This window comes from Arachis stenosperma, chromosome 5 (genome assembly GCF_014773155.1).
Source record: "Arachis stenosperma cultivar V10309 chromosome 5, arast.V10309.gnm1.PFL2, whole genome shotgun sequence".
In the NCBI taxonomy this organism is placed as follows: domain Eukaryota; kingdom Viridiplantae; phylum Streptophyta; class Magnoliopsida; order Fabales; family Fabaceae; genus Arachis; species Arachis stenosperma.
In genome coordinates, this window is record NC_080381.1 from 58,617,043 (window position 1) to 58,689,131 (window position 72,089).

A 72,089-nucleotide genomic window follows, 5' to 3' on the forward strand; every position below is an offset into this window, starting at 1 on the left:
ACTTGTATTCTCTTATTATAATTAATCAATAAACTTAAGCATACTCCCTAAGTTGAAAAAAGCTCTCATTTTATTCTTTATAACTTTAGAAATTCTTGACTTATGATAGTAGAAGATCCCATTGGCAAGTGCATTTGTTCACGAAGGTTATGATGAGTCATAACTCAGCCTAATTCTTTTAACCATCTACCTATATAAACAGAGTTAATTACAATCTCCACACCATCCTGAATGAAAAAATGTGTATTCTTCAAACCATCTAGGAAGTTGTTTGGATGTTTGAATGAGAATTCAGAATATCTGCCACTCGATTAGAACTTTGACAATCAATTAGAAGATGAGTGCAAGAACAAGATTTGTGATCCCGACATACAAGAAGATCCATTTTGGGAGCTCCGAACCTTTGTGGAACTTCATCAAGACTTGGTGCAATTGGTTGGAAATTCTGGCAATCAATGGAGATCCAAGCATTGGTGGAAGTTTCAAGATGAGTTCCAGCATAAGCCGCCACGATAGGGAGCTCGCCAATTATGCAAATTAAGGACAATAAACAAAAGTGCTAGGTGGGAGACACCCCACCATGGTAATCTCTTTCCATTATTTTGTATATATAGTTGATGAATAAATTGAGTTACCATTTTTAGGTACTTTCTTGCCTTTTATATCACTCTTGTATATATTGCCTTAGTTGTTAGTTTGTTTAGTTAAGATTTATGCTTTAACTTGTAGGTTACCTATTTTGAATTGCATCATTGTTTTGAATTGTATTTTTGGTTTGAATTGCTTAGTTGCATGTTTGCATAGTTTTTTGAAGTTAGGAATTTTGTTAATTTTGAATTTTGGTTCGTGTTAGACATGTAAATAGGGGGTGGGAGTGCCCTGTTTCTATTCTATGCTTCTTAAAAAGAAGGCCCCTCACGCATACGCTTGACCCACGCGTACGCGTGGCCCTCCATTCTGAAGAGAATCATGGCGTGCCAGGATCGTGCGGGCACTGTACTGTGGCACGGTCCAGACAGAGAGTTTCGTGAGAAAGATGCAAAAATTGTGCGTCTAGCACAATTTTGACGCACATGTACGGGTGACCCACGTGTACACGTCACCTTCTATTTCCCGCCGTCCCGTGTACACTTGCCAGACGCGTACGTGTCACATTCCATTTGCCCAAGTCCCGCGTGCGCGTGACTCCCCTATCCCTTTTCACCACCATTTACCGTCCACCATCATCTCATTTAGTTAGTTAGTTAGTTAATTAGTTTGTTAGTTAGTTAGTTTAATTTTCTAATTTTGGTGATAAGTGTGGGATTATTGATTTGATTTGCTGTTTGTTGATGCTGAAATTATTTATTGTTAGATTCCTTTATTGAGGTTGTAATTTGTTGCTTGGTATTAAATTCTTCATGCTTAATTTTGTGCATACCAAGTACTCACAACATTGCCTTGAAAGCATTCTAAATCTTTTGATTTACATGTTTTGGCCACCATGTGATTTAAAATCATTTCACCATGATGAGGCAATTTATGTATAATCGATGCATTTTTTTATTAGGTGATGCTTGTTTATGATTGATCGTTAATTACGTCGCCTAGTTCATGCATTGAGATTTTAGAATTATGAAATTGGATCGTAAGCTTACCCAGTGACATATTTTTGAACTTTTTAAGTTTTATGGACCATGCTTGCTATGTGATTGATTTCACATCTATTTCTCTATTTTCCTAAGTTGCATGATGAGCGGATAATTTATACGCTTTTTGGCATTGTTTTTAGTATGTTTTTAGTATGAATTAGTTAGTTTTTAGTATATTTTTATTAGTTTTTAGTTAAAATTCACTTTTCTGGACTTTACTATGAGTTTGTGTGTTTTTCTGTGATTTCAGGTATTTTCTGGCTGAAATTGAAGGATCTGAGCAAAAATCTGATTTAGAGGCTGAAAAGGACTGCAGATGCTGTTGGATTCTGACCTCCCTGCACTCGAAGTGGATTTTCTGGAGCTACAGAGACCCAATTGGCGCGCTCTCAACGGCATTAGAAAGTAGACATCCTGGGCTTTCCAGCAATATATAATAGTCCATACTTTGCCCGAGATTTGATGGCCCAAACAGGCGTTGCAAATCAGCCTCAGAACTTCCAGCGTTTAACGCTGGAACTGGCATAAAACTTGGAGTTAAACGCCCAAACTGGCATGAAAGCTGGCGTTTAACTCCAGAAAAGGTCTCTACACATAAAAGCTTCAATGCTCAGCCCAAGCACACACCAAGTAGGCCCGGAAGTGGATTTTTACGTCATTTACTCAATTCTGTAAACCCTAGGTTACTAGTTCACTATTAATAGGATCTTTTGACATTGTATCTGTACCTAATGACACTTTACACGTTTCTTTGTGTACTTTCCATGGCATGAGTCTCTAAACCCCATGGTTGGGGGTGAGGAGCTCTGCTGTGTCCTGATGGATTAATGCAATTACTACTGTTTCTTATTCAATCATGCTTGCTTCCATTCTAAGATATCACTTGTTCTTAACCCGGATGAATGTGATGATCCGTGACACTCATCATATTCTCAACTATGAACGTGTGCCTGACAACCACCTCCGTTCTACCTTAGATTGAGTGGATATCTCTTGGATTCCTTAATCAGAATCTTCGTGGTATAAGCTAGAACTGATGGCGGCATTCAAGAGAATCCGGAAGGTCTAAACCTTGTCTGTGGTATTCTGAGTAGGATTCAATGATTGAATGACTGTGACGAGCTTCAAACTCCTGAAGGCGGGGCGTTAGTGACAGCCGCAAAAGAATCAATGGATTCTATTCCGGCCTGATCGAGAACCGACAGATGGATAGCCGTGCCGTGACAGGGTGCGTTGAACCTTTCCACTGAGAGGATGGGAGGTAGCCATTGACAACGGTGAAACCCTACATACAGCTTGCCATGGAAGGAGCCTTGTGTGTTTGATGAAGAAGACAGTAGGAAAGCAGAGATTCAGAAGATGGAGCATCTCCAAAACCTCAACCTATTCTCTATCACTGCAAAACAAGTACTTATTTCATGTTCTTTTGCTTTTCACAATTAATCCTGATAATTTCTGATATCCTGACTAAGATTTACAAGATAACCATAGCTTGCTTCAAGTCGACAATCTCCGTGGGATCGACCCTTACTCACGTAAGGTATTACTTGGACGACCCAGTGCACTTGCTGGTTAGTTGTGCGGGGTTGCAAAAGTGTGATTGCAATTTCGTGCACCAAGTTTTTGGCGCTGTTGCCGGGGATTGTTCGAGTTTGGACAACTGACGGCTTATCTTGTTGCTTAGATTAGGACTGTTTTATTTTTGTTGGTTTAGAGTCTCTTAGTTGAGTCTAGTTTCATATTTTAAGTTTGGTGTCAATTGCATGCTTTTGCTTTTCTTTTAATTTTCGATTTTGCATGTCCTTAGTCCCTTTTTGATCCGTAAAAATTCTAAGTTTGGTGTCCTCTTTGTGTTTTTCCTTTAACAATTTTCGAAAATTAGTGTTTGATTTTTTAAAAATTTTAAGTTTGGTGTCATTTTGTTGTTTTTCTCTTTCCTCTTTTCAAAAATCAAATCTTTTTCATAAAAATTCTTCAATCATATCTTTCTAATTGCTAATCTCAAAATCTTTTTAATTAACTAATTGATTCAATTTTCAATTTGCTTTGATCTTATTTTCTTTTAATTTTCGAATTTTATTTTATTTTATTTTCCTTTTGTTTTTATTTAATTTTTTCGGTTAATTCAAAAAAAAAAAAACAAAACAAAATTTATCTATTTGCAATCCATATCAGTTCCCTTTATCCACTATGGACCTAAGTGGGATTGATCAGTCCAGAAGGACTCTGGGGTCATATGCTAACCCCATTACAGCTGCATATGGGAGTAGCATCTGTACACCTCCCATCAAAGCAAGCAGCTTTGAGCTAAATCCTCAACTCATTATCATAGTGCAGCAAAATTGCCAGTATTCCGGTCTTCCACAAGAAGAACCTACTGAGTTTCTGGCACAGTTCTTACAAATTGCTGACACAGTACATGATAAAGAGGTAGATCAGGATGTCTACAGATTATTACTGTTTCCATTTGCTGTAAAAGATCAAGCTAAAATGTGGTTGAATAACCAACCTACAGCAAGCATAAAGACATGGAAACAGTTATCAGACAAATTCCTGAATCACTTTTACCCTCAAAAGAGGATGACACAGCTAAGGCTGGACATCCAAGGCTTTAAACAAGAGGATAATGAATCCCTTTATAATGCATGGGAGAGGTATAGAGGTATGCTAAGAAAATGCCCCTCTGAAATGTTTTCAGAATGGGTACAGTTAGACATCTTCTACTATGGGCTTACAGAAAAAGCTCAGATGTCTTTAGACCACTCAGCTGGTGGATCTATCCACATGAGGAAGACAATTGAAGAAGCTTAAGAGCTTATAGACACTGTTGCTAGAAATCAATATTTGTACTCTAGCAATGAGTTCTCACCAAAAGAGGAAGTCATGACAGTAGTCACTAACCCTAATCCTCAAGAACAGATGATTGAGCTTAATCAACAATTGCTCCTGATGACAGAACAGTTAGCAGAATTTAAAGAGATGCTCCGTGAAACTAAAGTTGCTAACAAGAACATAGAACTGCAGTTGAATCAAGCAAAACAGCAAATATCTAAACAGATAACAGAGGAATGTCAAGCAGTTCAACTGAGGAGTGGGAAGACACTGGATAACACTGCTCAAAAGAGCAAAAGGCCAAATAAGGAACAATTGACAGAGGATAACCAACCCACTGTTCAAAATCCCTCTGAGGACAGTAAGAGCCAAGAGAGGAATACTTTTGGCGTTCAAACGCCAGAGAGGGAAGGAAAATTGGCGTTAAACGCCCATTCCTTGCCCAGTTCTGGCGTTCAAACGCCAGAAAAAGGGGAAAAATTGGCGTTAAACGCCCATTTTCCACCCAATCCTGGCGTTCAGACGCCAAGGGGAGATCAGACACCTGAGAGTGCTGACAGTAATCCCTCTAACAAGGCTTCTTCAACCACTTCTGTAAGGAATAAACCTGCAGCATCTAAGGTTGAAGACTATAAAGCCAAGATGCCTTATCCTCAAAAACTCCGCCAAGCGGAACAGGATAAGCAATTTGCCCGCTTTGCAGACTATCTAAGGACTCTTGAAATAAAGATCCCGTTTGCAGAGGCACTTGAGCAAATACCTTCTTATGCTAAGTTCATGAAAGAAATCTTAAGTCATAAGAAGGATTAGAGAGAAACTGAAAAAGTGTTTCTCACTGAAGAATGCATTGCAGTCATTCTGAAAAGCTTACCAGAAAAGCTTCAAGATCCTGGAAGCTTTATGATACCATGCACATTAGAAGGTGCCTGCACCAAGACAGCCTTATGCGATCTTGGAGCAAGCATCAATCTAATACCTGCATCCACTATCAGAAAGCATGGGTTGACTGGAGAAGTCAAACCAACCCGGATATGCCTCCAACTTGCTGATGGCTCCATTAAATATCCATCAGGCATAATAGAGGATATGATTGTCAAAGTTGGACCATTCGCCTTTCCAACTGACTTTGTGGTGCTGGAAATGGAGGAGCACAAAAGTGCAACTCTCATTCTAGGAAGACCTTTCCTAGCAACTGGACGGACTCTCATTGATGTACAAAAAGGGGAAGTAACCCTGAGAGTCAATGAGGATGAGTTCAAGTTGAATGCTGTGAAAGCTATGCAGCATCCAGACACACCAAATGACTGCATGGGTGCTGACATTATTGACTCTTTGGTGGAAGAGATCAATATGACTGAAAGCCTAGAATCAGAGCTTGAAGACATCTTCAAGGATGCTCAGCCTGATCAAGAAGAACCACAGGAAACAAAGGAATTTTCAAAAATTCCTCAGGAGGAGGATAAGCCTCCCAAACCTGAACTCAAACCACTACCACCATCCCTGAAGTATGCATTTCTGGGAGAGGGTGACACTTTTTCAGTGATTATAAGCTCTGCTTTGAATCCACAGGAAGAGGAAGCACTGATTCAAGTGCTAAGGACACACAAGACAGCTCTTGGGTGGTCCATAAGTGATCTTAAGGGCATTAGCCCAGCTAGATGCATGCACAAGATCCTGTTGGAGGATAATGCCAAACTAGTGGTCCAACCACAGAGGAGGCTAAATCCAGCCATGAAGGAGGTGGTGCAGAAAGAGGTCACTAAATTACTAGAGGCTGGGATTATTTATCCTATTTCTGATAGCCCCTGGGTGAGCCCTGTCCATGTTGTCCCCAAAAAGGGAGGCATGACAGTGGTTCATAATGAAAAAAATGAACTGGTTCCTACAAGAACAGTCACAGGGTGGCGTATGTGTATTGACTACAGAAGGCTCAATACAGCCACCAGAAAGGATCATTTTCCTTTACCATTCATAGACCAAATGCTAGAAAGACTAGCTGGTCATGATTATTACTGCTTTTTGGATGGCTATTCAGGCTACAACCAAATTGTAGTAGATCCTCAGGACCAAGAGAAAATAGCATTTACTTGCCCTTCTGGCGTGTTTGCCTACAGAAGGATGCCTTTTGGTCTGTGCAATGCACCTGCAACCTTTCAGAGGTGCATGCTCTCTATCTTCTCAGATATGGTAGAGAAATTTTTGGAAGTCTTCATGGATGACTTCTCAGTATATGGAGACTCATTCAGCTCCTGTCTTAATCACCTAGCACTTGTCCTGAAAAGGTGCCAAGAGACTAACCTGGTTTTAAACTGGGAGAAATGTCTCTTTATGGTGACTGAGGGAATTGTCCTTGGGCACAAAATTTCAAGCAGGGGAATAGAGGTGGATAAGGCAAAGGTACAGGTAATTGAAAAATTACCACCACCTGCCAATGTTAAGGCAATCAGAAGCTTTCTAGGGCATGCAGGATTCTACAGAAGGTTCATAAAGGATTTTTCGAAAATTGCAAAAGCTCTGAGTAATCTGCTAGCTGCTGACACACCATTTGTGTTTGACACACAGTGTCTGCAGGCATTTGAGACCCTGAAAGCTAAGCTGGTCACAGCACCAGTCATCTCTGCACCAGATTGGACATTGCCATTTGAATTAATGTGTGATGCCAGTGACCATGCCATTGGTGCAGTGTTGGGACAGAGGCATAACAAGCTTCTGCACGTCATTTATTATGCCAGCCGTGTTCTAAATGACGCACAGAAGAATTACACAACCACAGAAAAAGAGTTACTTGCAGTGGTCTATGCCATTGACAAGTTTAGATCCTATCTAGTGGGATCCAAAGTGATTGTGTACACTGACCATGCTGCTCTTAAATACTTACTCACAAAGCAGGATTCAAAACCCAGGCTAATAAGATGGGTGTTGCTTCTGCAAGAGTTTGATATAGAAATAAGAGACAGAAAAGGGACAGAGAACCAAGTAGCTGATCATCTGTCCCGAATAGAACCAGTAGCTGGGACGTCCCTCCCTTCTACTGAGATCTCTGAGACTTTCCCAGATGAGCAACTCTTTACCATTCAGGAAGCTCCATGGTTTGCAGACATTACAAACTATAAAGCTGTGAGGTTCATACCCCAGGAGTACAGCAGAGTGCAAAGAAAGAAATTAGTTTCAGATGCCAAGTACTACCTTTGGGATGAGCCATATCTCTTTAAGAGATGTGCAGACGGAATGATCCGCAGATGTGTACCCAGAGAAGAAGCACAAAGGATCCTATGGCATTGCCATGGATCACAGTATGGAGGACATTTTGGAAGTGAGCGAACAGCCACTAAAGTCCTCCAATGTGGCTTCTACTGGCCTACTCTCTATAAAGATTCCCGAGAGTTTGTGCGTAATTGTGACAGTTGCCAAAGAGCTGGTAACTTACCTCACGGATATGCCATGCCTCAACAAGGGATATTAGAGATAGAATTGTTTGATGTATGGGGAATTGACTTCATGGGGCCATTCCCACCATCATACTCAAACACTTACATTCTGGTGACAGTGGACTATGTATCTAAGTGGGTAGAAGCAATTGCTACAACCACTAATGATACCAAGACCGTGCTGAAATTCCTCCAGAAACACATCTTCAGCAGGTTTGGTGTTCCCAGAGTACTAATCAGTGACGGGGGCACTCATTTCTGCAATAGACAGTTATACTCTGCTATGGTTAGATATGGAATTAGCCACAAAGTGGCAACTCCGTATCATCCACAGACAAATGGGCAAGCTGAAGTCTCTAACAGAGAGCTAAAAAGAATCCTAGAACGGACTGTGATAGCCCGAAGAAAGGATTGGGCAAAGAGCTTGGATGATGCTCTGTGGGCATACAGAACAGCATTCAAGACTCCTATAGGAACCTCTCCATACCAACTGGTGTATGGGAAGGCATGCCATCTGCCCGTGGAACTGGAACATAAAGCCTACTGGGCAACCAGATTCCTAAACATGGATGCTCAGTTAGCTGGTGAAAAAAGATTGCTCCAGTTAAATGAGCTAGAGGAGTTCAGACTCAATGCCTTTGAAAATGCAAAAATTTATAAGGAAAAGGCAAAGAAGTGGCATGACAAGAAGTTGTCAACCAGAGTCTTTGAGCCAGGACAAAAAGTTCTGCTCTTCAACTCTAGGCTTAAATTGTTTCCAGGAAAACTTAAATCCCGGTGGAGGGGTCCGTATGTGATTACAGGAGTGTCACCATATGGATATGTTGAACTTCAGGATATTGATTCTGACAAAAAGTTCATTGTTAATGGACAGAGAGTCAAGCATTATCTTGAAAGCAATTTTGAGCAGGACTGCTCAAAACTGAGACTTGAGTGATTCTCAGTAAATGTCCAGCTAAAGACAATAAAGAAGCGCTTGCTGGGAGGCAACCCAGTCATTAGGAGGTTATATGATTTGTTTTTATAGAGGCAAGTATCAAAAATGAAGGAATTCACAGAGTTACAGAAGGATTCAGCGCAAAAAGCAGAGAAAAAGAGCTTACTGGCGAAAAAACGCCAGTAAGGGGCATTTTGGGCGTTAAACGCCAGAATGGGCACCATTCTGGGCGTTTAATGCCAGCAAAGGTGCCATTTTGGGCGTTAAACGCCAGAATGGGCACCATTCTGGGCGTTTAACGCCAGGTGTGCAGCATCCTGGGCGTTTAGCAAAACGCCCAGTGACAAAGGGGATTCTGGCGTTTAACGCCAGCCAGGGCACCTGGCTGGGCGTTAAACGCCCACAATGGGCAACAAATGGGCGTTAAACGCCAGAATGGGTGCCATTCTGGGCGTTTAACGCCAGAAAGGTGGGGGACCAAGATTTTGTTTTCCAATCAAATTTTTTTCAAACTTTCCTTTTCTTACCCATACTTTTCTACATAAACCCATCTCAACCTTTCATCATTCACTTTAAAATCCTCACAAATCAAAATCATTCTTCAAATCCCTCTCAAATCAATCCCAAATCTTATTCAAAAACTCACCCTTTTCTCAAATTCTCTCCATATCTTCTCAAATCTCTTTTCAGTTTTCTCGAAATCACCTTCCCCCCCTTATAAAAACACGTTCGGCCTCACCATTCCCCCACACCATTTGAATTTGCTCTTCTCCTCTCTCTCCTCCTTCCTTTCTTTTGCTTGAGGACAAGCAAACCTCTAAGTTTGGTGTGCTTTTCCGTGATCACTAAGCCAAGAGTCATCAAGATCATGGCTCCTAAGGGAAAACAAACCAATTTAAGAGGAAAGAAAGAGAATAATCCAAAGAATCTTTGGAATCAAGAGAAGTTCTTAACCAAAGAACATGAAGACCATTATCACAAAATAATGGGTCTGAGGTCAGTGATCCCGGAAGTTAAATTTGATCTGAAAGAAGATGAATATCCGGGGATCCAAGAGCAAATTCGAAACAGAGGATGGGAAGTTCTAACCAATCCTGAGATAAAGGTTGGAAGGAATATGGTTTAGGAATTCTACTCAAATCTATGGCTAACAGATAAGCAGAGAATGACTGGAACCGCTTACCATACCTACAGAACCATGGTCAGAGGGAAGGTTATGTACTTCCATCTGGACAAAATAAGAGAAATCTTCAAGTTACCTCAACTGCAAGATGATCCTGAATCCTTTAATAGGAGAATGGTGAGAGCAGATAAAGGGTTGGATCAAGTTCTAGAGGACATATGCCTCCCTGGAACTAAGTGGATAACCAATTCAAAGGGTGTCCCAAACCAACTCAAGAAGGGAGACCTCAAACCAATTGCAAGAGGTTGGCTAGACTTTATTGGGCGTTCCATATTGCCCACTAGCAACCGTTCTGAGGTCACTATCAAGAGAGCAGTGATGATTCATTGCATTATGCTTGGAAAAGAAGTGGAGGTTCATCATGTGATTGCTTGTGAGATCTACACAATTGCAAATAAAAATTCCACTGAAGCCAAACTGGCTTACCCAAGCTTGATCTTCTTGCTCTGTAAAGAGGCTGGGGTAAAGATGGGAGTAGATGAATTCATACCCATTGAACATCCAATCACCAAGAAGTCAATGGAAGGACAAACACAAGACAACTCTATCAAAAGGAGGGCGCATGAGTTCCTCCCTGAATTTCCTGAAATTGGCTACTGGGCCAGCCTAGAAGCATCTATCAACAAGTTGCAAGAGACTATGGAGCAACTTAAGGAAGAACAGCAGAATCAGAACTGCATGCTCTGCAAATTGCTGAAGGAACAAGAGAAGCAGGGGCGTGAACTCCAAGAGTGGAAACGCCAAAAGCTCTCCTCTCAAGCTGAGGGAGCATCCACTTCTCAAAATCAAGGTTGTTGAGTCCTAACTCTGTGAAAACCTCTATCATTAGGAGCCTAGTTTAAATTTTTGTTTTCTAATTTTTTTAGTCTCATCTTATATCTATTTTTTGAGTCTTGTTCTTAATTCATAATTAATAAAATTTAAAATTCATGTCCTAAAGCTATGAATGTCCTATGAATCCATCACCTCTCTTAAATGAAAAATGCTTTAATCATAAAAGAACAAGAAGTACAGGATTTCGAAATTTATCCTTGAAACTAGTTGGATTAGTTTGATGTGGTGACAATACTTTCTGTTTTCTGAATGAATGCTTGAACAGTGCATATGTCTCTTGAAATTTTTGTTTTGAGAATGTTAAAATTGTTGGCTCTTGAAAGGATGATGAAAAAGGAGACATGTTACTGAGGATCTGAAAAATCATCAAAATGATTCTTGAAGCAAGAAAAAGCAGTGAAAAAAAAATTTTCGAAAAAAAAAAGAGAAAAAGAAAAAAAATAAAGTTGTGAACCAAGGCAAAAAGAGTGTGCTTAAGAACCCTGGACACCTCTAATTGGGGACTCTAGCAAAGCTGGGTCACAATCTGAAAAGGTTCACCCAATTATGTGTCTGTGGCATGTATGTATCCGGTGGTAATACTGGAAGATAGAGTGCTTTGGGCCACAGCCAAGACTCATACACTAGCTATGTTCAAGAATCATTATACTTAACTAGGAGAATCAATAACACTATCTGAGTTCTAAGTTCTTATAGATGCCAATCATTCTGAACTTCAAAGGATAGAGTGAGATGCCAAAACTGTTCGGAAGCAAAAAGCTACTGGTCCCGCTCATCTAATTGGAGCTATGTTTCTTTGATATTTTGGAGTCTATAGTATATTCTCTTCTTTTTATTCTATTTTGATTTTCAGTTGCTTGGGGACAAGCAACAATTTAAGTTTGGTGTTGTGATGAGCGGATAATTTATACGCTTTTTGGCATTGTTTTTAGTATGTTTTTAGTATGAATTAGTTAGTTTTTAGTATATTTTTATTAGTTTTTAGTTAAAATTCACTTTTCTGGACTTTACTATGAGTTTGTGTGTTTTTCTGTGATTTCAGGTATTTTCTGGCTGAAATTGAGGGATCTGAGCAAAAATCTGATTTAGAGGCTGAAAAGGACTGCAGATGCTGTTGGATTCTGACCTCCCTGCACTCGAAGTGGATTTTCTGGAGCTACAGAAGCCCAATGGGCGCGCTCTCAACGGCATTGGAAAGTAGACATCCTGGACTTTCCAGCAATGTATAATAGTCCATACTTTGCCCGAGATTTGATGGCCCAAACAGGCGTTGCAAATCAGCCTCAGAACTTCCAGCGTTTAACGCTGGAACTGGCATAAAACTTGGAGTTAAACGCCCAAACTGGCATTAAAGCTGGCGTTTAACTCCAGAAAAGGTCTCTACACATAAAAGCTTCAATGCTCAGTCCAAGCACACACCAAGTGGGCCCGAAAGTGGATTTTTACGTCATTTACTCAATTCTGTAAACCCTAGGTTACTAGTTCACTATTAATAGGATCTTTTGACATTGTATCTGTACCTAATGACACTTTACACGTTTCTTTGTGTACTTTCCACGGCATGAGTCTCTAAACCCCATGGTTGGGGGTGAGGAGCTCTGCTGTGTCCTGATGGATTAATGCAATTACTACTGTTTCTTATTCAATCATGCTTGCTTCCATTCTAAGATATCACTTGTTCTTAACCCGGATGAATGTGATGATCCGTGACACTCATCATATTCTCAACTATGAACGTGTGCCTGACAACCACCTCCGTTCTACCTTAGATTGAGTGGATATCTCTTGGATTCCTTAATCAGAATCTTCGTGGTATAAGCTAGAACTGATGGCGGCATTCAAGAGAATCCGGAAGGTCTAAACCTTGTCTGTGGTATTCTGAGTAGGATTCAATGATTGAATGACTGTGATGAGCTTCAAACTCCTGAAGGCGGGGCGTTAGTGACAGACGCAAAAGAATCAATGGATTCTATTCCGGCCTGATCGGGAACCGACAGATGGATAGCCGTGCCGTGACAGGGTGCGTTGAACCTTTCTACTGAGAGGATGGGAGGTAGCCATTGACAACGGTGAAACCCTACATACAGCTTGCCATGGAAGGAGCCTTGTGTGTTTGATGAAGAAGACAGTAGGAAAGCAGAGATTCAGAAGATGGAGCATCTCCAAAACCTCAACCTATTCTCTATCACTGCAAAACAAGTACTTATTTCATGTTCTTTTGCTTTTCACAATTAATCCTGATAATTTCTGATATCCTGACTAAGATTTACAAGATAACCATAGCTTGCTTCAAGCCGACAATCTCCGTGGGATCGACCCTTACTCACGTAAGGTATTACTTGGACGACCCAGTGCACTTGCTGGTTAGTTGTGCGGGGTTGCAAAAGTGTGATTGCAATTTCGTGCACCATTGCACAGCACCCATGTTCCACCTTCTATATCAATTAGGTATTGCAAACAAAATTCAAAATGTGTCATTGATTGATGTTTGAATTTCATATTTCACTTGGTTCATTAAATTTTCTTGCCCATCAATCGATGTCCAGTCATCATCCAATTCACAATTGTTTCATTATTCCTTGAATGCTTTTATGCTTCTTTGCTACTTGTTTGTTTATCTTAACCTACAAGTCTTCTTTAAAGTATTTCAGGCACATTAGAATGAGTGAAATGTATATTTCAATGCCAGTGTGTGAATTCTATGCCGCATGCAACTTAGAACTCACACATTTGTTCCAATCATGTCACAAACTGATTCACTCACTTCATTTTAGTGATTCTTACCTCATTTCAACAATTTATTCTTCCTTGCTTTTGTATCCACTTGTCTTGTTATCCTATTTTCTATCTTTCAGGATGACCCACCATAAGCAAAAAGGGAAGCTAAAGAAAGAACACACAATAGCCGAGGACCCACCAGCTGAAGGTGGGGTGATGACAACTCCTTCTACGCCGATTGATCTTATGTGCACCAAGAACGGTGCAAACTTTTAAGTGTGGAGAGGTCATCCGACGAATCGGTCACTTTTTGGGTGAAAATTTTCTGATTCCAACACTTTTCCATTTTATTTTTTCTTCTATTACTAGGTCTTTTAGAATTTTTAGTTGCATTTTCTTGGGTTGCATATATATATAATAAGCTTGGTAAAAATAATAAAATTTTCCAAGAAATTTATCTATAGGGAACCCCAATTGATTTAAGTAAATTTTTTTCATTGAACTTGCTTGAGTTATATATTGTGGAACATGTTTTTGAGCTAAGAACACATAAGCTTGTGAGTTTTTGAGCCTAATTGTGTGGTTGTATCATATAACCACTATTTTCATTCTTGTGTGTTATTCTCTCTCGATGATTGTAATCTTTGATTTGTTTGATTCTTTATGTCCATTATTTTGTGTTTGAAAGCATTTATATGATTGAGGCCTTTATTTCATTTGAGCTCACTTACCCAAATGGCCTTACCCTTTTATCTACCATTGTTAACTAATTTTGAGCCTATTTTAATACCCTTTTGTTCTTAATTTTAGCACATCACTACCCCTAAGTGAAAAATAATAAATGTCCTTAATTTGGATCTTTTATTAGCTTAGGCTACTGAGAGTGTATGTCATTAAAGTGTGGGAAATTTGGGGACATTGATAGAGATAAAAGTGTATTTTTTTGTATTTTTGTTGAAGATCATAGAAATTGGGTACATACTTTGTACATATTATGTTATTGAAAAAATTGAAAAAAAATATAAAAAGAGAAAAAAAAGAAAGAAATCAATAAAAAGGGGATAAAATGCTCCAAAGAAAAGTAAAAAGAATAATACATATGGGATGTGAATTAAAAAAAGAATGCATGAATGTGTGAAAAAATGAATAATGGCTAGTTAGGTTTGCATTTAAATTGTATAGGTTATTATATGTGTTAGGAGAGAGCTTAGGTTCATCAAATATACAAATTTCAAGCTCACTTAGCCATATATATCTGATCAGCGGATATTTTATACGATTTTTTGCATCATTTTTATATAGTTTTTAGTATGTTTTGTTTATGCTTTATTAAGTTTTTATAGGTTTTAGTGCAAAATTCACATTTTTTTATTCTACTTTGAGTTTGTGTGGTTTTATGAAATTTCAGGTATTTTCTAGCTGAAATTGAGGAGCTGGAGCAAAAGTCTGATTCAGAGGCATAGAAAGCACTGCAGATGCTGTCCGGATCTAACCTCCTTGTACTCTAAAGAGCTTTTCTGGAGCTACAGAAATCCAAATGGAGCATTCTTAACGGCTATGGAAAGCTAGCTTTCAAAGCTTTCCATACCTTGCTTTAGAATTGAAGGCCCAAAACTGGCGTACAACGCCAGCTTCTTGCCCTATTCTAGCATCCAGCGCTGACAAGGAGGAGACCAGCATCCAAACGCCCAAAGAGGACCCTCTATCCAGCGTTCAACGCACTAGAGGCCTCCTAGCATGTGGATCTCATCAAAGCTGAGTCTAAACACTCACCAAGTGGGCTCCAGAAGTAGATTTTAGCACTAAAAGACTGTTTTACCTTCTCTTATGTAAAGAACTTTTACAGGGAAGATCTTAGTCATTAGCTTAGTATTTAAAGAACTTTTACATGATCTTCAAAGGGAAGATCTGCCATATTTCATTTTTCACATTGTATTTTCTATTAGTATGAGTTTCTAAACCTTTTAGGTTGAGGGGAGGAGCCCTGCTGAGTTCTATGGATTAATAAAAGTATTACTGTTTCCTTTCAATCCGTGTTTGATTCAATTCTAAGATGTATCTTCGTTCTTTAACTTGATGAATGGGATGACCCATGACAATCATCTTCGTTCTTCATACTAAGAGACAACCACGCATGTTCTTGGGTTTGTGTGAATACGTAACTGGAAAGCATTAAACCACCAGCTTGATTATACATCTCTTAGATGACTAATCCACAACTTTGTTGAGGACTTCTCGAGACACCAGTTCAGCCGAGGTTTGGGGAGATTAGGGTCTCTGTGGTAAAGGCTAGAATCCAAAGGCGCAACATTCTCTGATTCGGAAGATTCAACCTTTCTGTGGCATTTTGAGTAGGATCATTAAGGAGAATGGACTGCAGGTACTTCACCCTCAACCAGAATGGATCCACACTAACCCTGGGGTTCAGATCTGGAGGAGCATTGGCGATCTCTCAACCGACGATAATCACATACAGCCTGCCATAGAAGAAATCATTCACAATTGAAGAAAACAATAAGACCAGAGTTAATCCAGAAGGACAAAGCATCTCCAAGCCTTGACCACCTTCTTATCATAGTTTACACAACTTCTGAGTTTTGAGTAACATTTTCTCTGTATTTTCTTTTATGCAATTAAACAACATACCTACATCTCCTATTCGCCTGACTAAGATCTACAAGATAACCATAGCTTTCTTCAAACCACAAACCTCGTGGGATCGATCCTAACTCGCTCAGGTATTACTTGGACAACCCAGTGCACTTGCAGGTTCAGTTGTGCGAAAGTGTGGGATTCTGCGCACCAAGTTTTTTGACGCTGTTGTCAGGGATTGTTCGAGTTTGAACAACTAACGAATTATCTTGTTCCTTAGATTAGGTATTGTCTTTAATTTTGTTAGAGTCTTTTATTTTATTTTTGTTTTTTCGAAAAATCAAAAAACTTTTTCAAAAAATTTTTCTTCTTTTCTTTGTTTAATCTTTGTTTTTGGTTTGAATCTTTTGTTTTTGTTCTTGTTGAAATTTTCACATTCTTTGAGTTTTTCTTTCTAAAAATTTTCAAAAATAGTTTCTTTTGTTTAAATCTTATGTCAATCTTCAAGTTTGGTGTCTTCTTGTGTCTTTTTTTTAAGTTTTCGAAAATTGTGTCTTTGGTTTTTAAAAATATTTAAGTTTGTGTCATTTGCATCTTCTTGTTTTCTTTGAATTCTTTGAGTTTTGTTCTTGGTGTTCTTCTTGATCTTCAAAGTGTTCTAGCTTTTCCCTTTGTTTTGATCTTAAAATTTTTATGTTTGGTGTCTCTTTGTCTTTTAATTTTCTTTAAAATTTTTGCATAGTAGGTGTCTTAGATCTAAAAATTTTATGTTTGGTGTCTTTTTGTTGTTTTTCTTTTTCTTCATTAAATAAAAAAATCAAAAAAATAAAATATCTTTTTATTGCAATTTTCGAAAATCACAAGCAATTTTTCAAATTTTAAATTCAAAATCATTATCTTATCTTATCATATCTTAGTTTTAAATTTCAAAATTCAAATCTTTTCAAAAATCATATCTTTTTCAAAATCTTATCTTTTCATTTTATCTTTTTTAAAATTCAAAAATCTTATCTTATCCCAAATTCAAATCTTAAAATTCAAATTTCAAAATTCAAAAATTTAAATTTCAAATTTCAAATTTCAAAATAAAACCTTTTCTAAAATCAAATCTTTTTCAAATCTTTTTAATTTAAAACTTATCTTCTCTTAACTTCCTTATCTTATGTGTCTTACCTAACTTATCTTCGCTATCTTATCTTATGTTAAATTTAAAATTAAATCTTTTTCAAATCTTTTTTCTTATTTTGTTGACTTTTTCAAATATTTTTAAAATCAAATCTTTTTTTATCTTCCATCTTATGTTGTTTTCAAATCTTTCTTAATTAGTTACTTGTCTTATCTCTCTTCTTTTTCAAAACTTCCTAACTAATTCCTTTCTCTTTTAATTTTTGAAATTTCTTCTTCTTCTTCTTCTTTTTCTTCTTCTTCTTCTTCTTCTTCTTCTTCTTCTCTCTCTCTCTCTCTCTCTCTCTCTCTCTCTTCTTTTTTGAAATTCATTAATTAATTCTCAATTCTTTTTAATAATTAACCTTTATTTTTGAATTAAATAAATAAATAAAATAAAAATAAAAATATTTTAATTCTTGTTTATCTTTTTACTTCTAATTTTTTAATTCTTTTTTTCCTTCTTCTATCTTCATTCCTCTTCTCTTCTTCTTCACATCTCACTGGAAGCCTGGTGGACGAAATTGTGATCAACAATAATGGCTCTTTGGCATGTGCCTAAAAACTAACTCAGCACTTTCTTTTCACAACTCCGTTCAACTTAACCAGCAAGTGTACTGGGTCATCCAAGTAATACCTTACGTGAGTAAGGGTCGATCCCACAGAGATTGTTGGTATGAAGCAAGCTATGGTCACCTTGTAAATCTCAGTTAGGTAGATTAAATGGTTATGGGTTTCGAAAATTAATAATAAATAGAAAATAAAAAGGAATAGAAATACTTATGTAAATCAATAGTGGGAATTTCAGATAGGCGTGTGGAGATGCTAGAATCCTTTCGAATCTCTACTTTCTTACTACTTTCATCCAATCCTTCTTACTCCTTTCCATGGCAAGCTGTATGTAGGGCATCACCATCATCAATGGCTACTTTTCATCCTCTCGGAAAAATGGTCCTATGCGTTGTCACTACACGGCTAATCGTCTGGAGGCATCACCCTTGACAATGGCTACATCCCATCCTCTCAGTGAAAATGGTCCAAATGCTCTGTCACAGCACGGCTAATCAGCTGTTGGTTCTCGATCATGTTGGAATAGGATCCATTGATCCTTTTGCGTTTGTCATCACGCCCAGCAATCGCGAGTTTGAAGTTCGTCACAGTCATTCAATACCAGAATCCTACTCGGAATACCACAAACAAGGTTAGACTTTCCGGATTCCCAGGATCCTACTCGGAATACCACAGACAAGGTTAGACTTTCTGGATCCCCATGAATGCCGCAGTCTATCTAGCTTATACCACGAAGATTCTATTGGGGAATCTAAGAGATATGCGCCCGGCCTAAGGTAGAACGGAAGTGGTTGTCAGTCACGCACGTTCATAGGTGAGAATGATGATGAGTGTCACGGATCATCACATTCATCAAAGTGTTGTGCAAAGTATATCTTGGAATAAGAATAAAAGAGAATTGAATAGAAAGTAATAGTTATTGTATTGAAACTTGAGGTACAGCAGAGCTCCACACCCTTAATCTATGGTGTGCAGAAACTCCACCGTTGAAAATACATAAGTGAAAGGTTCAGGCATGGCCGAATGGCCAGCCCCCTGAATGATCAAAAGACCGAATGATCAAAAACTAAAGAGTCAAAAGATTAAACTGTCAAAAGATGTCTAATACAATAGTAAATTATCCTATTTATACTAGACTAGCTTTGATGAGCGGATAATTTATACGCTTTTTGGCATTATTTTTAGGTAGTTTTTAGTAAGTTCAAGCTACTTTTAGGGATGTTTTCATTAGTTTTTATGTTAATTTCACATTTCTGGACTTTACTATGAGTTAGTGTGTTTTTCTGTGATTTCAGGTAATTTCTGGCTGAAATTGAGGGATTTGAGCAAAACTCTGAAAAAGGCTGACAAAAGGACTGCTGATGCTGTTGGAATCTGACCTCCCTGCACTCAAAATGGATTTTCTGGAGCTACAGAACTCCAAATGGCGCTACAGAACTCCAAATGGCGCTCTCTCAACGGCGTTGGAAAGTAGACATCCAGAGCTTTCCAGAAATATATAATAGTCCATACTTTATTCGAAAATTGATGACGTAACTTGGCGTTGAACGCCAAGTACATGCTGCTGTCTGGAGTTAAACGCCAGAAAAATGTCATGATCCGGAGTTGAACGCCCAAAACACGTCATAACTTGGAGTTCAACTCCAAGAGAAGCCTCAGCTCGTGGATAGATCAAGCTCAGCCCAAACATACACCAAGTGGGCTCCGGAAGTGGATTTATGCGTCAATCACTTACTCATGTAAACCCTAGGAGTTAGTTTATTATAAATAGAACATTTAACTATTGTATTAGACATCTTTTGACAGTTTAATCTCTTGACTATTTAGCCTTTGATTATTCGATCTCTTGATCACTCAGGGGGCTGGCCATTCGGCCATGCCTGAACCTTTTACTTATGTATTTTCAACGGTGGAGTTTCTGCACACCATAGATTAAGGGTGTGGAGCTCTGCTGTACCTCAAGTATTAATGCAATTCTATTTTCTTCCATTCAATTCAACTTGTTCTTATTCCAAGATATACGTTGCACTTAACTTTGATGAATGTGATGATCCGTGACACTCATCATCATTCTCACCTATGAACGCGCGTGATTGACAACCACTTCCGTTCTACCTTAGGTCGGCCGCATATCTCTTAGATTTCCCAACAGAATCTTCGTGGTATAAGCTAGATAGATGGCGGCATTCATGAGGATCCGGAAAGTCTAACCTTGTCTGTGGTATTCCGAGTAGGATTCCGGTAATGAATGACTATGACGTGCTTCAGACTTGCAAGTGCTGGGCGTTAGTGACAGACGCAAAAGAATCAAGGGATTCTATTCCAGCAGGAGCAGGAACCAACCGGTGATTTGCCGTGCTGTGACAGAGCGCGTGAGCGTAGTTTTCACTGCGAGGATGGGATGTAGCCTTCGGCCAGTGTGATGCCTCCAGACGATTAGCCATGCGAGTGACAGCCGCAGAGGACCATTTTCCAGAGAGGATACAAAGTAGCCATCGTCGAACGGTGAACCCCTATACACAGCTTGCCATGGAAAGGAGTAAGAAGGATTGAGTTGGAGCAGTAGGAAAGTAGGCGTTCTTGAGCCATACAGTATCTCCATTCGCTTATCTGAAATTCCCACCAATGAATCTGCATAAGTATTCTATCCCTTTTATTATTTCTTCTTTTTATTATTAATTTTTGAAACCATAAACCAATTTAATCTGCCTAACTGAGATTTACATGGTGACCATAGCTTGCTTCATACCAACAATCTCTGTGGGATCGACCCTTACTCGCGTAAGGTTTATTACTTGGACGACCCAGTACACTTGCTGGTTAGTTGAACGGAGTTGTGAATTCAACTGGTGCCACAATAATGATTTCATACAAATACAAAAGAATAGGGATCACAATTTCATCCACCAAGTTTTTGGCGCCGTTGCCGGGGATTGTTCGAGTATGGACAACTGACGGTTCATCTTGTTGCTCAGATTAGGTAATTTTCTTTTCAAAAATCTTTTTCAAAATTTTTCTTTTCTTTTTCGTTTTTCTAAACTTTATTTTCGAAAAAAAATTAATAAAAATCCAAAAAAATTAATAAAATCACAAAAATAAAAAATATTTTGTGTTTCTTGTTTGAGTCTTGAGTCAATTTTTAAGTTTGGTGTCAATTGCATGCTTTAAAAATTTTTTGCATTTTTTTTCGAAAATCCATGCATTCATAGTGTTCTTCATGATCTTCAAGTTGTTCTTGACAAGTCTTCTTGTTTGATCTTGATGATTTCTTGTTTTGTATTGTTTGTTGTTTTTCATGTGCATCTTGGCATTCATATTTTCCCTACATTAAAGATTTCTAAGTTTGGTGTCTTACATATTTTCTTTGCATCAAAAATTTTTTAAAAATATGTTCTTGATGTTCATCATGATCTTCAAAGTGTTCTTGGTGTTCATCTTGACATTCATAGTGTTCTTGCATGCATCTTGCGTTTTGATCCAAAATTTTTATGTTTTGGGTCATGTTTGTGTTTTTCTCTCTCATAATTAAAAATTCAAAAATAAAAAAATATCTTTTCCTTATTTCCCTCCAAATTTTCGAAATTTTGGGTTGACTTTGTCAAAAATTTTTAAAATTAGTTGTTTCTTACAAGTCAAGTCAAAATTTCAAATTTTAAAAATCTTATCTTTTCAAAATCTTTTTCAAAAATCATATCTTTTTCATTTTTTTCTATTTTTCGAAAATTTCAAAAATCTTTTTCAAAATATTTTCAAAATCTTTTTCTTATCTTTACATCTAATTTTCGAAAATTAGCTAACAATTAATGTGATTGGTTCAAAAATTTGAAGTTTGTTACTTTCTTGTTAAGAAAGGTTCAATCTTTAAATTCTAGAATCTTATCTTGTAGTTTCTTGTTAGTTAAATCATTTTAAAAATTAAATCTTTTTCAAAATATCTTTTCTTAAAACTTTTATCTTATCTTTTTATCTTATCCTTTTTAAAATTTTATATTTTTCAAAATTTGATTTCAAAATATCTTATCTAACTCCTTTTCTTCTTATCTTTTTGAAATTTAATTTCAAATATCTTTTTCAATCAACTAACTAACTTTTTGTTTATCTTTTATCTTTTTCAAAACCACCTAACTACTTTTCCCTCTTCAATTTTCGAAAATATCTCTCTCTTTTTCAAAAATTCTTTTTAATTAATTAATTGTTTCATGTTTTAATTTTAATTACATTTTATCTCTAAATTTTCGAAAATTACTAACCCCTTTTTCAAAATTATTTTCGAAATCTCTCTCCTCTTTTCTTCTTCTATTTAATTATTTAATTACTAACACTTTTCTCCACCTCTCTTCATCCAAAAACCCGAATCTCCCTCTTCATTCTTCTACCCCTTCTTTTTCTACTAACATAAAGGAATCTCTATACTGTGACATAGAGGATTCTTCTTCTTTTCTTGTTTTCTTCTCTTTCATATGAGCAGGAACAAGGATAAGGGCACTCTTGTTGAAATTGATCCAGAACCTGAAAGGACTCTGAAGAGAAAATTAAGAGAAGCTAAATTACAACAATCCAGAAACAACCTTTCAGAAATTTTCGAACAAGAGAAGGAGATGGCAGCCGAAAATAATAATAATGCAAGGAGAATGCTTGGTGACTTCACAAAGCCAACGTCCAAGTTTGATGGAAGAAGCATCTCCATTCCTGCCATTGGAGCCAATAACTTTGAGCTGAAACCTCAGCTAGTTGCCTTGATGCAACAAAACTGCAAGTTTTATGGACTTCCATCTGAAGATCCTTATCAGTTTTTAACTGAGTTCTTGCAGATCTGTGAGACTGTAAAGACGAATGGAGTTGATCCTGAAGTCTACAGACTCATGCTTTTCCCTTTTGCTGTAAGAGACAGAGCTAGAATATGGTTGGATTCACAACCTAAGGATAGCCTGGACTCCTGGGATAAGCTGGTCACTGCCTTCTTGGATAAATTCTTTCCTCCTCAAAAGCTGAGCAAGCTGAGAGTGGATGTTCAAACCTTCAAACAAAAAGATGGTGAATCCCTCTATGAAGCTTGGGAAAGATACAAGCAGCTGACCAAAAGATGTCCATCTGACATGTTTTCAGAATGGACCATATTAGATATATTCTATTATGGCCTCTCTGAATTTTCGAAAATGTCATTGGACCATTCTGCAGGTGGATCTATTCACCTAAAGAAAACGCCTGAAGAGGCTCAAGAACTCATTGACATGGTTGCAAACAACCAATTCATGTACACTTCTGAGAGGAATTCCGTGAATAATGGGGTACCTCAAAAGAAAGGAGTTCTTGAAATTGATGCTCTGAATGCCATATTGGCTCAGAACAAAGTGTTGACTCAACAGGTCAACATGATCTCTCAAAATCTGAATGGATGGCAACATGCATCCAACAGTACTAAAGAGGCAGCTTCTGAAGAAGCTTACGATCCTGAGAACCCTGCCATGGCAGAGGTAAATTACATGGGTGAACCTTATGGAAACACCTATAACTCATCATGGAGAAATCATCCAAATTTCTCCTGGAAGGATCAACAAAAGTCTCAACAAGGCTTTAACAATGGTGGACGCAATAGGCTGAGTAATAGTAAGCCACATCCATCATCTTCTCAGCAACAGACAGAGAATTCTGAACAAAACACTTCTAATTTAGCCAATATAGTCTCTGATCTGTCAAAGGCCACTTTCAGTTTTATGAATGAAACAAGATCCTCCATTAGAAATATGGAGGCACAAGTGGGCCAGCTGAGTAAGAAAGTCATTGAAACTCCTCCCAGTATTCTCCCAAGTAATACAGAAGAGAATCCAAAAGGAGAGTGCAAGGCCATTGATGTGATCAACATGGCCGAATGCACAAGGGAGGAGGAGGACGAAAATCCTAGTGAGGAAGACCTCCTGGGACGTCCCTCAAGCAAGAAGGAGTTTCCTATTAAGGATCCAAAGGAACCTGAGGCTCATATAGAGACCATAAAGATTCCATTGAATCTCCTTCTGCCATTCATGAGCTCTGAAGACTATTCTTCCTCTGAAGAGGATGAAGATGTGACTGGAGAGCAAGTTGCTCAATACTTAGGAGCTATCATGAAGCTGAATGCCAAGTTGTTTGGTAATGAGACTTGGGAAAGTGAACCCCCCTTGCTCATTAGTGAACTAGATACTTGGATTCAGAAAACTCTACCTCAAAAGAAACAAGATCCTGGCAAGTTCTTAATACCTTGCACCATAGGCACCATGAACTTTGCAAAAGCTCTGTGTGATCTGGGGTCAGGGATAAATCTTATGCCACTCTCTGTAATGGAGAAGCTGGGGATCATTGAGGTACAACCTACCTTGTTCTCATTACAATTGGCAGACAAGTCATTAAGACAAGCTTATGGGTTAGTAGAGGACGTGCTAGTAAAGGTTGAAGGCCTTTACAACCCTGCTGATTTCATAATCCTAGACACTAGGAAGGAAGATGATGAATGCATCATCCTAGGAAGACCTTTCCTAGCCACAGCAGAAGCTGTGATAGATGTCAACAGAGGAGAATTAGTCCTTTAATTGAATGGGGACTACCTTGTGTTTAAGGCACATGGCCATCCCTCTGTGACAAAAGAGAGTAAGCATGAAGAGCTTCTCTCAGTTCAGGGTCAAGAAGAGCCCCCACAGTCAAACTCTAAGTTTGGTGTTGTGAGGCCACAACCAAACTCTAAGTTTGGTGTGGGCAACTATACAACATTGACCTGATCACCTTGTGGCTCCATGAGAGCCACTGTCAAGCTATTGACATTAAAGAAGCGCTTGTTGGGAGGCAACCCAATTTTATCTAATTTTTATTTTATTATATTGTTATTTTATGTTTTATTAGGTACATGATCATGAGGAGTCACGAAAAAATCATAAAAATTAAAAACAGAATCAAAAACAGCAGAAGAAAAAATTTACACCCTGGAGGACGCACAGGCTGGCGTTCAACGCCAGCAAGATGCATCTGGCCGGCGTTCAACGCCAGAACAGAGCACCATTCTGGCGCTGAACGCCAGAAACAAGCAACATTCTGGCGCTGAACGCCAGGAATATGCCCAGAGAAGAAAAGCTGGCGCTGAACGCCAGTAAAAAGCATGAAACTGGCGTTCAACGCCAGAAACATGCTTGACATGGGCGTTGAACGCCCAGAACGTGCACCAATGGGCGTTTAAATGCCAGAATGGTGTGCCAAGGCATTTTTCTTTCCTTTTTTGTGCAGGGATGGAATTCCTTGACACCTCAGGATCTGTGGACCTCACAGGATCCCCACTTACCTCGCCCTCTCTCTCCATTCATGGTCATCCCTTCTGTTTTTCATTCACCACTCACTTCTAGCCACTCTTCCCCACTCACCTTCAAAACTCAATTCCTCTTCCCAATTACCCCATTCACCACCCACATCCATCCACTCTTCACCATAAACCCCACCTACCTTCAAAAATTCAAAACCATTTTCCCACCCATTCCCACCCAAAATGGCCGAAACCAAACCCCCCATCTCCCTATAAATACCCTTCCATTCTACTTCATTTTCACACAACACAACCCCTCCTTCTTCACTTAGCCGAACCTTCACCTCTCCCTCTCTACCATATTCTCTTCTTCTTCTCCTTCTCTTCTTTCTTCTCTTGCTCGAGGGCGAGCAATATTTTAAGTTTGGTGTGGTAAAAGAATAAGCTTTTTGTTTTTCCATTACCATCAATGGCACCTAAGGCCGGAGTATCCTCTAGAAAAGGAAAAAGGAAGACAAAAGCTTCCACCTCCGAGTTATGGGAGATGGAAAGATTCATCTCCAAGAGCCATCAAGACCACTTCTATGATGTTGTGGCAAAGAAGAAGGTGATCCCCGAGGTCCCTTTCAAGCTCAAGAAAAATGAGTATCCGGAGATCCGACATGAAGTCCAAAGAAGAGGTTGGGAAGTCTTAACCAACCCCATGCAATAAGTCGGAATCTTAATGGTTCAAGAGTTCTATGCCAATGCATGGATCACTAGGAACCATGATCAAGGTATGAACCCGAGTCCAAAGAATTATCTCACAATGGTTTGGGGGAAATACTTGGATTTTAGTCCGGAAAATGTGAGGTTGGCGTTTCACTTGCCCATGATGCAAGGTGATGAACGCCCCTACACTAGAAGGGTCAACTTTGATCAAAGGTTGGACCAAGTCCTTATGGACATTTGTGTGGAAAGAGCTCAGTGGAAGAGAGACTCCAAAGGCAAGCCAGTCCAACTAAGAAGACTGGACCTCAAGCCTATAGCTAGAGGATGGTTGGAGTTCATTCAACGCTCCATCATTCCTACTAGCAACCGATCTGAAGTTACTGTGGATCGGGCCATCATGATTCATGGCATCATGATTGGAGAGGAAGTAGAAGTTCATGAGGTCATCTCCAATGAAATCTACAAAATAGCCGACAAGCCCTCACCTATGGCACGGCTAGCTTTTCCTCACCTTATTTGCCATCTATGTTACTCAGCTGGAGTCATCATAGAAGGAGACATCCTCATTGAAGAGGATAAGCCCATCACCAAGAAGAGGATGGAGCAAGCAAGAGAAGCCCCTCACGGTTCTCAAGAGATGCATGAGGAAGCCCATCATCAAGAAATCCCTGAGATGCCTCAAGGGATGCACTTTCCTCCCAACAACTATTGGGAGCAACTCAATACCTCCTTAGAAGATTTGAGCCACAATGTGGAACAATTAAGGGTGGAACATCATGAGCACTCCATCATTCTCCAAGAAATAAGAGAAGACCAAAGAGCAATGAGGGAGGAGCAACAAAGGCAAGGAAGGGACATAGAAGAGCTTAAGGACATTGTTGGACCTTCAAGAAGACGACGCCACTAGAGGTGGATTCGTTCCTTGTTCTTTATTTCTTTCTGTTTTTCGGTTTTTAATGTTGTGTTTATTTAAGTTTTGTGTCTTTATTTCATGATCATTAGTATGTAACCATGCCTTAAAGCTATGAATAAATTCCATTAATCCTTCACCTCTCTTAAATGAAAAATGTTTTAATTCAAAAGAACAAGAAGTACATGAATTTCGAATTTATCCTTGAATTTAATTTAATTATATTGATGTGGTGACAACACTCTTTGTTTTCTGAATGAATGCTTGAACAGTGCATATATTTTTGATCTTGTTGTTTATGAATGTTAAAATTGTTGGCTCTTGAAAGAATGATGAACAAAGAGAAATGTTATTGATGATCTGAAAAATCACGAAATTCATTCTTGAAGCAAGAAAAAGCAGTGAATGAAAAAAAAAGTGGCGAAAAAAAATAGAAAGAAAAAGAAGGAGCAGTAGAAAAAGCCAATAGCCCTTAAAACCAAAAGGCAAGGGTAAAAAAGGATCCAAGGCTTTGAGCATCAATGGATAGGAGGGCCCAAGGAAATTAAATCCAGGCCTAAGCGGCTAAATCAAGCTGTCCCTAACCATGTGCTTGTGTCATGAAGGTCCAAGTGAAAAGCTTGAGACTGAGTGGTTAAAGTCGTGATCCAAAGAAAAAGAGTGTGCTTAAGAGCTCTGGACACCACTAACTGGGGACTCTAGCAAAGCTGAGTCACAATCTGAAAAGGTTCACCCAGTCATGTGTCTGTGGCATTTATGTATCCGGTGGTAATACTGGAAAAAAAAGTGCTTAGGGCCACAGCCAAGACTCATAAGTAGCTGTGTTCAAGAATCAACATGCTTAACTAGGAAAGTCAATAACACTATTCGAAATTCTAAATTCCTAAGAGAAGCCAATCATTCAGAACTTCAAAGGAAAAAAGTGAGATGCCAAAACTGTTCAGAAGCAAAAAGCTACAAGTCCCACTCATCTAATTATAATTAATATTCATTGATATTCTGGAATTTATAGTATATTCTCTTCTTTTTATCCTATTTGATTTTCAGTTGCTTGGGGACAAGCAACAATTTAAGTTTGGTGTTGTGATGAGCGGATAATTTATACGCTTTTTGGCATTGTTTTTAGGTAGTTTTTAGTAAGTTCAAGCTACTTTTAGGGATGTTTTCATTAGTTTTTATGTTAAATTCACATTTCTGGACTTTACTATGAGTTTGTGTGTTTTTCTGTGATTTCAGGTAATTTCTGGCTGAAATTGAGGGATTTGAGCAAAACTCTGAAAAAGGCTGACAAAAGGACTGCTGATGCTGTTGGAATCTGACCTCCCTGCACTCAAAATGAATTTTCTGGAGCTACAGAACTCCAAATTGCGCGCTCTCAACGGCGTTGGAAAGTAGACATCCAGAGCTTTCCAGCAATATATAATAGTCCATACTTTATTCGAAAATTGATGACGTAACTTGGCGTTGAACGCCAAGTACATGCTGCTGTCTGGAGTTAAACGCCAGAAAAACGTCATGATCCGGAGTTGAACGCCCAAAACACGTCATAACTTGGAGTTCAACTCCAAGAGAAGCCTCAGCTCGTGGATAGATCAAGCTCAGCCCAAACATACACCAAGTGGGCTCCGGAAGTGGATTTATGCATCAATCACTTACTCATGTAAACCCTAGGAGTTAGTTTATTATAAATAGAACATTTAACTATTGTATTAGACATCTTTTGACAGTTTAATCTCTTGACTGTTTAGCCTTTGATTATTTGGTCTCTTGATCACTCAGGGGGCTGGCCATTCGGCCATGACTGAACCTTTTACTTATGTATTTTCAACGGTGGAGTTTCTGCACACCATAGATTAAGGGTGTGGAGCTCTGCTGTACCTCAAGTATTAATGCAATTCTATTTTCTTCCATTCAATTCAACTTATTCTTATTCCAAGATATACGTTGCACTTAACTTTGATGAATGTGATGATCCGTGACACTCATCATCATTCTCACCTATGAACGCGCGTGATTGACAACCACTTCCGTTCTACCTTAGGCCGGGCGCATATCTCTTAGATTTTCCAACAGAATCTTCGTGGTATAAGCTAGATAGATGGCGGCATTCATGAGGATCCAGAAAGTCTAACCTTGTCTGTGGTATTCCGAGTAGGATCCTGGGAATCCGGAAAGTCTAACCTTGTCTGTGGTATTCCGAGTAGGATTCCGGTAATGAATGACTGTGACGTGCTTCAGACTTGCAAGTGCTGGGCGTTAGTGACAGACGCAAAAGAATCAAGGGATTCTATTCCAGCAGGAGCGGGAACCAACCAGTGATTAGCCGTGCTGTGACAGAGCGCGTGAGCGTAGTTTTCACTGCGAGGATGGGATGTAGCCTTCGGCCAGTGTGATACCTCCAGACGATTAGCCATGCGAGTGACAGCCGCAGAGGACCATTTTCCAGAGAGGATACAAAGTAGCCATCGTTGAACGGTGAACCCCTATACACAGCTTGCCATGGAAAGGAGTAAGAAGGATTGAGTTGGAGCAGTAGGAAAGTAGGCGTTCTTGAGCCATACAGTATCTCCATTCGCTTATCTGAAATTCCCACCAATGAATCTGCATAAGTATTCTATCCCTTTTATTATTTCTTCTTTTTATTATTAATTTTCAAAACCATAAACCAATTTAATCTGCCTAACTGAGATTTACAAGGTGACCATAGCTTGCTTCATACCAACAATCTCTGTGGGATCGACCCTTACTCGCGTAAGGTTTATTACTTGGACGACCCAGTACACTTGCTGGTTAGTTGAACGGAGTTGTGAATTCAACTGGTGCCACAATAATGATTTCATACAAATACAAAAGAATAGGGATCACAATTTCGTCCACCAAGCTACTAGGGTTTACATGAGTAAGTAATTGATGCATAAATCCACTTTCGGGGCCCACTTGGTGTATGCATGGGCTGAGCTTGATCTATCCACGAGCTGAGGCTTCTCTTGTTGTAGAACTCCAAGTTATAACGTGTTTTGGGCGTTCAACTCCGGATCATGACGTGTTTCTGGCGTTTAACTCCAGACAGCAGCATGTACTTGGCGTTCAACGCCAATTTACGTCGTCAATTTCCGAATAAAGTATGGACTATTATATATTGCTGGAAAGCTCTGGATGTCTACTTTCTAAAGCCGTTGAGAGCGCGCCATTTAGAGTTCTGTAGCTCCAGAAAATCCATTTCGATTGCAGGGAGGTCAGATTCCAACAGCATCAGCAGTCCTTTTGTCAGCTTTTTTCAGAGTTTTGCTCAAGTCCCTCAATTTCAGCCAGAAATTACCTGAAATCACAAAAAACACACAAACTCATAGTAAAGTCCAGAAATGTGAATTTAACATAAAAACTAATGAAAACATCCCTAAAAGTAGCTTGAACTTACTAAAAACTACCTAAAAACAATGCCAAAAAGCGTATAAATTATCCGCTCATCACAACACCAAACTTAAATTGTTGCTTATCCCCAAGCAACTGAAAATCAAATAAGATAAAAAGAAGAGAATCTACTATAAATTCCAGAATATCAATGAATATTAATTATAATTAGATGAGCGGGACTTGTAGCTTTTTGCTTCTGAACAGTTTTGGCATCTCACTTTTTCCTTTGAAGTTTAGAATGATTGGCTTCTCTAGGAACTTAGATTTTCGGATAGTGTTATTGACTTTCCTAGTTAAGCATGTTGATTCTTGAGCACAGCTACTTATGAGTCTTGGCCGTGGCCCTAAGCACTTTGTTTTCCAATATTACCACCGGATACATAAATGCCACAGACACATATCTGGGTGAACCTTTTCAGATTGTGACTCAGCTTTGCTAGAGTCCCCAGTTAGTGGTGTCCAGAGCTCTTAAGCACACTCTTTCTGCTTTGGATCACGACTTTAACCACTCAGTCTCAAGCTTTTCACTTGGACCTTCATGACACAAGCACATGGTTAGGGACAGCTTGGTTTAGCCGCTTAGGCCTTGATTTTAATTCTTTTGGCCCTCCTATCCATTGATGCTCAAAGCCTTGGATCCTTTTTACCCTTGCCTTTTGGTTTTAAGGGCTACTGGCTTTTTCTGCTTGCTTTTTCTTTTTCTTTCTATTTTTTTTTGCCATATTTTTTTTTCGCAAGCTTTTGTTTTTCACTGCTTTTTCTTGCTTCAAGAATCAATTTCATGATTTTTCAGATCATCAATAACATTTCACTTTGTTCATCATTCTTTCAAGATCCAACAATTTTAGCATTCATAAACAACAATATCAAAAGACATATGCACTGTTCAATCATTCATTCAAAAAACAAAAAGTATTGTCACCACATCAATATAATTAAATTAATTTCAAGGATAAATTCGAAATTCATGTACTTCTTGTTCTTTTGAATTAAAACATTTTTCATTTAAGAGAAGTGAAGGATTAATGGATTTTATTCACAGCCTTAAGACATGGTTACTACATACTAATGATCATGAAGTAGAGACACAAAACATAGATAAATACAGCATAAAAACCAAAAAGCAGAAAGAAATAAGAACAAGGAATGAATCCACCTGAGTGAGGGTGGCGCCTTCTTGAAGGTCCAATGGTGCTTTTTGAGCTCCTTTATATCTCTTCCTTGCTTTTGTTGCATGATTCCTAGTAATTTTGGTGTTCCTATCCTTAGTTGCTCCCAATAATTGTGTGGAGGACAATTTATCCCCTGAGGTATCTTAGGGATCTCTTGATTTGCAGTCAAATGTTCTACCACTGAGCTATAAACCCTTTACATGAGTCTTTCCATCTCCCATGACTCAGAGGTGGAAGCTTTGGTCTTCCCTTTTTTTCTCTTCTTCTTTTTTTTTTTTTGAGGTTTCTCTGGCCTTAGGTGCCATCAATGGTTATGAAAAAACAAAAAGCTATGCTTTTACTACACCAAACTTAGAGAATTGCTCGCCCTCGAGCAAGAGAAGAAAGAAAAGATGAAGAAGAAGAAGAAGATATGGAGGAGATGGAGGGATGTGTGTATTCGGCTATATGGGTGGGTTTGGGTGGGAAAGAGTTTTGAATTTTGAAGGTGGGTGGGGTTTATGGGGAAGAGTGCATAGAAGTGAGTGGTGAATGAAAAACAGAAGGGATGACCATGAATGGAGAGAGAGAGGGCGAGGTAGGTGGGGATCCTGTGAGGTCCACAGATCCTGAGGTGATCCTGTAGGGTCCACAGGTCCTGAGGTGTCAAGGAATTCCATCCCTGCACCAAATAGGCATGTAAAATGCCTTTGCACATCATTCTGGTGTTTAAACGCCGAGTGGTGCACGTTCTGGGCGTTCAACGCCCATGTAAAGCATGTTTCTAGCGTTGAACGCCAGTTTCATGCTTGTTACTGGCGTTCAGCGCCAGCTTTTCTTCTAGGCACATTCCTGGCATTAAAACGCCAGAATGTTGCTTGTTTCTGGCGTTCAGCGCCAGATTCATGCTCTGTTCTGGCGTTGAACGCCAGCCAGATGCTCCTTACTGGCGTTTGAACGCCAGTCTGTGCTTCCTCCAGGGTGTGATTTTTCTTCTGCTGTTTTTGATTCTGTTTTTAATTTTTATATTTTTTTCGTGACTCCACATGATCATGTACCTAATAAAACACAAAATGAAAATAAAATAAAATAAAATAAAAATTAGATAAATAAAATTGGGTTGCCTCCCAACAAGCGCTTCTTTAATGTCAATAGCTTGACAGTGGCTCTCACGGAGCCACAAAGGTGATCAGGTCAATGTTGTATAGTCCCAACACCAAACTCAGAGTTTGGATATGGGGTCTTAACACCAAACTTAGAGTTTGGTTGTGGCCTCCCAACACCAAACTTAGAGTTTGACTGTGGGGGCTCTTCTTGACTCTGAACTGAGAGAAACTCTTCATGCTTACTCTCTTTTGTCACAGAGGGATGGCCATGTGCCTTAAACACAAGGTAGTCCCCATTCAATTGAAGGACTAGTTCACCTCTGTTGACATCTATCACAGCTCCTGCTGTAGCTAGGAAAGGTCTTCCAAGGATGATGCATTCATCCTCTTCCTTCCTAGTGTCTAAGATTATGAAATCAGCAGGGATGTAAAGGCCTTCAACCTTTACTAACACGTCCTCTACTATTCCATAAGCTTGTCTCAATGACTTGTCTGCCAATTGTAATGAGAACAAGGCAGGTTGTACCTCAATGATCCTCAGCTTCTCCATTACAGAGAGTGGCATAAGATTTATCCGTGACCCCAGATCACACAGAGCTTTTGCAAAGGTCATGGTGCCTATGGTACAAGGTATCAAAAACTTGCCAGGATCTTGTTTCTTTTGAGGTAAAATTTGCTGAATCCAGGTATCCAGTTCACCGATGAGCAAGGGAGGTTCACTTTCCCAAGTCTCATTGCCAAACAACTTGGCATTCAGCTTCATGATAGCTCCTAAATATTGAACAACTTTCTCTCCAGTCACATCTTCATCCTCTTCAGAGGAAGAATAGTCTTCGGAGCTCATGAATGGCAGAAGGAGATTTAATGGAATCTCTATGGTCTCTATATGAGCCTCAGATTCCTTTGGATCCTTAATAGGAAACTCCTTTTTGCTTGAGGGACGTTCCAGGAGGTCTTCCTCACTAGGATTTTTGTCCTCCTCCTCCCTTGTGCATTCGGCCATATTGATTATATCAATGGCCTTGCACTCTCCTTTTGGATTCTCTTCTGTATTGCTTGGGAGAATACTGGGAGGAGTTTCAATGACTTTCTTACTCAGCTGGCCCACTTGTGCCTCCAGATTTCTAATGGAGGATCTTGTTTTACTCATGAAACTGAAAGTGGCCTTTGACAGATCAGAGACTAGATTGGCTAAATTAGAAGTGTTTTGTTCAGAATTCTCTGTCTGTTGCTAAGAAGATGATGGGAAAGGCTTGCTAGTGCTCAGCCTATTGTGTCCACCATTGTTAAAGCCTTATTGAGGCTTTTGTTGATCCTTCCATGAGAAATTTGGATGATTTCTCCATGATGAGTTATAGGTGTTTCCATAAGGTTCACCCATGTAATTTACCTCTGCCATGGCAGGGTTCTCAGGATCATAAGCTTCTTCAGAAGCTGCCTCTTTAGTACTGTTGGATGCATGTTGCCATCCATTCAGATTTTGAGAGATCATATTGACCTGTTGAGTCAACACTTTGTTCTGAGCCAATATGGCATTCAGAGCATCAATTTCAAGAACTCCTTTCTTCTGAGGTATCCCATTATTCACGGAATTCCTCTCAGAAGTGTACATGAATTGGTTGTTTGCAACCATATCAATGAGTTCTTGAGCCTCTTCAGGCGTTTTCTTTAGGTGAATAGATCCACCTGCAGAATGGTCCAATGACATTTTCGAAAATTCAGAGAGACCATAATAGAATATATCTAATATGGTCCATTCTGAAAACATGTCAGATGGACATCTTTTGGTCAGCTGCTTGTATCTTTCCCAAGCTTCATAGAGGGATTCACCATCTTTTTGTTTGAATGTTTGAACATCCACTCTCAGCTTGCTCAGCTTTTGAGGAGGAAAGAATTTATCCAAGAAGGCTATGACCAGCTTATCCCAGGAGTCCAGGCTATCCTTAGGTTGTGAATCCAACCATATTCTAGCTCTGTCTCTTACAGCAAAAGGGAAAAGCATGAGTTTGTAGACTTCAGGATCAACTCCATTCGTCTTTACAGTCTCACAGATTTGCAAGAACTCAGTTAAAAACTGATAAGGATCTTCAGATGGAAGTCCATAAAACTTGCAGTTTTGTTGCATTAAGGCAACTAGCTGAGGTTTCAGCTCAAAGTTGTTGGCTCCAATGGTAGGAATGGAGATGCTTCTTCCATCAAATTTGGACGTTGGCTTTGTGAAGTCACCAAGCATTCTCCTTGCATTATTATTATTTTCGGCTGCCATCTCCTTCTCTTGTTCAAAAATTTCTGAAAGGTTGTTTCTAGATTGTTGTAATTTAGTTTCTCTTAGTTTCCTTTTCAAAGTCCTTTCAGGTTCAGGATCAATTTCAACAAGAGTTCCTTTTTCCCTGTTCCTGCTCATATGAAAGAGAAGAAAACAAGAAAAGAAGAGGAATCCTCTATGTCACAGTATAGAGATTCCTTTATGTTAGTAGAAAAAGAAAGGGGAGAAGAGTGAAGAAGAATGAATAGTCTGTATAAAGAGTAAGGATAGGGGAGGTGAAGAGAAGTGTTAGTAAATAAATAATTAAATAGAATAAGAAAAGAGAGGGGAAATTTCGAAAATAATTTTGAAAAAGGGGTTAGTATTTTCGAAAATTAAAGGGGGAAAAGTAGTTAGGTGGTTTTGAAAAAGATAAGAAACAAACAAAAAGTCAAATAGTTAGTTGAAAAAGATATTAAAATCAAATTTTAAAAAGATAAGAAGATAAGAAGTTAGATAAGATATTTTAAATCAAAAAAAAGTTTTTTTTTTTGAAAAAGATATGATAAAAAGATAAGATAAGAAGATAAGATAAGATATGTTTGAAAAAGATTTAATTTTTAAAATTAAAATTAATCACTTAACTAACAAGTAACTACAAGATATGATTCTAGAATTTAAAGATTGAACCTTTCTTAACAAGAAAGTAACAAACTTCAAATCTTTGAATCAATCACATTAATTGTTAGCTAATTTTTGAAAATATGATATAAAGATAAGAAAAAGATTTTGAAAATATTTTGAAAAAGAATTTTGAAATTTTCGAGAAATAGAAAAAAATGAAAAGGATATAATTTTTGAAAAAGATTTTGAAAAGATAAGATTTTTAAAATTGAAAATTTGACTTGACTTGTAAGAAACAACTAATTTTGAAAATTTTTGACTAAGTCAACTCAAATTTTCGAAAATTATGAGAAAAATAAGAAAAAGATATTTTTTTGATTTTTGAATTTTTAATTATGAGAGAGAAAAACACAAACATGACCCAAAACTTACAAATTTTGGATCAAAACACATGATGCATGCAAGAACACTATGAATGTCAAGATGAACACCAAGAACACTTTGAAGATCATGATGAACATCAAGAACATATTTTTGAAAAATTTTTGAAGCAAAGAAAACATGCAAGACACCAAACTTAGAAATCTTTAATGCATGGACTCTAACAAACGAAAAATGCACATGAAAAACAACAAACAACACAAAACAAGAAAACATTAAGATCAAACAAGAGGACTTGTCAAGAACAACTTGAAGATCATGAAGAACACCATGAATGCATGAATTTTCGAAAAATGCAAGAAAAAATTTTTAAAGCATGCAATTGACAACAAACTTAAAAGTTGACTCAAGACTCAAACAAGAAACACAAATATTTTTTATTTTTATGGTTTTATTAATTTTTTGGATTTTTATTAATTTTTTTTTTCGAAAATAAAGTTTGGAAAAATGAAAAATAAAAGAAAAATTTTGACAAAGATTTTTGAAAAGAAAATTACCTAATCTGAGCAACAAGATGAACCGTCAGTTGTCCAAACTCGAACAATCCCCGGCAACGGCGCCAAAAACTTGGTGGACGAAATTGTGATCAACAATAATGGCTCTTTGGCATGTGCCTAAAAACTAACTCAGCACTTTCTTTTCACAACTCCGTTCAACTTAACCAGCAAGTGTACTGGGTCATCCAAGTAATACCTTACGTGAGTAAGGGTCGATCCCACAGAGATTGTTGGTATAAAGCAAGCTATGGTCACCTTGTAAATCTCAGTTAGGCAGATTAAATGGTTATGGGTTTCGAAAATTAAAAATAAATAGAAAATAAAAAGGGATAGAAATACTTATGTAAATCAATAGTGGGAATTTCAGATAGGCGTGTGGAGATGCTAGAATCCTTTCGAATCTCTACTTTCTTACTACTTTCATCCAATCCTTCTTACTCCTTTCCATGGCAAGCTGTATGTAGGGCATCACCATCATCAATGGCTACTTTTCATCCTCTCGGGAAAATGGTCCTATGCGCTGTCACTGCACGGCTAATCGTCTGGAGGCATCACCCTTGACAATGGCTACATCCCATCCTCTCAGTGAAAATGGTCCAAATGCTCTGTCACAGCACGGCCAATCAGCTGTTGGTTCTCGATCATGTTGGAATAGGATCCATTGATCCTTTTGCGTTTGTCATCACACCCAGCAATCGCGAGTTTGAAGCTCGTCACAGTCATTCAATACCGGAATCCTACTCGGAATACCACAGACAAGGTTAGACTTTCCGGATTCCCAGGATCCTACTCGGAATACCACAGACAAGGTTAGACTTTCCAGATCCCCATAAATGCCGCCATCTATCTAGCTTATACCACGAAGATTCTATTAGGGAATCTAAGAGATATGCGCCCGGCCTAAGGTAGAACGGAAGTGGTTGTCAGTCACGCGCGTTCATAGGTGAGAATGATGATGAGTGTCACGGATCATCACATTCATCAAAGTGTTGTGCAACGTATATCTTGGAATAAGAATAAAAGAGAATTCAATAGAAAGTAATAGTAATTGTATTGAAACTTGAGGTACAGCAGAGCTCCACACCCTTAATCTATGGTGTGCAGAAACTCCACCGTTGAAAATACATAAGTGAAAGGTTCAGGCATGGCCGAATGGCCAGCCCCCTGAATGATCAAAAGGCCGAATGATCAAAGACTAAACAGTCAAAAGATTAAACTGTCAAAAGATGTCTAATACAATAGTAAATTATCCTATTTATACTAGACTAGCTACTAGGGTTTACATGAGTAAGTAATTGATGCATAAATCCACTTCCGGGGCCCACTTGGTGTATGCTTGGGCTGAGCTTGATCTATCCACGAGCGGAGGCTTCTCTTGGAGTTGAACTCCAAGTTATAACGTGTTTTGGGCGTTCAACTCCGGATCATGACGTGTTTCTGGCGTTTAACTCCAGACAACAGCATGTACTTGGCGTTCAACGCCAATTTACGTCGTCAATTTCCGAATAAAGTATGGACTATTATATATTGCTGGAAAGCTCTGAATCTCTACTTTCCAACGCCGTTGAGAGCGCGCCATTTGGAATTCTGTAGCTACAGAAAATCCATTTCGAGTGCAGGGAGGTCAGATTCCAACAGCATCAGCAGTCCTTTTGTCAGCCTTTTTCAGAGTTTTGCTCAAGTCCCTCAATTTCAGCCAGAAATTACCTGAAATCACAGAAAAACACACAAACTCATAGTAAAGTCCAGAAATGTGAATTTAACATAAAAACTAATGAAAACATCCCTAAAAGTAGCTTGAACTTACTAAAAACTACCTAAAAACAATGCCAAAAAGCGTATAAATTATCCGCTCATCAAAGCCCTCTATACTCAAATCAGGCATAAAAGCTTCCTTTCTTTCTTTCTTGTTTTCTTTTTCTTGTTTATGACCAGGAATAGGGATAAAGAGCCTCTCTTTAATCTTGATCCTGAACCTGAGAGGACTTTAAAGAGGAGCTTACAACAATTTAAAGCAAAACACTCTGGAAGATACCTTTCAAAAAATTTTGAAAAGGAAGGTGAAGACATGGCAGCTGAGCCTAATCATGAAACAGAGGCAAGAAAGGTTCTTGGTGCTTACACTAAGCTTACCTCTGACTTTTATGGCAGAAGCATCTCTATACCTGCCATTGGAGCTAACAACTTTGAGCTTAAGCCTTAGTTAGTCTCTCTTCTGCAATACAATTGCAAGTTCTATGGACTTCCACTGGAACATCCACACCAATTTCTATCAGAATTCTTGCAAATCTCTGATACTATTAAGACTAATGGAGTGGATTCTGAGGTCTACAGACTTATGCTCTTTCCCTTTGCTGTAAGAGAAAGAGCTAAGATATGGTTGGATTCTCAACCTAAAGAGAGCCTAGACTCTTGGGAGAAGCTGGTCAATGCTTTCTTGGCTAAATTTTTTCTTCCTCAAAGGATGAGAAAAATCAGAGTAAAAGTTTAATCTGTGAGACAAAAAGAAGGTGAATCTCTCTATGAAACTTGGGAAAGATACAAGCAACTGAGTAGGAGGTGTCCTCCTAGCATGGTCTCAGAATAGTCTATCCTAGGAATTTTCTATGATCGTCTGTCTGAGATGTCTAAAATATCATTGGACAGCTCTGCAGGTGGATAACTTCACTTGAAGAAAATGCCTGCAGAAGCAAGAGAACTCATTGAGATGGTTGCAAACAACCAATTCATGTACAGATTTGAGAGAAATCCTGTGAACAATGGGATCTCTCAGAAGAAAAGAGTTATTGAAGTTGACACTATGAATACCATATTGGCTCAGAACAATACCATATTTACCATATTTGACTGGAATGTAAACAGCAGCTGGCAGCACTCAGGAAGCTTCTTCTGAAGCAAAAGCTTATGATCCTGATCAATCCACCATGGAGGAGGTGAATTATTTGGGAGAACCCTATGGAAAGACATACAACCCTTCATGGAGGAATCATCCTAACCTTTCATGAAAGGATCAACAGAAGCCTCAACAAGGCTTTAATGATAATCTAGGTGGAAGGAACCAAAACAGGTTCAACAACAGGCCGCCATTCCTTTCTTCTCAATAGAATATGGAGACTCCTAAGCAGATCTAGCCTCTCTAAGACCACTCGTAGTTTCATAATTGAGACAAGGTCCTCCGTCAGAAATTTGGAGGTACAAGTTGGTCAACTGAGCAAGAAGATCCCTGAGACCCCTCTTGACACTATTCAAAGTAACATTGAAGTGAACCCAAGAGAAGAGTGCAAGGCCATCACCACTGAGGCTGAGGCTGAATCTAGAGAGACTGGAAAGGCGTTGAATGCTAGTGTGGAAGATCTTACTGAGCGTTCAACGCCCAAAATGGTTAAGAGCTTGGTGCTGAACGCTAGTGAGAAAGCCCTCACTGGGCGTTCAACGCCCAACCAGGCATCAAAGCTGGTGCTGAACGCCAGTGAGGAAGCCCTCACTGGGTGTTGAACGCCCAAACAGGTAGGAAAGCTGGCATTGAACGCCAGCTAGAACATCCCTGCTGGGCGTTTAACTCCCAAAAAGGTAACGAAACTGGCATTTAACACCAGTAAGGGTATACAGCATGGGCGTTCATCGCCCAAAGAGCCACCAGAGTTGGCGTTGAATGCCAGTAAAAGGACACCCTTTGCTTGTTCAATACATACTCAATAAATCCCTACCTAAGAACTAATGGAAGCCAAGGCTCATATAGAGACCATAGAGGTTCCCTTGCATACAATCCTGCAATGCATGAGTTTTGATGAACATTCATCCTCTAATGAGGATGAAGACACTAGGGAAGAGCAAGTTGTTCGGTACCAAAGAGCTCTCATTAAGCTGAATGCCAAGCTATTTGGTACGAAGCCTTTGGAGGAAGAACCTCCAGTACTTTCCAAAGAACCCAAAGCTTTGGTTCAGCAGAAGCTACCTCAAAAGCTTCCAGATCCTAGATGCTTCCTGATTCCTTGCATCATAGGCACCATAACCTTTGAGAAGGCTTTGTGTGACCTAGGGTCAAGCATAAACCTCATGCCACTCTTTGTAATGGAGAAGTTGGGAATCTTTGAGGTACAAGCTACAAACATCTCACTAGAGATGCCAGACAAGTCAATGAAGAGGCCATATAGCTTAGTAGAGGATGTCTTGGTAAAGTTTGAAGACCACTACATCCCAGCAAACTTTATAGTATTGGAAATTGGAAAGGATGAGGATGACTCTATCATTCTCGGAAGACCTTTCCTAGCTACTTTAAAAGCCATGATTAATGTGGCAAAGGGAGAAATGGTTTTCCAACTAGGAGAGGACTACATCTTGTTCAAGAGGTCCAATCCCAATTCTCCCTCTGATAAGCAAGAGACAATGGTGCAACACCTAGTGTTCCAACCATCTCTTTCAGTGCAAAGCTTTACTAAGCCCCCAAACATCAATTCTAAGTTTGGTGTATGGCAGCCATTAACAAGCACTGAGAACAAAGGTACTAGGAAGAAAGTACCTAAAGGCTGGAGGGACAAGAAAGTCCCCACTGAAGGCCTTTCACCTGGCATGAGAGTTGTCTTCACCAAGAAGCCAATCATACCACATACAGTGAGTCGTGTCCTATATCTAGAGCATGTGGAGCTCATTCATGAGAAGACAGGAAGAAAGTTCACCGTAAGGGGCAAAATTTTGAGCCCATATTCACCTCTGTAAGGAACTAACCGTTAAGCTAATGACGTTAAAGAAGCACTTGTTGGGAGGCAACCCAACCTTAATTATTATTTCTATTTCTTTTAATTCCTTAATTTTATTTTTCTTTAAAGTTTTATTTTTTAGGTTCATAATCCTGTGCAATAGTCAGAATAGAGATGGCAAAAGTTCAGCACTGAATACAAAATACTCTAGATGGAGTGTTGCTGGCATTGAACGCCAGCCAGGGAGCAGACCCTGGGCATTCAACGCCAAGGCAGAAGGCAGGAAATCTGAATTCCCTAGCCTCTCAAGACCAGTGGGTCACACAGCAACGTTACCTACCCCACTTCTTCCTTCTTACTTTCACACTCCCCCATACACTCTTCCCTATAAACCCTAGCCCAATCACATCCATATCACTACCCCAAATCCATCATAACTCCCACCAAACCCACCCACTTCAAAATCAATTTTCCCTTCCATTTACCCCACCCATGACCGAACCCAACCCTAGCCCACTCCTATAAATACCCCTTATTCTAACCCTTCATACACACACCTCTCATACCCATCAAAGCCCCTTGGCCAAATTGCTCTCTCCCTTATCTCCTTCTATTTTCTTCTTCTTCTACTCCATTCTTCGCTTTTCTTTATTTTCTTTTAAATTTGGTGTTGGAAAAACATTGCTTTTTGCTTTCCATTCCCACTTATGGCACCCGAGGTTGGAGAACCCTCTAAAAAGAGGAAAGTGAAGGCAGTAGCCGCCACCTCCATATCTTGGTAGATGGAAAGATTCATCACCAAAACCCACCAAGACCACTTCTATGAAGTAGTGGCAGAGAAGAAGGTGATCCCTAAGGTCCCTTTTAGGCTCAAGAAGAATGAGTATCCAAAAATCTAAAGAGAGATCCGGGGAAGAGGTTGGGAAGTCCTAACCAATCCCATCCAAGAGGTTGGGATCTTAATGGTGCAAGAGTTCTATGCTAATATATGGGTCACGAAAAACCATGACATTAGTGTGAACCCAAATCCCAAGAATTGGAGCACCATGGTTCGAGGGAGAATTTTAGATTTTAGCCCGGAAAGTCTGAGGTTGGCATTCAACTTGCCTCTAATGCAAGGAAACTCACATACTTACACTAGAAGAGTCAACTTTGATCAAAAACTGGATCAAGTGCTCTCAGACATCTATGTGGAAGGAGCACAGTGGAAAATGGATTCCCAAGGCAAGCCCATTCAACTAAGAAGGCTTCACCTCAAGCCCATAGCTAGAGGATGGTTGGAATTCATCCAACGCTCTGTCATCCCAACTAGTAACCAGTCAGAAGTGACTATTGAAAGAGCCATCATGATCCATTGCATCATGACTGGAAGTGAGGTGGAAGTACATAAGGTCATCCCTCAAGAATTGTACAAGATAGCTGAGAAGCCTTCCACCAAACCAAGGTTGGCATTCTCACACCTCATCTGTCATCTATGCAATTCAGCTGGAATTGTCATAGAGGGAGATATCTCCATTGAGGAGGACAAGCCCTCACTAAGAAGAGGATGAAACAAACTAGAGAGCATGCACATGAGCCTGTGCAACCGCCTCAGTATGAGATACTTGAGATGCATCAAGGGATGTATTTTCCTCCTCAAGATATTGGGATCAGTGGCATACTTCTGTGGGAGAATTAAGCTCTAACATGAATCAGTTGAGGATGGAGCATTAAGAGCATTCCACCATCTTCAATGAAATTAGAGAAGACCAAAGGGCTATAAGGGAAGAACAACAAAGACAAAGGAGTAACATTGAAGAAATCAAGAACTACATTGGATCCTCAAGGAGGAGTATGATAGGCAAAATTGTGATTTACTCTTTTCATAACTTGAACAATTCTTAGCAATGGATCCAAAAACTTGGTGCACACTACTTTGGTTCACTCACATTCTTCACAACCTCGCACAACTAACCAGCAAGTGCACTGGGTCGTCCAAGTAATAAACCTTACGTGAGTAAGGGTCGATCCCACGGAGATTGTTGGTATGAAGCAAGCTATGGTCATCTTGTAAATCTCAGTTAGGTGAATTCAAATGGTTGTAATGGTTTTCGAATATAAAGATAAATAAAGCATAAAATAAAGATAGAGATACTGATGTAAATCATTAGTGGGAATTTCTGATAGGCGCATGAAGATGCTGTGTTCCTTCTGAATCTTTGCTTTCTTACTGCTTTCATCCAATCATTCTTACTCCTTTCTATGGCAAGCTGTATGTAAGGCATCACCGTTGTCAATGGCTACTTCCCATCCTCTCAGTGAAAATGGTCCAAATGCTCTTGTCACAGCACGGCTAATCATCTGTCGGTTCTCGATCATGTCGGAATAGAATCCATTGATTCTTTTGTGTCTGTCACTATGCCCAACAATTGCGAGTTTGAAGCTTGTCACAGTCATTCAATCCGTGAATCCTACTCGGGATACCACAGACAAAGGTTTAGACTTTCCGGATTCTCAACAATGGCTGCCAATAATTCTAGCTTATACCACGAAGACTCTGATTAAGTAATCCAAGAGATACACGCTCGGTCTAAGGTAAAACGGAAGTGATTGTCAAGCACGCGTTCATAAGGATGGATGATGATGAGTGTCACGGATCATCACATCCATCAGGTTGAAGTGCAACGAATATCTTAGAACAAGAATAAGTTGAATTGAATAGAAAATAGTAGTAATTGCATTAAAACTCGAGGTACAGCAGAGCTCCACACCCTTAATCTATGGTGTGTAGAAATTCTACCGTTGAAAATACATAAGTGATGGTCCAGGCATGGCCGAATGGCCAGCCCCCTTTGAAGGTTTAAAATCACATACACTGATTAAAGATCAATCAAAAGACGTCTAATACAATAGTAAAATGTTCTATTTATACTAGACTAGTTACTAGTGTTTACAGAAATAAGTTTAAATGCAGAAATCCACTTATGAGGCCCACTTTGGTGTGTGCTTGGGCTGAGCTTCAGCTTTACACGTGTAGAGGCTTCTCTTGGAGTTAAACGCCAAGTTGTAACATGTTTTTGGCGTTTAACTCTTGTTTGTGACGTGTCTCTGGCGTTTTACTCCAGAATACAGCATGAAACTGGCATTGAACACCAGTTTGCATCATTTAAACTTGAACAAAGTATGGACTATTATATATTGCTGGAAAGCCCTCGATGTTTACTTTCCAACGCAGTTGAGAGCGGGCCATTTGGAGTTTTACAGCTCCACAGAATCCATTTCGAGTACAGGGAGGTTAGAATCCAACAACATCAGCAGTCCTTTTTCAGCCTAAATCAGATTTTTGCTTAGGTCCCTCAATTTCAGCCAGAAAATACCTGAAATCACATAAAAACACACAAACTCATAGTAAAGTCTAGAAATATGAATTTTACATAAAATTATCCGCTCATCACAACACCAAACTTAAATTGTTGCTTGTCTTCAAGCAACTGAAAATCAAATAGGATAAAAAGAAGAGAATATACTATAAATCTCAAAATATCAATGAATATTAGTTCTAATTAGATGAGTCGGACTTGTAGCTTTTTACTTCTGAACAATTTTGGCATCTCACTTTATCCTTTGAAGTTTATAATGATTGGCATCTATAGGAACTCAGAGTTCAGATAGTGTTATTGATTCTCCTAGTTAAGTATATTGATTCTTGAACACAGCTACTTTTATGAGTCTTGGCCGTGGCCCTAAGCATTTTGTTTTCCAGTATTACCACTGGATACATAAATGCCACTGACACATGATTGGGTGAACCTTTTCAGATTGTGACTCAGCTTTGCTAAAGTCCCCAATTAGAGGTGTCCAGAGCTCTTAAGCACACTCTTTTTCCATTGGATCATGACTTTAACCACTCAGTCTCAAGTTTTTCAATTTGACCTGCATGCCACAAGCACATGGTTAGGGACAGCTTGATTTAGCCGCTTAGGCCTGGATTTTATTTCCTTGGGCCCTCCTATCAATTGATGCTCAAAGCCTTGGATCCTTTTTACCCTTGTCTTTTGGTTTTAAGGGCTATTGGCTTTTTCTGCTTGCTTTTTCTTTTTTTTCTTTTATTTTTTCGCCACTTTTTTTTCGCAAGTTTTTGTTCTTCACTGCTTTTTCTTGCTTCAAGAATCAATTTTTTTATTTTTTAGATTATCAATAACATTTCTCTTATTCATCATTCTTTCAAGAGCCAACAATTTTAACATTCATAAACAACAAGATAAAAAATATGCACTGTTTAAGCATTCATTCAGAAAACAAAAAGTACTGTCACCACATCAATATAATTAAACTAATTTCAAGGATAAATTCAAAACTTATGTACTTCTTGTTCTTTTGTATTAAAAACATTTTTCATTCAAGAAAGGTGAAGGACGCATGGAATTATTCATAGCCTTAAGACATAGACACTAGACATTAATGATCATGTAGTAAAGACTCAAAACATAGACAAACATAGAGCATAAAAACTGAAAAACAGAGAGATAAGAACAAGGAAGTTAAGGAATGAGTCCACCTTAGTGATGGTGGCACCTTCTTCTTGAAGGACCAATGGTGTCCTTGAGCTCCTCTATGTCTCTTTCTTGCCTTTGTTGCTCCTCCCTCATAGCTCTTTGATCTTCCCTAATCTCATTGAGAATGATAGAGTGCTCTTGGTGTTCCACCCTTAATTGGTTCATGTCATGACTCAATCCTTCTAGAGAAGTGTTGAGTTATTCCCAATAGTTGTTTGGAGGAAAATGCATCCCTTGAGGCATCTCAGCGAATTTTTGATGATGAGCTTCCTCATGTGTCTCTTGAGATCCATGAATGGGCTCTCTTGTTTGCTCCATCCTCTTCTTATTGATGGGCTTATCCTCTTCAATGAGGATGTCTCCTTCTATGACAAATATAACTAAGTATCATAGATGGCAAATGAGAGGAAGAAAAGCTAGCCTTACCAAGGTGGAGGACTTTTCGGCTACTTTGTAGAGTTCTAGAGAGATGACTTCATGAACTTCTACTTCCTCTCTAATCATGATGCTATGGACCATGATGGCCCGATCCACAGTTACTTCGAATCGGTTGCTAGTGGGGATGATGGAGCGTTGGATGAACTCCAACCATCCTCTAGCCACAGGCTAAAGGTCCAGTCTTCTCAATTGAACCGGCTTGCCTTTTGAGTCTCTTTTCCATTGAGCTCCTTCCACACATATGTCTATAAGGACTTGGTCCAATATTTGATCAGAGTTGACCCTTTTAGTCTAGGGGCGTGCATCTTCTTACATCATAGGCAAGTTGAATGCCAACCTTACATTTTTCGAACTGAAATCTAAGCAGTTTCCCCAAACCATTCTAAGCCAATTCTTTGGGTTTGGGTTCATGCTTTGATCATGGTTCCTAGTGATCCATGCATTGGCATAGAACTCTTGAACTATTAAGATTCTGACTTGTTGAATGGGGTTGGTAAGAACTTCCTAACCCCTTCTTTGGATCTCATGTCGGATCTTCGGATACTCATTTTTCTTGAGCATGAAAGGGACCTCAGGGATCACCTTCCTCTTGGCCATAACTTCATAGAAGTGGTCTTGATGGGCTTTTGAGATGAATCTCTCCATCTCCCATGACTCAGAGGTGGAAGCTTTTGTCTTCCCTTTCCTCTTTCTAGAGGTTTCTCCGGCCTTAGGTGCCATCAATGGTTATGGAAAAACAAAAAGCTATGCTTTTACCACACCAAAAACACCCTCTGCATGTAATCCTGGCGTTTAACGCCAGATTGATGCTTGTTTCTGGCGTTAAACGCCCAAATGTAGCATGTTTCTGGCGTTTAACGCCAGCTTGATGCTTGTTGCTGGCGTTAAACGCCAGCTTTCCTCAGGGTGCAATCCTGGCATTTAAACGCCAGACTGCTGTTTGTTTCTGGCGTTTAACGCCAGATTCATGCTCTGTTCTGGCGTTGAATGCCAGCCAGATGCTCCTTATTGGCGTTAAATGCCAGTAAGCTCTTCCTCCAGGGTGTGCTTTTTCTTCTGCTATTTTTTATTCTATTTTTAATTTTTATAATTATTTTGTGACTCCACATGATCATAAACCTAATAAAACATAAAAGAACAATAGAAATATAGATAAATAAAAATTGGGTTGCCTCCCAAAAAGCATTTCTTTAATGTCAATAGCTTGACAGTGAGCTCTCATGGAGCTTCACAGATCATCATAGCATTGTTAGGACCTCCCAACACCAAACTTAGAGTTTGGTTGTGGCCTCCCAACACCAAACTTAGAGTTTAACTGTGGGGGCTTTGTTTGACTCTGTATTGAGAGAAGCTTTTCATGCTTCCTCTCCATGTTTACAGAAGGATGACCTTGAGCTTTAAATACAAGGTAGTCCCGATTCAATTGAAGGAATAGTTCACCTCTATCAACATCAATTACAGCTCCTGCTGTGGCTAGGAAGGGTCTTCCAAGAATGATGGATTCATTCTCATCCTTCCCAGTGTCTAAGATTATGAAATCAACTGGGATGTAAAGGCCTTTAACCTTTACTAACACGTCCTCTACCTATCCATAAGCTTGTTTTATTGATTTGTTTGCCATCTCTAATGAGATTCTTGCAGCTTGTACCTTAAAGATCCCCAGTTTCTCCATTACAGAGGGTGGCATAAGATTTATACCCGACCCCAGGTCACATAGAGCCTTTTCAAAGGTTATGGTGCCTATGGTACAGGATATTAAGAATTTACCAGGATCTTATTTCTTTTGAGGTAGAGTTTGCTGAACCCATGTATTTAGTTCACTAATGAGCAAGGGAGGTTCATCTACCCAAGTCTCATTTCCAAACAACTTGGCATTCAGCTTCCTGATGGCTCCTAGATATTGAGCAACTTGCTCTTCAGTTACATCTTCATCCTCTTCAGAGGAAGAATAGTTCTTAGAGCTCATGAATGGTAAAAGGAGGTTCAATGGAATCTCTATGTTCTCTAGGTGAGCCTCAAATTCCTTAGGTTCCTCAGTTTGGGACTCCTTTTTGTTTAGAGGACGTCCCAGGAGGTCTTCCTCACTAGGATTCATGTCCTTCTCCTCCCTTGTGCATTCGGCCAAACCAAGCAAGGTTATGGCCTTGCACTCTCTTTTTGGATTCTCTTCTGTATTGCTTGGGAGAGTACTAGGAGGAGTTTCAGTAATTTTCTTTCTCAGCTGACCCACTTGTGCCTCCAAATTTCTAATGGAGGACCTTGTTTCACTCATGAAACTTAAAGTGGCCTTACATAGATCAGAGACTATGTTTGCTAAGCTAGAGGGGCTCTATTCAGAATTCTCTGTCTGTTGATGAGAAGATGATGGAAAAGACTTGCTGTTGCTAAACCTGTTTCTTCCACCATTATTAAAGCCTTGTTGGGGCTTTTGTTGATCCTTCCATGAGAAATTTGGATGCTTTCTCCATGAGGAATTATAGGTGTTCCTATAGGGTTCACCCATGTAATTCAACTCTACCATTGCAGGGTTCTCAGGATCATAAGCTTCTTCTTCAGAAGATGCCTCTTTAGTACTGTTGGATGCATTTTGCCATCCATTTAGACTCTGAAAAATCATGTTGACTTGCTGAGTCAACATTTTGTTCTGAGCCAATATCGCATTTGATGAGTAGATAATTTATATGCTTTTTGGCATTATTTTTAAGTAGTTTTTAGTAGGATCTAGCTACTTTTAGGGGTGTTTTCATTAGTTTTTATGCTAAATTGACATTTCTGGACTTTACTATGAGTTTGTGTATTTTTCTGTGATTTCAAGTATTTTCTGGCTGAAATTGAGGGATCTGAGCAAAACTCCGATAAGAAGGCTGACAAAGGACTGCTAATGCTGTTGGATTCTGACCTCCCTGCACTCGAAATGGATTTTCTGGAGCTATAGAAAACTAAATGGCGCGCTCCCAATAGCATTGGAAAGTAGACATCCTGATCTTTCCAACAATATATAATAGTCCATATTTTATTCGAGATTAAACGATGCAAACTGGCGCTCAACGCCAGTTCCGTGCTGTATTCTGGAGTCAAACACTAGAAACACGTCACAAACCAGAGTTAAACGCCAAAAATACGTTACAACTTGGCGTTTAAATCCAAGAGAAGCCTCTACATGTGTAAAGCTCAAGCTCATCCCAAGAACACACCAAAGTGGGCTCCGGAAGTGGATTTCTGCATTTAGACTTATGATCCTTTGATCACGTTTATGGGGGCTGGCCATTTGACCATGCTTGGACCATCACTTATGTATTTTCAATGGTAGAGTTTCTACACACCATAGATTAAGGGTGTGGAGCTCTACTGTACCTCGAGTTTTAATACAATTACTACTAATTTCTATTCAATTCAGCTTATTCTTGTTCTAAGATATTCGTTGCACTTCAACATGATGAATGTGATGATCCGTGACACTCATAATCATTCTCACTTATGAATGCGTGACTGACAACCACTTCCGTTCTACCTTAGACCGAGCGAGTATCTCTTGGATTCCTTAATCAGAATCTTCGTGGTATAAGCTAGAACCCTTTGGCGGCCATTCCTGAGAATCCAAAAAGTCTAAACCATGTCTATGGTATTCCGAGTAGGATTCAGGGATTGAATGACTATGACGAGCTTCAAACTCGCGATTGTTAGGCGTGATGACAAACGTAAAAGAATCAATGGATTCTATTCCGACATGATCGAGAACCGACAGATGATTAGCCGTGCTGTGACAAGAGCATTTGGACCTTTTTCACTGAGAGTATGGAAAGTAGCCATTGACAACGGTGATGCCCTACATACAGCTTGCCATGGAAAGGATTATGAAGGATTGAAAGTAAGAAAGCAGTATGTTGCAGAGATTCAACATGGACGAAGTATCTCCATACACTTATCTGAAATTCCGACCAATGATTTACATAAGTATTTCTATCTTTATTTTATGCTTTATTTATTATTATTTTCGGAAACTCCATAACCATTTATTAATCCGCCTAACTGAGATTTACAAGATGACCATAGCTTGCTTCATACCAACAATCTCTGTGGGATCGACCCTTACTCACGTAAGATTTATTACTTGGATGACCCAGTGCACTTGCTGGTTAGTTGTGTGGAGTTGTGACTAAGTGTGATTCACGTTTGAGAACGCTACCAAGTTTTTGGCGCCATTGTTGATGATCATAATTTCGTGCACCAAATTTTTGGCGCCGTTGCCGGGGATTGTTTGAGTTTGGACAACTGACGGTTCATCTTGTTGCTCAGATTAGGTAATTTTCTTTTTGTTTTATTTTCAAAAAATCTTTCAAAAAAATTTTTACTTCTGTTTTCGAAAAATTATTCTAAATTTTTAAGAATGAATTCTAGTGTTTCATGAAGCATGTTGAAGCTTGGCTGGCTGAAAAGCCAAGTCTAACTCAATTGGATTGAGGCTTTCCCTTATCAGTATATGAAGTTGGATGAAGTATCAGATGTTGTATGTCTGATTTGTATGCTAAAGCTTGGCTGGCCATTGGCCATGTCTAGTGTTTTGGACAGAAGCTTGCACAAAAAGCTTGGCTGGCTATTAAGCCATGTCTAATTCCTGGACCGAAGCTTTAGACTAACATTGCAAAGATTCCTAGAATTCTTATTAAAAATTTTTGAATTTCTCATTTTATTTTTCCTATATGTTTTCGAAAAAAAAAATAAAATACAAAAAAATCAATAAAATCATAAAAACCAAAAATATTTTGTATTTCTTGTGTGAGTCTTGTGTCATGTTTTAAGTTTGGTGTCAATTGCATGTTTCCCTTTTTCTTGCAATTTTCGAAAATTCATGCATGTGTTCTTCATGATCTTCAAGTTGTTCTTGGTAAGTCTTCTTGTTTGATCTTGAGATTTTCTTGTTTTGTGCTTTTTGTTGTTTTTCATATGCATTTTTTAATCCATAGTGTCTAAACATTAAAAATTTCTGGGTTTGGTGTCTTGCATGTTTTTCTTTTCTTGAAAATTTTTTAAAAATAAGTCTTGATGTTCATCTTGATCTTCAAAGTGTTCTTGGTGTTCATCTTGACATTCATAGTGTTCTTGCATGCATCATGTGTTTTGATTCATAATTTTCATGTTGTGAATCATTTTCATGTTTTTCTCTCCCATCATTAAAAATTCAAAATTCAAAAAATATATTTTCCTTATTTTGCGCATAATTTTCGAAAATTTGAGTTGACTTAGTCAAAAAATTTTAAAAACTTAGCTATTGCTTATAAGTCAAGTCAAATTTTCAATTTTTAAAATCCTATCTTTTCAAAATCTTTTTCAAAAATCAAATCTTTTTCATTTTTTTTATTTTCGAAAATTTTTTAAATTTATTTTCAAAATCTTTTTCTTATCTTTATTTCAAAATTCCGAAAACTTTACTAACAATTAATGTGATTGATTCAAAAATATGAAGTTTGTCACTTTCTTGTTAAGAAATGTTCAATCTTTAAATTCTAGAATCATATCTTTTAGTTTCTTGTTAGTCAAGTAATCAATTTTAAATTTTGAAATTAAATCTTTTTCAAAATATCAGTTTCAATCATATCTTTTAAAAATATCTTTTTTTCAAATCATATCTTTTCAAAATCAATTTCAAAATATCTTTTCTAACTTCTTATCTTTTTAAAATTGATTTTTAAATCTTTTTCAACTAACTAATTGACTTTTTGTTTGTTTTTTATCTTTTTCAAAACCACCTAACTACTTTCCTCTCTCTAATTTTCGAAAATTACCTCCCTCTTTTTCAAAATTCTTTTAATTAACTAATTGTTTCAAATTTTAATTTTAATTTTATTTCTTCCTTTAATTTTTAAAAATCACTAACCTTTTTTTCAAAATTAATCTTTTCAAAAACTTCTCTCTCTCTTCTTCTTCAACTTAATTATTTAATTACTAATACACTTTTCTTCATCTCAAGAATTCGAACCTATCTTCCCCTTTGTGTTTGGATTCTTAACTCTTTTCCTTCTTCTATTCCTTTCTTCTTCTACTAACATAAAGGAATCTTTATACTGTGACATAGAGGATTCCTCTTCCTTTTCTGTTCTCTTCTTTTTCATATGAGCAGGAACAAGGAAAAGTGCATTCTTATTGAAACTGATCCTGAACCTGAAAAGACTCTGAAGAAGAAACTGAGAGAAGCTAAAATACAACAATCCAGAGACAACCTTACTGAAATTTTCGAACAAAAAGAGGATATGGCAACCGAACCCAACAACAATAATGCAAGGAGGATGCTTGGTGACTATACTACACCCACTTCCAAGTTCGATGGAAGAAGCATCTCAATTGCTACCATTGAAGCAAACAATTTTGAGCTGAAACCTCAACTAGTTGCTGATGAGCGGATAATTTATACGCTTTTTGGCACTGTTTTTAGTATGTTTTTAGTACATTTTAGTTAGTTTTTAGTATGTTTTTATTAGTTTTTATTTAAAATTCACTTTTCTGAGCTTTACTATGATTTTGTGTGTTTTTCTGTGAGTTCAGGTAATTTCTGGCTGAAATTTAGGGACCTGAGCAAAAATCTGATTCAGAGGCTAAAAAAGGACTGCAGATGCTGTTGGATTCTGACCTCCCTGCACTCGAAGTGGATTTTTTCGAGCTACAGAAGCCCAATTGGTGTGCTTTTAATTACGTTGGAAAGTAGACATCCTGGGCTTTCCAGCAATGGATAATAGTCCATACTTTGCCTGAGATTTGATGGCCCAAATCGGCATTGCAAATCAGCTTCAGAATTCCCGGCGTTTAACGCCGGAACTGGCACAAAAATTGGAGTTAAACACCCAAACTGGCACAAAAGCTGGCGTTTAACTCCAGAAAAAATTTCTACACATGAAAGCTTCAATGCTCAGCCCAAGCACACACCAAGTGGACCTCGGAAGTGGATTTTTACGTCATTTACTCATTTCTGTATACCCTAGGTTACTAGTTCACTATTAATAGGACCTTTTGATATTGTATCTGAACCTCATGACACTTTACACGTTTCTTATTGTATCTTCTATGGCATGAGTCTCTAAATCCCATGGTTGGGGGTGAGGAGCTCTGCTGTGTCTTGATGGATTAATGCAACTACTACTGTTTTTCATTCAATCACGCTTGCTTCTATTCTAAGATATCACTTGTTCCTAAACTTGATGAATGTGATGATCCGTGAAACTCATCATCATTCTCACCTATGAACGTGTGCCTGACAACCACCTCCGTTCTACCTTAGATTGAGTAGATATCTCTTGGATTCCTTAATCAGAATCTTCGTGGTATAAGCTAGAATTGATGGCGGCATTCAAGAGAATCCGGAAGGTCTAAACCTTGTCTGTGGTATTCTGAGTAGGATTCAAGGATTGAATGACTGTGACGAGCTTCAAACTCCTTAAGGCTGGGCGTTAGTGACAAACGCAAAAGAATCACTGGATTCTATTCCAACCAGATTGAGAACCGACAGATGATTAGCCGTGCTACGACAGAGCACGTTGAACATTTTCACTGAGAGGATGGGAGGTAGCCATTGACAACGGTAAAACCCTACATACAGCTTGCCATGGAAGGAGTCTTCCATGCATGAAGAAGAAGACAGTAGGAAAGCAGAGATTCAGAAGATAGAGCATCTCCAAAACCTCAACCTGTTCTCCATTACTGCAAAACAAGTACTTATTTCATGTTCTTTTACTTTTCACAATTAAACCTGATAATTATTGATATCTGATGAGCGGATAATTTGTACGCTTTTTGGCATTATTTTTTGTATGTTTTTAGTATGTTTTAGTTAGTTTTTATTATATTTTTATTAGTTTTTAGTTAAAATTCATTTTTCTGGACTTTACTATGAGTTTGTGTGTTTTTCTGTGATTTCAGGTATTTTCTGGCTGAAATTGAGGGACCTGAGCAAAAATCTAATTCAGAGACTGAAAAGGACTGCAGATGCTGTTGGATTCTGACCTCCCTGCACTCGAAGATAATTTTCTAGAGCTACAGATGCCTGATTGGCGCGCTCTCAACGGCGTTAGAAAGTAGACATATTGGGCTTTCCAGCAATGTATCATAGTTCATACGTTTTCCGAGATTTGATGGCCCAAACTGGCGTTCCAAATCAGCTCAAAACTGTCCGGCGTTAAACGCCGGAACTGGCACAAGAATGGGAGTTAAACGCCCAAACTGGCACAAAAGCTGGTGTTTACAGAAAATGCTTCAATGCTCAGCCCAAGCACACACCAAGTGGGCCTGGAAGTGGATTTTTCTGTCATTTACTCATTTCTGTAAACCTTAGGCTACTAGTTCTTTATAAATAAGACCTTTTGCTATTGTATTTTCATCTTTAGATCTTTGAATCTTTGGATCCTTGATCATTTTGAGTCTTTTGATCATGTATTGGGAGGCTGGGCATTAGGCCATGCCTAGACCTTGTTCTTATGTATTTTCAACGGTGGAGTTTCTACACACCATAGATTAAGGTGTGGAGCTCTGCTGTACCTCGAGTATTAATGCAATTACTATTGTTCTTCTATTCAATTCAGCTTGTTCTTATTCCAAGATATTCATTCGTACCCAAGAACATGATGAATGTGGTGATTATGTGACGGTCATCATCATTCTCACTAATGAACGAGTGCCTGACAACCACCTCCGTTCTACAAGCAAACAAGGCTTAAATGTTTATCTCTTGGATTCTTTAACCGGAATCTTCGTGGTATATGCTAGAATTGATGGCGGCATTCAAGAGAATCCGGAAGGTCTAAACCTTGTCTGTGGTATTCTGAGTAGGATTCAATGATTGAATGACTGTGACGAGCTTCAAACTCCTGAAGGCTGGGCGTTAGTGACAGACGCAAAAGAATCAATGGATTCTACTCCAACCTGATTAAGAACCGACAGATGATTAGCCGTGCCGTGACAGGTTGCATTGAACATTTTCACTGAGAGGACGGGACTGTAGCCACTGACAACGGTGATGCCCAACATACAGCTTGCCATGGAAAGGAGTAAGAAGGATTGGATGAAGACAGTAGGAAAGCAGAGAGACCGAAGGGACAAAGCATCTCCATATGCTTATCTAAAATTCTCAGTAATGAATTACATAAGTATCTCTATCTTTATTCTATGTTTTATTCATATATCATCCATAACCATTTGAATCTGCCTGACTAAGATTTACAAGGTGACCATAGCTTGCTTCATACCAACAATCTCCGTGGGATCGACCCTTACTTGCGTAAGGTTTATTACTTGGACGACTCAGTGCACTTGCTGGTTAGTTGTGCGAAGTTGTGTTTATACCATGGTATTGAGCACCAAGTTTTTGGATTCATTACCGGGGATTATTTGAGTTGTGAAAAGTAGTGATCACAATTTCGTGCATCAAGTTTTTGGCGCCGTTGCCGGGGATTGTTGAGTTTGGACAACTGACGGTTCATCTTGTTGCTTAGATTAGGTATTTTTCTTCAGAGTTCTTAAGAATGAATTCTAGTGTTTCAAGGTGATGTTCTTATCATCACCAAAGCCGATTGATTCTCATCAATTTAGCTCTTGAATGTAATGTCCTGCTGAAGCTTGGCTAGCCATGTCTAATTCCTTTAGACTAAAGCTTTAGACTAACATTGCATGATTCCTGGAATTCTCATTAAGAATTTTGATACCTTTATTTTCTTTTCCACTTAATTTTCGAAAAATCCAAAAAAATTACAAAATCATAAAAACCAAAAATATTGTATGTTTCTTGTTTGAGTCTAGTGTCTCATTTTAAGTTTGGTGTCAATTGCATGTTTCTGTTATTCTTGCATTTTTCGAATTCATGCATGTGTCTTCATTAATCTTCAAGTTATTCTTGATGATTTCCTTGCTCTGATCTTTAAATTCTCTTGACTTGAGTGTTTTGTTGTTTCTCATATGCATTCTCATCTTGTTAGTGTCAGTAGTATACAAACTGCTAAGTTTGGTGTCTTGCATGCATTGTTATTTGATTTTAGTTGCATTTTGATTATTCCTCATTATTAAAAATCCAAAAATATTTCTAATTTGTGTCTTTTCAAGTCAATAATACAGAGAATTGAAGATTCAGAATATACAGCAGAGGAATTACATAGAAAAAGCTGGACGTTCAAAACGCCCAGTGAAGAAGGCAAACTGGCGTTTAAACGCCAGCCAGGGTGCCTGGCTGGGCGTTTAATGCCCAAAAGGGTAGTGCTTTGGGCGTTAAACGCCAGAATGTGCACCATTCTGGACGTTTGACGCCAGGATGGTACAAGAGGGAAGATTCTGTTTTCAATTCAAATTTTTTTTCAAGTTTTCAAATTTTTTTCAAAATCAAATCTTTTTCAAATCATATCTTTTCAATCAAATCTTTTTCAAAATCAATTTCTTTCCACTTTCAAAAATACTTGCTATCAATTAATGATTTGATTCAACATTTCAAGTCTGTTGCCTTTTCTGTTGAGAAAGGTGTAATGTTTGAATCATATCTTTTCTTGTTAGCCAAGTCATTAATTTTTAAAATCAAATCTTTTTTTTTAAATTGTTTTTCAAATCATATCTTCTCAATCACATCTTTTTAAAACCATAATTTTTCAATCATATCTTTTTAATTTCTAATCTCAAAATCTTTTTCAAAAATCAACTGATTTCTTTTCCACTCTTAGTTTTCAAAAATCAATTAGTATTTTTCAAAATGTTTTTAAAATCTTTTACTTAATTTTCGAAAATTTCTTCCCCTCTTCTCACATCCTTCTATTTATGGACTAACACTATTCCTTAATGCACAATTCGAACTCCATCTTTCTTGATAAGTTCGAATTCTCTACTTCTTCCTTCTATTTTTCATTTCCTCTGACACCTCAAGGAATCTCTATACTGTGACATAGAGGATTCCATACTTTCTTGTTCTCTTCTCTTTCATATGAGCAGGAGCAAAGACAAAAGCATTCTTGTTGAGGCTGACCCTGAACCTGAAAGGACCTTGAAGCGAAAGCTAAGAGAAGCTAAGGCACAACTCTCTATAGAGGATCTAACACAAATCTACAAAGAAGAAGACATGGCAGCCGAAAACAACAACAATGCCAACAATGCAAGGAAGGTGCTGTGTGACTTTACTGCACCTACTCCTGACTTCTATGCGAGAAACATCTCAATCCCTGCTATTGGAGCAAACAACTTTGAGCTTAAGCCTCAATTAGTTTCTCTAATGTAACAGAATTGCAAGTTCCATGGACTTCCATTGGAAGATCCTCATCAGTTTTTAGCTGAATTCTTGCAAATCTGTGACACTGTCAAGACCAATGGGGTTGACCCTGAAGTCTACAGACTTATGCTATTTCCATTTGCTGTAAGAGACAGAGCTAGGATATGGTTGGATTCACAACCTAAAGAAAGCCTGAACTCTTGGGAAAAGCTAGTCAATGCCTTCTTGGCAAAGTTCTTTCCACCTCAAAAATTGAGTAAGCTTAGAGTGGAAGTCCAAACCTTCAGACAGAAGGAAGGAGAATCCCTCTATGAAGCTTGGGAAAGATACAAACAATTGATCAGAAAGTGTCCCTCTAACATGCTTTCTGAATGGAGCATCATAGGCATCTTTTATGATGGTCTGTCTGAACTGTCCAAGATGTCATTGGATAGCTCTGCTAGAGGATCTCTTCATCTGAAGAAGACACCTACAGAAGCTCAAGAACTAATTGAAATGGTTGCAAATAACCAATTCATGTACACTTCTGAAAGGAATCCTGTGAACAATGGGACAAATCAGAAGAAAGGACTTATTGAGATTAATACTTTGAATGCCATATTGGCTCAGAACAAAATATTGACTCAGCAAGTGAATTTGATTTCTCAAAGTCTATCTGGAATGCAAAATGCACCAGGCAGTACTAAGGATGCTTCATCTGAAGAAGAAGCTTATGATCCTGAGAATCCTTCAATGGAAGAGGTGAATTACATGGGAGAACCCTATGGAAACACCTATAATTCTTCATGGAGAAATTATCCAAATCCCTCATGGAAGGATCAACAGAGACCTCAACAAGGTTTCAACAACAATAATGGTGGAAGAAACAGGTTTAGCAATGGCGAGCCTTTTCCATCATCTTCTCAGCAACAGACAAAGAATTTTAAGCAGAACCACTCTGACTTAGCAACCATGGTCTCTGATCTAATCAAAACCACTCAAAGTTTCATGACTGAAACAGGGTCCTCCATTAGAAATTTGGAGGCACAAGTGGGACAGCTGAGCAAGAAAATTACTGAACTCCCTCCTAGTACTCTTCCAAGCAATACAGAAGAGAATCCAAAAGGAGAATGCAAGGCCATTAACATGACCTACATGGCCGAACTGGGAGAGGATGAAGAGGCAGTGAGCGCCACTGAGGAAGACCTCAATGGACGTCCACTGGCCTCCAATGAGTTCCCTAATGAGGAACCATGGGAATCTGAGGCTCACATTGAGACCATAGAGATTCCAATGGATTTACTTCTGTCATTCATGAGCTCTGATGAGTATTCTTCCTCTAAAGAGGATGAGTATGTCACTGAAGAGCAAGTTGCTAAATACCTTGGAGCAATCATGAAGCTAAATGACAAGTTATTTAGTAATGAGACTTGGGAGAATGAACCTCCTTTGCTCACCAAAGAACTGGATGACTTGTCTAGGCAGAAATTACCTCAAAAGAGACAAGATCCTGGGAAGTTTTCAACACCTTGTACCATAGGCACCATGACCTTTAAGAGGGCCTTGTGTGACCTAGGGTCAAGTGTAAACCTCATGCCTCTCTCTGTAATGGAGAAGCTAGGGATCTTTGAGGTGCAAGCTGCAAGAGTCTCACTAGAGATGGCAAACAATGCAAGAAAACAAGCTTATGTACTTGTAGAGGATATTTTGGTAAAGGTTGAAGACCATTACATCACTGCTGATTTCATAGTCCTAGAGACTGGGAAGTGCATGGATGAATCCATCATCCTTGGTAAACCCTTCCTAGCCACAGCAAAGGCTGTGATTGATGTGGACAGAGGAGAATTGATCACTCAAGTGAATGAAGAATCCTTTGTGTTTAAGGCTCAAGGATACCCTTCTGTCACCATGGAGAAGAAGCATGAAGAACTTCTCTCAAAACAGAGTCAAACAGAGCCCCCACAGTCAAACTCTAAGTTTGGTGTTTGGAGGCCACAACCAAATTCTAAGTTTGGTGTTGAACCCCCACATTCAAACTCTAAGTTTGGTGTTGGGAGGTTCCAACATTGCTCTGAGTATCTGTGAGGCTCCATGGGAGCCCTCTGTCAAGCTACTAACATTAAAGAAGCGCTTGTTGGGAGGCAACCCAATGTTATATTTTATCTATTTTCCTTTGTCATTTTATGTTTTCTGTAGGTTAATGATCATGGAAAGTCACAAAATCAATTGAAAAAGCAAAAAACAGAATGAAAAACAGAAAGAAAAACAGCACACCCTGGAGGAGAACTTGCTGGCGTTTAAACGCCAGTGAAGCTAGCAAATGGGCGTTTAACGCCCAGTTTGGCACCATTATGGGCGTTTAACGCCAGAAAGGGGCACCAGACTGGCGTTAAATGCCAGGAAAGGGCAAGAAGCTGGCGTTAAACGCCAGAAATGGGCACCAGCCCGACGTTTAATGCCAGAATTGGCACAGAGAGCAATTTTGCTCGCCAATTGGTGCAGGGATGACTTTTCCTTGACACCTCAGGATCTGTGGACACCACAGGATCCCCACCTACCCCACCACTCTCTCTCTTCTTCACCCATTCACCAATCACCTCAACACCTCTTCCCCAAAAACCCCTTACCTATCAAATCCCATCTTTCTCTTCACCACTCACATCCATCCTTCATAAAACCTCACCTACCTCACCATTCAAATTCAAACCACTTTCCCTCCCAAACCCACCCTCCCATAGCCGAACCCTACCCCTCTCTCCACCCCTATATAAACCCATCTTCACTCCCTCATTTTCACACACCCTAAACACTACTTCTCCCCCTTTGGCCGAACCACAAAGCCATCTCCATCTCCTCTATTTCTTCTTCTTCTACTCTCTTCTTTCTTCTTTTGCTCGAGGACGAGCAAACCTTTTAAGTTTGGTGTGGTAAAAGCATTGCTTTTTGTTTTTCCATAACCATTTATGGCATCCAAGGCCGGAGACACCTCTAGAAAGAGGAAAGGGAAGGCAAAAGCTTTCACCTCCGAGTCATGGGAGATGGAAAGATTCATCTCAAGGGTGCATCAAGACCACTTCTATGAAGTTGTGGCCTTGAAGAAGGTGATCCCCGAGGTCCCTTTCAAACTCAAAAAGAGTGAATATCCGGAGATCCGACATGAGATCCGAAGAAGAGGTTGGGAAGTTCTTACCAACCCTATTCAACAAGTCGGAATCTTAATGGTTCAAGAGTTCTATGCCAATGCATGGATCACCAAGAACCATGATCAAAGTGTGAACCCGGACCCAAAGAATTGGCTTACAATGGTCCGGGGGAAATACTTAGATTTTAGTCCGGAAAATGTAAGGTTGGCATTCAACTTGCCCATGATGCAAGGAGATAAACACCCTTACATTAGAAGGGTCAACTTTGATCAAAGGTGGAACCAAGTCCTCATAGACATCTGTGAAGAGGGCGCCCAATGGAAGAGAGATTCAAGAGGGAAGCCGGTTCAATTGAGAAGGCATGACCTCAAGCCCGTGGCTAGGGGATGGTTGGAGTTTATCCAACGCTCAATCATTCCCACTAGCAAACGGTCCGAAGTTACTCTAGACCGGGCCATCACGATTCATAGCATCATGATTGGAGAAGAAGTAGAAGTTCATGAGGTTATAGCCCAAGAACTTTATAAGGTGGCGGACAAGTCCTCTACCTTAGCAAGGTTAGCCTTTCCTCATCTCATTTGTCACCTCTGTTATTCAGTTGGAGTTGACATAGAGGGAGATATCTCCATTGATGAGGACAAGCCCATCACTAAGAAAAGGATAGAGCAAACAAGAGACCCCTCTCATCATGAAATTCCTGAGATACCTCAAGGGATGCACTTTCCTCCGCAAAACTATTGGGAGCAAATCAACACCTCCCTAGGAGAATTGAGTTCTAACAAGGGACAACTAAGGGTGGAGCACCAAGAACATTCCATCCTCCTCCATGAAATTAGAGAAGATCAAAGAATCATGAGAGAGGAGCAACAAAGGTAAGGAAGAGACATTGAGGAGCTCAAGCACTCCATAAGATCTTCAAGAGGAAGAACAAGCCGCCATCACTAAGGTGGACTCGTTCTTTAATCTCCTTGTTCCTTATTTTCCTGTTTTTCGAAAATTATGCTTTATGTTTATCTATGTTTGTGTCTTATGATAATTAGTGTCTTAGTGTCTATGCCTTAAAGTTATGAATGTCCTATGAATCCACCACCTTTATTAAATGAAAAATGTGCTTAATTGAAAAAAAGAAGAATTGCATGAATTTTAAATTTTATAACAGATTAATTATTTTGATGTAGTGGCAATACTATTGTTTTCTGAATGTATGCTTAAACATTGCATATGTCTTTTGAATTTGTGGTTCATGAATGTTGGCTCTTGAAAGAATGATGAAAAAGGAGACATGTTACTGAGGATCTGAAAAATCATAAAAATGATTCTTGAAGCAAGAAAAAGCAGTGAGTACAAAAAAAAGGGGAGAAAGAGAAAAAGAAAGAAAAAGGAAGAAATAAAGTTGTGATCCAAGGCAAAAAGAGTGTGCTTAAGAACCCTGGACGCCTCTAATTGGGGACTCTAGCAAAGCTGAGTCACAATCTGAAAAGGTTCACCCAATTATGTGTCTGTGGCATGTATGTATCCGGTGGTAATACTGGAAGACAGAGTGCTTTGGGCCATGGCCAAGACTCATAAAGTAGCTGTGTTCAAGAATCATCATACTTAACTAGGAGAATCAATAACACTATCTGGATTCTGAGTTCCTATAAAAGCCAATCATTCTGAATTTCAAGGGATAGAGAGAGATGCCAAAACTATTCAAAGGCAAAAAGCTAAAAGCCCCGCTCATCTAATTAATACTGATCTTCATAGATGTTTTTGGAATTCATTGCATATTCTCTTTTTTAATCTTATTTGATTTTCAGTTGCTTGAGGACAAGCAACAATTTAAGTTTGGTGTTGTGATGAGCGGATAATTTGTACGCTTTTTGGCATTGTTTTTAGTATGTTTTGAGTATGTTTTAGTTAGTTTTTGTTATATTTTTATTAGTTTTTAGTTAAAATTCACTTTTCTGGACTTTACTATGAGTTTGTGTGTTTTTCTGTGATTTCAGGTATTTTCTGGCTGAAATTGAGGGACCTGAGCAAAAATCTAATTCAGAGACTGAAAAGGACTGCAGATGCTGTTGGATTCGGACCTCCCTGCACTCGAAGTGGATTTTCTGGAGCTACAGAAGCCCAATTGCACGCTCTCAACGGCGTTGGAAAATAGACATCCTGGGCTTTCCAGCAATGTATAATAGTCCATACTTTGTCCGAGATTTGATGGCCCAAACCGGCGTTCCAAATCAACTCAAAACTGCCCGGTGTTAAACGCAGAAACTGGCACAAAAATGGGAGTTAAACGCCCAAACTGGCACAAAAGGTGGCGTTTAACTCCAAGAAGAGTCTCTACATTAAAATGCTTCAATGCTCAGCCCAAGCACACACCAAGTGGGCCCGAAAGTGGATTTTTCTGTCATTTACTCATTTCTGTAAACCTTAGGCTACTAGTTCTTTATAAATAAGACCTTTTGATATTGTATTTTCATCTTTAGATCTTTGAATCTTTAGATCCTTGATCATTTTGAGTCTTTTGATCATGTATTGGGAGGCTGGCCATTGGGCCATGCCTAGACTTTGTTCTTATGTATTTTCAACGGTGGAGTTTCTACACACCATAGATTAAGGTGTGGAGCTCTGCTGTACCTCGAGTATTAATGCAATTACTATTGTTCATCTATTCAATTCGGCTTGTTCTTATTCCAAGATATTCATTCGTACCCAAGAACATGATGAATGTGGTGATTATGTGACGCTCATCATCATTCTCACTTATGAACGAGTGCCTGACAACCACCTCCGTTCTACAAGCAAACAAGGCTTGAATGTTTATCTCTTAGATTCTTTAATCGGAATCTTCGTGGTATAAGCTAGAATTGATGGTGGCATTCAAGAGAATCCGGAAGGTCTAAACCTTGTCTGTGGTATTCTGATTAGGATTCAATGATTGAATGACTGTGACGAGCTTCAAACTCCTGAAGGCTGGGCGTTAGTGATAGACGCAAAAGAATCAATGGATTCTACTCCAACCTGATTGAGAATCGACAGATGATTAGCCGTACTGTGACAGGGTGCGTTGAACATTTTCACTAAGAGGACGGGACTATAGCCACTGACAACGGTGATGCCCAACATACTGCTTGCCATGGAAAGGAGTAAGAAGGATTGGATGAAGACAGTAGGAAAGCGGAGAGACGGAAGGGACAAAGCATCTCCATACGCTTATCTGAAATTCTCACCAATGAATTACATAAATATCTCTATCTTTATTCTATGTTTTATTCATATATCATCCATAACCATTTGAATCTGCCTGACTAAGATTTACAAGGTGACCATAGCTTGCTTCATACCAACAATCTCCGTGGGATCGACCCTTACTCGCGTAAGGTTTATTACTTGGACGACCCAGTGCACTTGCTGGTTAGTTGTGCGAAGTTGTGTTTATACCATGGTATTGAGCACCAAGTTTTTGGATTCATTACCGGGGATTATTTGACTTGTGAAAAGTAGTGATCACAATTTCGTGCATCAATATCCTGACTAAGAGTTACAAGATAACCATAGCTTGCTTCAAGCCGACAATCTCCGTGGGATCGACCCTTACTCACGTAAGGTATTACTTGGACGACCCAGTGCACTTGCTAGTTAGTTGTGCGGAATTGCAAAAGTGTGATTGCAATTTCGTGCACCAAGTTTTTGGCGCCGTTGCCGGGGATTATTCGAGTTTGGACAACTGACGGTTTATCTTGCTTAGATTAGGACTGTTTTATTTTTGTTGGTTTAGAGTCTTTTATTTGAGTTTAGTTTCAAATTCTAAGTTTGGTGTCTTCTTTGTGTTTTCCTTTAAATTTTCGAAAATTTGTGTTTGATTTTCTAAAAATTTTAAGTTCTGTGTCATTTTGTTGTTTTTCTCTTTTCTCATTTCAAAAATCAAATCTTTTCAATTGCTAATTCCAAAATCTTTTTAATTAACTAATTGATTTAGTTTTCAATTTGCTTTGATCTTATTTTCTTTTAGTTTTCGAAATTTTATTTTATTTTCCATTTATTTTATTTTATTTTTTTCGGTCACTTTTAATTAAAAAAAAATTACTTTACTTGTGAATCCATATCATATTCCCTTTCTCCATCATGGACCTAAGTGGAATTGAGCAGTCCAGAAGGACTCTGGGGTCATATGCTAACTCCATTACAGCTGCATATGGGAGTAGCATCTGTATACCTCCCATTAAAGCAAGCAGCTTTGAGCTAAATCCTCAACTCATTATCATGGTGCAGCAAAATTGCTAGTATTCCGGTCTTCCGCAGGAAGAACCTACTGAGTTTCTGGCATAATTCTTACAAATTGCTGACACAGTACGTGATAAAGAGGTGGATCAGGATGTCTACAGATTATTACTGTTTCCATTTGCTGTAAAAGATCAAGCTAAGAGGTGGTTGAATAACCAACCCACAGCAAGCATAAAAACATGAAGACAGTTATCAGACAAATTTCTGAATCAATTTTACCCTCCAAAAAGGATGACATAGCTAAGGCTGGACATCCAAGGCTTTAAACAAGAGGATAATGAATCCCTTTATAATGCCTGGGAGAGGTATAGAGGTATGCTAAGAAAATGCCCCTCTGAAATGTTTTTAGAGTGGGTACAGTTAGACATCTTCTACTATGGGCTTACAGAAAAAGCTCAGATGTCTCTAGACCACTCAGCTGGTGGATCTATTCATATGAGGAAGACGATTGAAGAGGCTCAAGAACTCATAGATACTGTTGCTAGAAATCAATATTTGTACTCTAGCAGTGAGCCTTCTACAAAAGAAGAAGCTATGGCAGTAGCTACTGATCCTAATCCTCAACAACAGATTGTTGAGCTTAATCAGCAATTACTCCTAATGAACAGTTGGCAGAATTTAAAGAGATGCTCCAAGAAACTAAAATTACCAACAAGAACATAGAATCACAGTTGAATCAGACAAAGCAGCAGTTATCTAAACAGATAACAGAAGAATGCCAAGCAGTTCAACTGAGGAGTGGGAAGACATTGAATAACACTGCTCAAAGCAGCAAAAAGCCAAGAAAGGAATAGTTGACAGAGGATAACCAAACCACTGCCCAAAATCCCTCTGAGGACAGTAAGAGCCCGGAGAGGAATACTCCTGGCGTTCAAACACCAGAAAGGGGGGAAAAGCTGGCGTTAAACGCCCATTCCTTGCCCAGTTCTGGCGTTCAAACGCCAGAAAAAGGGGGAAGTTGGCGTTAAACGCCCATTCCTCACCTAATCCTAGCGTTCAAACGCCAATGAGGAATCAAACACCTAAGACTGCTGATAGTAACCCCTCTAAAAAGGCTTCTCCAACCACCTCTGTAAGGAATAAACCTGCAGCAACTAAGGTTGAAGAATATAAAGCCAAGATGCCTTATCCTCAGAAACTCCGCCAAGCGGAACAGGATAAGCAATTTGCCCGCTTTGCAGACTATCTAAGGACTCTTGAAATAAAGATTCCATTTGCAGAGGCACTTGAGCAAATACCCTCTTATGCTAAGTTCATGAATGAGATCTTAAGTCATAAGAAGGATTGGAGAGAAACTGAAAAAGTGTTTCTCACTGAAGAATGCAGTGCAGTCATTCTGAAAAGCTTACCAGAAAAGCTTCAAGATCCAGGAAGCTTTATGATACCATGCACATTAGAAGGTGCTTGCACCAAGACAGTCCTATGTGACCTTGGAGCAAGTATCAATCTAATACCTACATCCACTATCAGAAAGCTTGGGTTGACTGAAGAAGTCAAACCAACCCGGATATGTCTCCTACTTGCTGATGGCTCCATTAAATATCCATCAGGCATAATTGAGGACATGATTCTCAAGGTTGGGCCATTCGCCTTTCCAACTGACTTTGTAGTGCTAGAAATGGAAGAGCACAAGAGTGCAACTCTCATTCTAGGAAGATCTTTCCTAGCAACTGGACGAACCCTCATTGACGTTCAAAAAGAGGAATTAACCCTGAGAGTCAATGAGGATGAGTTCAAGTTGAATGTTGTCAAAGCTATGCAGCATCCAGAGACATCAAATGACTGCATGAGCGCTGATATTATTGACTCTTTGGTAGAGGAGGTCAATATGACTGAAAGTCTCGAATCAGAGCTAGAGGACATCTTTAAAGATGTTCAGCCTGATCTGGAGGAACTAAAGGAAATAAAAGAAATTCTGAAAATTCCTCAGGAAAAGGATAAGCCTCCCAAACCTGATCTCAAACCACTACCACCATCCCTGAAGTATGCCTTTCAGAGAGAGGGTGACACTTTTCCAGTGATCATAAGCTCTGCTTTAAATTCACAGGGAGAGGAAGAACTAATTCAAGTGCTAAGGACACACAAGATAGCTCTTGGATGGTCCATAAGTGATCTTAAGGGTATTAGCCCAACAAGATGCATGCACAAGATCCTATTGGAGGATAATGCCAAACCAGTGGTTCAACCACAAAGGCGGCTAAATCCAGCCATGAAGGAGGTGGTGCAGAAAAAGGTCACTAAATTACTAGAGGCTGGGATTATTTATCCTATTTCTGATAGCCCCTGGGTGAGACCTGTCCAAGTTGTCCCCAAGAAGGGAGGCATGACAGTGGTTCATAATGAAAAGAATGAACTGGTTCCTAAAAGAACAGTTACAGGGTGGCGTATGTGTATTGACTACAGAAGGCTCAATACAGCCACCAGAAAGGATCATTTTCCTTTACCATTCATAGACCAAATGCTAGAAAGACTAGCTGGTCATGATTATTACTACTTTTTGGATGGCTATTCAGGTTGCAACCAAATTGCAATAGATCCTCAGGACCAAGAGAAAACAGCATTCACTTGCCCTTCTGGCGTGTTTGCCTACAAAAGAATGCCTTTTGGTCTGTGTAATGCTCCTGCAACTTTTCAGAGATGCATGCTATCCATCTTCTCTGATACGATGGAGAAATTCCTGGAAGTCTTCATGGATGACTTCTCAGTATATGGAGACTCATTCAGCTCCTGTCTTAACCATCTAGCACTTGTCCTGAAAAGGTGCCAAGAGACTAACCTGGTCTTAAACTGGGAGAAATGTCACTTTATGGTGACTGAAGGAATCGGCCTTGGGCACAAAGTTTCAAGCAAGAGAATAGAGGTGGATAAAGCAAAGGTAGAGGTAATGGAAAAATTACCACCACCTGCCAATATTAAGGCAATCAGAAGCTTTATGGGGCATGTAGGATTCTACAGAAGGTTTAGAAAGGATTTTTCAAAAATTGCAAAACCTCTAAGCAACCTGCTAGCTGCTGACACACCATTTGTGTTTGACACACAGTGTCTGCAGCCGTTTGAGACCCTGAAAGCCAAGCTAGTCACAACATCAGTCATCTCTGCACCAGACTGGACATTACCATTCGAACTAATGTGTGATGCCAGTGACCATGCCATTGGTGTAGTGTTGGGACAGAGGCATAACAAGCTTCTGCACGTCATTTATTATGCCAGCCGTGTTCTAAATGACGCACAGAAGAATTACACAACCACAGAAAAAGAGTTACTTGCAGTGGTCTATGCCATTGACAAGTTTAGATCCTATTTAGTAGGATCAAAAGTGATTGTGTACACTGACCATCCTGCTCTTAAGTACTTACTCACAAAGCAGGATTCAAAACCCAGGCTCATAAGATGGGTGTTGCTTCTGCAAGAGTTTGATATAGAAATAAGAGACAGAAAAGGGACAGAGAACCAAGTAGCTGATCATCTGTCCCGAATAGAACCAGTAGCTGGGGCGTTCCTCCCTTCTATTGAGATCTCTGAGACCTTCCCAGATGAGCAACTCTTTGCCATTCAGGAAGCTCCATGGTTTGCAGATATTGCAAATTATAAAGCTGTGAGGTTCATACCCCAGGAGTACAGCAGGGTGCAAAGAAAGAAATTAATTTCAGATGCCAAGTACTACCTATGGGATGAGCCATATCTCTTTAAGAGATGTGCAGACGGAATGATCTGCAGATGTGTACCTAGAGAGGAAGCACAAAAGATCTTGTGGCATTGCCAAGGATCATAGTATGGGGGACATTTCAGAAGTGAGCGAATAGCCACTAAAGTCCTCAAATGTGGCTTCTACTGGCCTACTCTCTATAGAGATGCCCGAGAGTTTATGCGTAACTGTGATAGTTGCCAAAGAGCTGGTAACTTGCCTCATGGTTATGCCATGCCTCAACAAGGGATCCTAGAGATTGAATTGTTTGATGTATGGGGTATTGACTTTATGGGTCCGTTCCCACCATCATACTCAAACACTTACATTCTGGTGGCAGTGGACTATGTATTTAAATGGGTGGAAGCAATTGCTACACCCACTAATGATACTAAAACCGTGCTGAAATTCCTTCAGAAACACATCTTCAGCAAATTTGGTGTTCCCAGAGTACTAATCAGTGATAGGGGCACTCATTTCTGCAATAAACAGCTATACTCTGCTATGGTCCAATATGGAATTAGCCACAAAGTAGCAACTCCGTATCATCCACAGACAAATGGGCAACCTGAAGTCTATAATAGAGAGCTAAAAAGAATCCTAGAACGGACTGTAATTGCCCGTAGAAAGGATTGGGCAAAGAGCTTGGATGATGCTCTGTGGGCATACAGAACAGCATTCAAGACTCCTATAGGAACCTCTCCATACCAACTTGTGTATGGCAAGGCCTGTCATCTGCCCGTGGAACTGGAACATAAAGCCTACTGGGCAACCAGATTCCTAAACATGGATGCTAAGTTAGCTGGTGAAAAAAGATTACTCCAGCTAAATGAGCTAGATGAATTTAGACTCAGTGCCTTTGAAAATGCAAAAATTTATAAGGAAAAGGCAAAGAAGTGGCATGACAAGAAGTTGTCATCCAGAGTCTTTGAGCCAGGACAAAAAGTTCTACTCTTCAACTCTAGGCTCAGACTATTCCCAGGAAAACTTAAATCCCGGTAGAGGGGTCCGTATGTGATTACAGGAGTGTCACCATATGGATATGTTGAGCTTTAGGATATTGATTCTGACAAAAAGTTCATTGTTAATGGACAGAGGATCAAACATTATCTTGAAAGCAATTTTGAGCAAGAATGCTCAAAACTGAGGCTTGAATGAATCTCAGTAAAGGTCCAGCTAAAGACAATAAAGAAGTGCTTTCTGGGAGGCAACCCAGTCATTAGCAGGTTATCTGTTTTATTTAATAAAAGTTTGATACATATTCTCAAAGGGCGATCATCAAAATTGAAGGAATTCACAGAGTTATAGAAGGATTCAGTGCAAAAAGCAGAGAAAAGGAGCTTGCTGGCGAAAAAATGCCAGTAAGGGGTACTCTGGGCGTTAAACGCCAGAATGGGCACCATTCTGGGCGTTTAACGCCAGTAAAGGTACCATTTTGGGCGTTAAACGCTAGAATGGGCACCATTCTGGGCGTTTAACGCCAGGTGTGCAGCATCCTGGGCGTTTAGCAAAACGCCCAGTGATGAAGGGGTTTTTGGCGTTTAACGCCAGCCAGGGTACCTGGCTGGGCGTTAAACGCCCATAATGGCCAACATTTGGGCGTTAAACGCCAGAATGGATACCATTCAAGGTGTTTAACACCAGATAGGTGGTGGACAGAGATTTTGCTTTCCACTTCAAATTTTTTCAAACTTTCCTGTTTTGATTCATAATTTTCTACATAAACACAATTCAAACTTTCATCATTCACCTTCAAATTTTCAAAATTAAAATCATTCTTCAAATCTCTCTCAAATCATTTCCAAATCTTCTTCAAAAACTCAAATATCTCTCAAATTCTTTCCATATCTTCTCAAATCTCCTTCAAAATTTTTGAAATCTCTCCCCCTCCCTTATAAATATATGTTCGGCCATCCCCCCCTTCCCCACCATTTGAATTTTCTCAAGAGAGGTTCTTAACCAAAGAACATGCAGACCATTACCACAAAATAATGGGTCTAAGGTCAGTCATCCCGGAAGTTAAATTTGATCTGAAAGAAGATGAATATCTGGAGATCCAAGAGCAAATTCGAAACAGAGGATGCCAAGTTCTAACTAACCTTGAGACAAAGGTTGGAAGAAACATGGTTCAGGAATTCTACTCAAATATGTGGCTGACAGATAAGCAGAGAATGACTAGAACTGCTTTTCATACCTACAGAACCATGGTCAGAGGGAGAATTATTTACTTCCATCTGGACAAAATAAAAGAGGTCTTCAAATTGCCTCAACTACAAGGTGATCCTGAATCCTTTAATAGGAGAATGGTGAGAGTAGATAAGGGGTTGGACCAAGTTCTAGAGGACATATGCCTCCCTGGAACCAAGTGGATGACCAATTCAAAAGGTGTCCCAAACCAACTCAAGAGGGGAGATCTCAAACCAGTTGCAAGAGGCTGGTTGGACTTTATAGGGCGTTCTATCTTGCCTACTAGTAACCGTTCTGAGGTTACTATCAAGAGAGCAGTGATGATTCATTGCATCATGCTGGGAAAAGAAGTGGAAATTCATCATCTGATTGCTTGTGAGATTTACACAATTGCAAACAAGAACTCCACTGAAGCCAAATTGGCTTACCCAAGCTTAATCTCTTTGCTATGTAAAGATGCTAGGGTGAGGATGGGAGTAGATGAATTCATCCCAATTGAGCACCCAATTACCAAGAGGTCAATGGAAGGACAAATGCAAGATAACTCTATCAAAAGGAGGGCGCAGGAGTTCCTCCCTGAACTTCCTGAAATTAACTACTGGACTCATCTAGAAGCATCTGTTGCCAAGCTACAAGAAGCTATGGAACAAATTAAGGAAGAACAGTAGAATCAAAACTGCATGCTCTGCAAATTGCTGAAAGAACAAGAGAAGCACGGGCGTGAGCTACAGGAGCTGAAGCGCCAGAAGCTCTCCCTTGAAGGGTCAAATACCCCACAAGTTGAGGGAGCATCCACTTCTCAAGATCAAGCTTGTTGAGTCCTAACTCTGTGATAATCTCTATCATTAGGAGTCTATTTTAGAGTCATTTAAAATTTTATTTTCTATTACTGTTAGTCTTATCTTATATCTATTTTTGAGTCTTGTTCTTAATTCATGAGTAATAAAATTTAAGGTTCATGTCTTAAAGCTATAAATGTCCTATGAATCCATCACCTCTCTTAAATGAAAAATGCTTTAATCACAAAAGAACAAGAAGTACAGGATTTCAAATTCATCTCTGAAACTAGTTGAATTATTTTGATGTGGTGACAATAATTTTTGTTTTCTGAATGAATGCTTGAACAGTGCATATGTCTTTTGAATTTGTTGATTAAAGAATGTTAAACTTGTTGGCTCTTGAAAGAATGATGGAAAAGGAGAAATGTTATTGAGGATCTGAAAAATCATCAAATTGATTCTTGAAGCAAGAAAAAGCAGTCAAAAAAAATATTTTTAAGTGATCCAAGGCAGAAAGAGTGTGCTTAAGAACCCTGGACACCTCTGATTGGGGACTCTAGCAAAGCTGAGTCACAATTTGAAAAGGTTCACCCAATCATGTGTCTGTGGCATGTATGTATCCGGTGGTAATACTGGAAGACAGAGTGCTTTGGGCCACAGCCAAGACTCATAAAGTAGCTATGTTCAAGAATCATCATACTTAACTAGGAGAATCAATAACACTATCTGAGTTCTGAGTTCCTATAGATGCCAATCATTCTAAACTTCAAAGGATAAAGTGAGATGCCAAATCTGTTCAGAAGCAAAAAGCTACTAGTCCCGCTCATCTAATTGGAGCTAAGTTTCTTTGATATTTTGGAGTCTATAGTATATTCTCTTCTTTTTATTCTATTTTGATTTTTAG